Below are 72,089 nucleotides of genomic sequence, written 5' to 3' on the forward strand. Positions count from 1 at the left end.
CTGTCTAGAGCTCGATGATAGTGATGATGAGGTCGAGTGCTTGTGGGTAAGGATGAGGGGGAAGGCCAACAAGGCAGATATCCTGCTGGGGGTCTGTTATAGACCACCTAGCCAGGACGAGGAGGCAGACGAAATATTCTACCAGAGGCTGGCAGAAGTCTCACAGTCGCTAGCCCTTGTTCTCGTGGGGGACTTCAACTTTCTGGAAGTCTGCTGGAAATACAACATGGCAGAGAGGAAACAGCCGACGAAGTTCCTGGAGTGTGAGGAAGATAACTTCCTGATGCAGCTGGTAAGCAAGCCCACTAGGGGAGGTGCCTCGTTTGACCTGCTGTTCACAAACAGAGGAGGACTGGTGGGAGATGTGGTGGTCAGAGGCTGGCTTGGGCTTAGCGACCATGAAATGATAGACTACTCAATACTTAGTGAAGTAAAGAAGGGGGTCAGCAAAACCGCTACCATGGACTTCCGGCGGGCGGACTTTGGCCTGCTCAGGACACTGGTCGAGAGGGTCCCTTGGGAGACAGTCCTGAAGGGCAAAGGGGTCCAGGAAGGCTGGACGTTCTTCAAGAAGGAAGTCTTAAAGGCGCAGGAGCGGGCTGTCCCCATGTGCCGCAAGAAGAACGGGAGGGGAAAACGACTGGCCTGGCTGAACGGGGAGCTCTGGCTAGGACTCAGGAAAAAAGGAGAGTTTATCACCTTTGGAAGAAGGGGCAGGCAACTCAAGAAGAGTACAGGGATCTCGTTAGGTCATGCAGAGTAGAAATTAGAAAGGCAAAAGCCCAGCTAGAACTCAACCTGGCCACTGTCGTGAGAGACAACAAAAAATGCTTTTACAAGTATGTTAATGACAAAAGGAGAGCCAAGGAGAATCTCCATCCTCTATTGGATGCGGGGGGGAACGTTGCCACCAAGGACGAGGATAAAGCTGAGGTACTCAACGCCTTCTTTGCCTCAGTCTTTAATAGTCAGAGCAGTTATCCTCAGGCCATTCAGCCCCCTGAGCTGGAAGACAGGGATGGCGAGCAGGATAAACCCCCCATAATCCAAGAGGAAGAAGTTAATGACCTGTTATGCCACCTGGACGTTCACAAGTCTATGGGGCTGGATGGGATCCATACGAGGGTACTGAGGGAGCTGGCGGAGGAGGTTGCCGAGCCGCTCTTCATCATTTACCAGCAGTCCTGGTTAACTGGGGAGGTCCCAGATGACTGGAGGCTTGCCAATGTGACGCCCATCTACAAGAAGGGCCGGAAGGAGGATCTGGGGAACTCCAGACCTGTCAGCCTGACCTCGGTGCCGGGGAAGATTATGAAGCGGTTCGTCTTGAGGGCGCTCCCAAGCCATGTGCGGGACAACCAGGGGATCAGGCCCAGCCAGCACGGCTTCATGGAAGGCAGGTCCTGCTTGACCAACCTGATCTCCTTCTATGACCAGGTGACCCGCCTCGTGGATGAGGGAAAGGCAGTGGATGTGGACTACCTGGACTTCAGAAAAGTCTTTGACACTGTCTCCCACGACATTCTCCTAGAGAAACTAGCAGCTCACGGCTTAGACAGGTACACTCTTCGCTGGGTAAAAAACTGGCTGGACAGCCGAGCCCAGAGAGTTGTGGTGAACGGAGTTAAATCCAGTTGGCGGCCGGTCACGAGCGGTGTTCCCCAGGGCTCAGTACTGGGGCTGGTCCTGTTCAATATCTTTATCAATGATCTGGATGAGGGGATTGAGTGCTCCCTCAGTAAGTTTGCAGACGACACCAAGTTGGGTGGGAGTGTTGATCTGCTGGAGGGTAGGAAGGCTCTGCAGAGGGACCTGGACAGGCTGGATCGATGGGTCGAGGCCAACTGTATGAGGTTCAACAAGGCCAAGTGACGAGTCCTGCACTTCGGCCACAACAACCCCACGCAACGCTACAGGCTTGGGGAAGAATGGCTGGAAAGCTGCCCAGAGGAAAAGGACCTGGGGGTGCTGGTTGACAGCTGGCTGAACATGAGCCGGCAGTGTGCCCAGCTGGCCAAGAAGGCCAATGGCATCCTGGTCTGTATCAGAAATAGTGTGGCCAGCAGGAGCAGAGGAGTGATTGTGCCCCTGTACTCGGCACTGGTGAGGCCGCACCTCGAACACTGTGTTCAGTTTTGGGCCCCTCACTACAAGAAGGACATGGAGGTGCTGGAGTGTGTCCAGAGAAGGGCAACGAAGCTGGTGAAGGGCCTGGAGCACAAGCCTTATGAGGAACGGCTGAGGGAACTGGGGTTGTTTAGCCTGGAGAAGAGGAGGCTGAGGGGAGACCTCATCGCGCTCTACAACTACCTGAAAGGAGGTTGTAGCGAGGTGGGTGCTGGTCTCTTCTGCCAAGTAACTAGTGATAGGACAAGAGGAAATGGCCTCAAGTTGCGCCAAGGGAGGTTTAGATTGGACATTAGGAGAAATTTCTTTACTGAAAGAGTGGTCAGGCCTTGGAACAGGCTGCCCAGGGAAGTGGTTGAGTCACCATCCCTGGAAGCATTTAAAAGACGTGTAGATGAGGTGCTTAGGGACATGGTGTAGTGGGCGTGGTGGTGTTGGGTTGACGGTTGGACTCGATGATCTTAGAGGTCTTTTCCAACCTTAATGATTCTGTGATTCTATTCTATAATTCTCTTTGTTGGGATGTATCGCTCCTGAGCTTGAAGGAGGTGATCCTTGAATATGAACCAGCTTTCTTGCAGCCCTCTTCCCTCCAGGGCTTTGTCCCATAGTACTCTACCAAGCTGATCCCTGAAGAGGCCAAAGTCTGCTCTCCTGAAGTCCAGGGTAGTGAGCTTGCTCTGCACCCTCCTTGGTGCCCTAAGGATCTTGAACTCCACCATGTCATGGTCACTGCAGCCAAGGCTGCCCTTGAGCTTCACATTCCCTACCAGCCTCTCCTCGTTTGCTCCTCTATCACTTGGAGAAGGAAGTTAAATCTCCCGAATTGCTTATGCGCTGCCGCGTTGTCCCTCCAACAGATATCGATGTGGTTTAAGTCCCCCATGAGGACCAGGGCTTGTGAACGTGAGGCTGCTCCTGTCTGTCTATAGAGGGCCTCATCCGCTCGGTCTTCCTGGTTGGGTGGCCTGTAGCAGACCCCAACCATAAGGTCACCTGTCCCTGCCCTCCCTTTAATCCTGACCCATAAGCTCTTGGTCAGCTCCTCACCCATCCCCAGGCAGAGCTCCATGCACTCCAGCTGTCATTGACATAGAGGGCAACATCCCCTCCTCATCTCCCCTGTCTGTCCTTCCTAAAGAGCCTGTATTCTTCCATTCCAACACTCCAGTCATATGAGCCATCCCACCACATCTCCATGATGCCAGTAAGATTGTAGCCCTTGTGTGCATGTCTCTAACTCCTCTTGTTTATTCCCCATGCTACATGCGCTTGCATAGAGGCATTTAAGTTGGGCCCCTGATTAAGCTGACTTACTGGCTGGAGTTCCTTTATGCTGCTCTTCAGGTGCTCTCCTGCTGACCTGTGATCCTTCTCCAGGCTCCGGGCATCTATTGCTGGCCCTGGCATCAAACTGGTAGGAGTGGGATGGATTAAGGTTCCCCTCCCACGGCAACTTTTGTTTAAAGCCCTCTCCACCAGCTTGGCAAGGCTATGACCGAAGATGTTCTTCCCCTTCTCTGACAGATGGACCCCATCAGCCCCCAGTAGACCAGATTTCTCAGTCTCATGGTCTAAAGTAGCCAAACCCCTGGCTGCAGTACCAGTCCTGTAACCATTTGTTGACTCGCCAGATTCGACTGACCCTTTCAAACCCCTTCCCTTTGACTGGGAGGATTGATTAAAAAACTACCTGTGTTGCAGAATCTCCCAGGCTCTGTAATCCTTCTTGATACTCCTCAGACTGCTCCTGGCTGTATCACTGGTGCCTACGTGAAACAACAACAGTGGATAACAGTCAGTGGACTGTGCGAGTCTTGGTATCCCTGATATAAGCCCCTGTTAAGTAGCACACCTCTCTAGAGAGTGCACCAGGTCAGCAAATGGGTGCCTCTGTACCTCTCAGAAGAGAGTCACCTACTACTATCACCCGTCGCCTTTTCTTAGTTGCGCTGGATGTTATACGGGGTTGTTATATGTGAACGATAAATAAAAAAAGGAATTTCAGCAAGGAATTTTTTCCTATGGCTGGATAGACACCAATTAAATAAATGATTTTGCATGAGCTTCTTCTCACATTTCAACAAAAAGCATTAGTAATGTTAGTATATCTTAATTAATTAATTAATCAAATCCCCAAGGAGACACCAGTGAGGATGAGCATTTAGTACAAATCTGTGTGTATGAAATAATGTTAAAAAACCTTAATAATCATAGATACTTTTACAGAAAACCAGCATGGTTTTAGTAATACACATCATTAGTGTGAATATAGATGAGTACATTTGATTTGCATGAATGATAGTATTCCTACCACTCTCTTGTCTTTGAAAACTAAATAAACACGAAACTAAAATTAATTTTTTAGTCTGACGTTTTGAATCCTGTGACAAAACTGTTTTCTACTCGTTCTTGTTATCAAAGCTGCTAAAGAAATAAAAAACATGAATTTTCAACAACATACATGTAATTAAAGTTTCTGACAAATATTTTAATACATATTGAAAGGAAACTTCTGAGTGTTTCTTTGCTGATCATAGCAATCTTCCTTCAGAATGGGAGTTACAGGGTAAATTTACTTCTTGCAAGACTGTGCAAGCAGTGCTTTCACTGTAATTTAACATGATTTACTCTTGCTTCAGTGAACAGAACATTTATATAGTTCCAAAATATGATTATTAATAGGTTTGTTCCAAACATGCTATAATATGATTAAGGTGATGCATATGATACAACGTGATTCTTCTGACAAGGTAAATTTGACTGAAGAGTCAGATATGGATTACAAATTTCAGTGCTGATCTGAGTTCTGGTATTTAGGGATTTTTCCTAGGAGTATTGTACTGATCTTCACTTCTTCAAAGAGAATACCAAAGTGCTTCAGTCAAATGTAAAGCCATTGTAAGAGGAATGTAAATTCACAGAACTCTTTATGCAAATAAGAAGCCAAAATAATGTGCTTAACATTTTCCAAGTTTTTGTCTGACCTTTTACTGATCATTCTCTATCATTCGTTAGATTTCATTAGATCCCACATCAGATGCGAAATGTTTTATTAATGACATATCTAGGTGCTGTTCTTGATTTGGGATATTCAAGTAATTTTTCATAGGTTGTCTGAATATTCAACAAAGCATGCAGTGCACAAGAGCGGTGAATTCACAAGGAAGTACTGAAATTCATATGCAGAGCATCACACCATTATTTCTAAAGCGGTTGGAAAACCATTTCTTTTCCCATTCTGGTCCCAGGTAATTCTCAATATTTGATACTGTGTTTGTCCTTTTATCCATCACTGAGTTTCCAAGGAAAGGATTCCTCACCATCCAGCATCCTCTCCCCATTCCTGGGAGCAGAAAGGTAATGTTTGCAGTCTCCCATCTTCTGATTTCCCTCCATAACCAGCAACCATTTCTTGGTGCAAAATAATAGTGTTTCTGGGGGAGCTGAAATGGAACAGGAATACCAGATGAGGAATGGATAATGAATATGGCTCAGAAAGTGTCTTAGAAACAAAATAAATGGTTTGGGAGGCAGAAAAAAGAGGATCCCCATGCCTGTTTTTTGGTTTCTTTGATTTTTTTCTTTTAAATCTTCTTCTAGGAAAGACCATTCTCTGCTTCTGATTTATGACTCCCTGCTTTCATTGGAACATCTCTGTGATAGAATTAGAATAGTGTGAAAGATTCTTGTAAATTAAAAACCTTGAGTTCAACATACTGATAAATACTGCAATAAAGTTAATGTTTGTTCCATTTCTGGATCTACTGTAGAGAAGTATAATTGTCTGTGTTGGCCTTAACATTTCTGGTTTTCATCATTCAGCTTATTTTGTTTACACCAAACAACAGAACTAATATAGTTGCCAGAAAAGCAGCTTGAAAGCATTTGCATTTGAATAGATAATAGTTTGGTCTTTCAGGATCAAAAATTGAGGATTATAAAATAACCTATCACCCAAATGGTTCTGCTGAATTACTGACCCTTACAATCATTAATCACCTTGATATTTAAACAGGAAACTCTCAATAAAGAGAGATATTTCACACCTCTCAGGGTGATTGTTTCAAGATTACATTAGTCCAATGCACTTTATATTTGTTACGAATATGAAAAATATGGTGAAAAACATGGACACTTCATTTCCAAATGAGTCTTCCTAATGTACCACATTCCTCAAAAAGAAGAGATAGTTAAAAGTGGTATATAAAAGATAGGAGAGTGTGACTGGGAGGACAAGATCACTCAGGTAGGATTCAATGATCTGAGTAGAAAAGGAGAGAATGAAAGGAATGATATGGAGGAAACATCTAGAAGAAAACCTGATGAGAGCAAAGATGGCAGTCAGTGCCAACTCCGTGCCAGTGAGAAATCTTCAGCTTAATATCTAATTAGAGTAAATCTAAACAGTACAATGAGTGCTGTGCCATGAAGGCATACCTGAGCTGACAAATTAATTTGTTTAATGGAAGTAATACAGTCGAGTTACCTTCACTCAGGCTAATAAATCTCATTACTCTGTAGAAGTTATTTGTCCCAGTGGAAAACTACAAAAATGCAGTTAGCCATAAGACAGTGCAAACACTTCTGTCAAAACAGGGAGGGGGACAGGGCAAGAGAAAAAGCATGAGTGAGTGAGGCGATCTAGAGGCCAAGGCAGGGTTGAGTGATTTCTTTTGATAGAATTAACAGTTTAAGTTAGTTTTGCGATTACAGTCCCGGTATTAACGAGTGCAGAGGATAAGAGGTATTTTAGTACTGCAGGCACACTAGAGAGTATCCCATTTTATTGGGTGGTAACAGTCATGTTCAGAAATTTGTTTCCTTAGCTGTTCTTTCACAGTGAGTTCACAGTTTTGTGGGTTTTTTTCCAGCATTCCTAATTGACCCAACTTTATTTCTCTTATTAAAGGCAGCTTTGGCACAGAATTTCTTTATCTCAGCCATTTCAAAGTCATTAGTAATTTAATTCTCCATCTCATTTATTAATGGACCTACTTTATAGTGGTACTGATTTTCCCCTGATACATTTACACAAGCCTATCTCATTCTCCTGCCATAACCTCATTAAGAGTGAGATAGTGCAGTTTGATTACAGACAATAAGTGGTACTTTTAAGCTTCCAGCCACTCTGTAAGTTAAGTTTATACTGTCAGTCAAGCACAGGTCTGTTCAAATTCAGACGTGTCATTGTTCATGATCAAGAACTAGCTCAGTCTCAGGCTTAGACCATATTCAAGAATACTCCCAAAGGGCAAAATTCAGTCATCTCATGGTATACTCAGCCACTATGCTTTTTCTTCAATTTTCTGGACATAGTGAGAATGGAGCAGTTCAGTTCAGCAACTGGTACTTCCTAAGAATAGTGTTACTTAGTAATTTAATCTAGTTAGCATCTACCATTCTCCTGTACAGGTAGCTTGTTTTTCATAGGCCAGTGGATGCCAGACAGCTTGTATTTGCAAGGAGTCAAGCAGATAACCCTGATTTCCTTAAGATACAAGGGCTGGAATCTTGCCTAGCATTTAGACAGACTGCCCAAGTCTACAAAGGTCTCCTTTCTGTTGTTGTTCAAATACATAAACCTCTACCTTAACATCTTTTCCTTTGTGAACATATTTATTACTTCAGGAATGATCCAACTTGTAAAGCTTTTAACAGCTCCTTTACTGGTCCATCTGAAGTTCAGGCACCCATTTAGGACTGAATCCAAACTACTTCCATTCCAATTAGCCCTCTTCAAAGGCATGCCATCCTGCTCTTCCTTAAACATGAGTTTGTCTTTGAGATGCTTCATTTTTTTTCCTCACAGGTCTTGAATTCTTCTTCCTACCATATCATATTTGAAGTATTTATTAAGTCTTTGATATTTGCTTTCCTAGAAATGAATGGTTTTTGGTATTCTTACTAGTGCTTCAGGAAAAAGTAGAAAAACCTTCTAGGAGCACTGTAAAAATGGGAGAAATGTTGGGTTGGAGCGGACTTCTGGGAGACTTCTTGCCTAATCTCCCGCTCACAGCAGAGCTATTGACAACACTAGACAAGTCAGTCATGGTTTTGTCTAGTCCTGAAAACCTCCCAAGTTTTTTTGATTTTCTGTGGTCACTCTGGTATTGTTTCTCTGTTCAGTAATCCTTTCCTGTCTCACCAGTAGAGATCAGTTAGGAATAGGAGCCATCAACCATTTAAACCCTGATCTTCTGCTGGCATATAAATAATGATGCACTTTTTATCGCAGTAATACTTTATATTCTGACAGCACTTCCAGGGATACAGTACAAAACTTTTAGGAAAAACTCCTAACAAGGTCAGTATAAAAAGTAGGCCAGTTCCCATAAAAGTTTAGTTATTTAAAAGTAATGTATCAAAGTATCATAAGTTACATATCTGTAACTTATAGGCAATTCACCCTTCCAGTGGAATTTGCTTAGGCCCTCTATACAAGAGAGGTAGACACCACAGAAAAAGATCTAAAGGAGTCGGTACCCTCTGAAGTAAGCTAACTACAATCAGCACACTCAGCATGCAGTACCCTAAAGTCAGAAATGACTCAAGGCTCAGAAACAGAATAAAAAGGTGCCTAAGGCAGCTGTCTGCTTGGGGGACAAGGGAAAAGGATATGCAGGCACAGCCTACCTGCCTGCATGTTTGGTCCCACGATGTCTACATGCCTCCTTTACTCCCATCTTCCACTGGAGAAAGGGGATGGTGACTCTCATAATCTCTTATCACATGACGATCACCTAAAAACGGTAGGCAAGCTCCTGATTTTCAAACGCCTTGGTTGATGCGTTGTTTTGTTTCTTAGTGACTAATCTTCACGATTTTTTGGCTGTCAAGACTACAGACTCATGAGATCTTATAGCAATCATTTCTTTAAAAATCCCCCTTTATGTTTTAAGAAATGTTTTTCCAAAAATCAATCTATATAACCTCACATCAGCATTTCTTCTATGCTTACAGATAAGTATGCTTCCATTATATTATTGCTTAACTGCTCAGCCAGCATTTCTTCTAACGATGTCTTTGGCTTGATATAAGTGTATATTATATGTATATTTACATATGAAAAGATATGATGTATATGACATTTTGGTCTGAAATTTACAGAAAAATCTTCACAGTGTTTTTTAAAAAATTAAATGTGTTCAACTTATATGGTGTGGGAAAATGTAATGTTATTAGAGAACAGTACAGATGCAAATATGCTCAGTGCTCATCAACAGGGCCATGTACATTTCTACAGTCAATCAGGATCGAGCTCTAGCTTTTTTCATGTGGAGGTGATCACAGCAAAACAATAAAAACTTCTTGTCCTAATGAATGAAATTATGTCACACCACATGAATCCCTGCTAAGTCCCTTTCAAAGAACACAAAATCTCTCCTTACCTGCAGAACTTTAATTACACCAAACTATTTCCAGCTCCAAAATAGCTACAACAACAATAACCACAACTACAAGCAGCTCATAAATTTAAAACCTGCATAGATCACAGAGTTGACAACAATTAACTCTGATTAAAAACATTATAGAAAAGCTGGCAGGTTCCACTGTGAACCCTGATTTCCAAGTCTCTGTGACTCATCTGATTTATTTTGATATCAAACTAATCTACATGAGTTTGAAACCTGGAATCAAAGTTGTAAATTTTTTAGGTGAGGTGCAATATTTTTTATAAAAAACTTGGATTTTTGGCATATTTTAATTTCGTAGGGACAGTCATAAGTCAGGGAATGAGGATGTGGTTTGTGTCAAGGGAATTCACCAACTGTCCCCAAAATTACTTTGCTTTCATTGAGTCTGAGAGAAGTCATTATACATTGTAAGGTAAGTGTTAAAGAGTCAAATCTGAAAAAGGCATATAGATCTCTTAAGGCTAGTTTGTAAAAGTAACTTAAGTACATGCAAAGTAGCTGTTGTCATGGTTCATATGAAGGAAGGCTCTGGCTCCCAGATTCATTTGGCAAGTCACCTATCCTCTACCTTCATTGCTGGGGAAGAGATAGGCATATAAAAGAGTAATCTAGAAAAAGACAGCTGAGCGTCAGCAGGAGTTTCTGAACAAAGACACGTGTTTTCAGCCACCTCTTGGACAAAGCTGAGGCAGAGTATAGGTTATTAGGAAGCCAGCAGAAACCTATGTAAGCCAAGGATTCAGAAGCACAGGGAAGGCATTTTCTGCTGAGAGCAGATGCCTTAGTTATCCCTGTAGAAAACTTAGAAAAACGCACTTTTTTCCTTTAAAATATGTCCAAAGGAGGTAAGGCCACATGCTTTACAATATAATGCGCCAGATAGTTAGATGTCTTGCTCACTGAATGGAAGACCAGGCTTGGTCAGAGAGTTCAAACCACACAAGGTGTTTTCCTTTCAGTAACTGCTGGAGACAGGCTGAGAGCAGAGAGTTGGCAGGAACTGATTACATTTACATTTACATTTACATTACATTTACATGTGCCTGCACACAGCGTTGCCTGGGATCACTGAATGTGAGCCTGTGCAGGAGGAGACGTGCCTCTGGAGAACTGCTCAAGAGCACTCCCAACTCAACATGAGCAACTTCATCAAGGGGTGAGGTAGAGATTGAAGCACCAGATCCAGGACCCAACTGTAATGACAACACTGAACATAATCAGTCTGAGCCTCTCCCCATATAAAAACAAGCATACCTTGCCATCCAGGAGCATTTTCTAATTGTAGCGGACTCCAACCCATCGTGAAACCGTGCCAAAAGCAAGAAATTATGCCACATACTTAAGATCTGTGAAAGCGAAGAGCTCTTTTTTGACCTGTCACCCAAGTGTTTCAGAGAAAGAATCTAAGGCACAGCCATGGCCACGCCACATAATCAGCCTTACGAGCTAGGAAGTAACCCATAGCTTAGACATATGTATATATTTCAGGAGGGTTACTTAACTAGGTGCATAAAATTCCAGCATGAGTCAGTTGTTTAAATTACATTGACAAGATTACAATCAGAGTATAAATTCACAGTATTTTTTTATTAACAGGTGGCTTCAAAGATGATAATCAAATAACAGTTAATTTCATTTGGTACACAAAGAGATGATTTATCAAAACAAGAGACTATATTTTCCCAAACAAGATTTCACACTGTACCATTGGTGGAAGAAGAAGAAGAGTCAAATGGAGTTCAGGCTGCGGGCTTCAGAGCTGTTATTGAGACTACAATACTATGCATTCAGACAATGTCACTCAGTGATCAGCATGAACAAATTGGTATTTGGGGACAACCCAGGAAACATGAGACAGTGTGAACATGTTTTGTAAGCAGGTCTTTCAGTATATAAGCCAAATAGAATCTAAGTTTACAAAAATGGAAATGTTACAGTTGTTTAGAGGTAAATTATCTTCTGAGATGAGTTATTTTTTCACAGAGGACAGCTAATTCACTGAGATTTGACCTCCTGTCCCTTTACTGATATGTACTGAATGCAAGTGTAGCCCAAGGGTAATGAATAGTGTTTGAATGAGAGATGTTTTACACCAAATTGTGACAAGGGTAATAGCATGTCACTGAGATTACAACAAATGTCAGCAAAAGGCTGAAATCATAATGACTTTGGGGTAATCATTATTTGCTAGTGGAAAAACTGCAACAGATTAATTCACCATATATCTAATATGAATGTGGTACAACTCGATGTAATGTGAGTACAAGTATTATGTCATTGCTTACTAGTCTTACTACATAAAATCCCAACTGATGTAGCAAGTTACATGTCAACTATTAGCATATTACTTGCTTTGAAGAACCATATTAAAATTCATTTTGCATCAAGTCCTTCAATCCTGATATGAATAAAAAGAGCATAACACTGATTCTGTATAGAATTCTCATACAAAACCCTGGCATATAAAATGAACACTGAATCAGGCCCAGGAATCCAGATTATTTGAGTAGACAGAGAATTTATTTTACATGCTTTTTTAAAAAAAGAAGGAAGGGATGCAGGAAAGAAAATAACTTCTAATTAAATGTGATTGTTACTTTAATAAAATCAAATTAGATTACATTTCTGATGGTTCTGCTATCTTTTCCTCACGTCATTGTGACTCGATAATGTAAGAGACAGGAATAAATACATTTAATTCCTTTTAAGATTTTTTTTTTAAAAAAATCCCTAAAAAGTCCCTCAGCAAGAGAAGGAGAAAGAGAATTCAAGACAATAAATAAAATAGGCTACCAAACTGTAGGAAAAACTAAAGAATGCATCACAAAATAGATACTTCCTAGAGCTGCAGTCCCCAAGGATTTTTTATGATGCAATACTCTCCTCTCCACAGAGTCTTTATACATCTAGTTTAAGCAATTGTATGCATATATGGTTATGCATATGTTGTTATGATTTTTATTTTCTACTAAAAATTTAAAAATAATTAGCATTCTAATAAAACTTGTAAGCACTAGCCCTACCCAAGCTGCTTCTGACAGACATTTTCACTGAAGCAAATATATCTCTGACAGATCCTCATGTCGTTCTTCTGTCCTGGCAACCACATCTCATCCCTAACTGGATTTGATCTTACCCAGGCATTTTCTCTTGCTGCACAATATGGAATAATAAAGATAAGCCTCAGAACACAGAAAACTCATATATATATATATATATATATATATATATATGCTAATCCTGTAACAACCTTACCCTTAAAGGCCTTAAAACCCTGGAGTAGCTCATTTGGAAGAGTTTGTAGGATCAAAGACTAACAGCCTGCATTTTTTTCAAAAGACAAAAAATACCTATTGGTGGTCAATGACATCAAAACCAGAGACGTCAAGTGCTACACTTCCAGTTTGTGCAGCTACAGAGGCTATTCCATGCTAGCACAAGCCGTAATTATACAAGAGAAAAGCTAGAACTACAGCGAACGCCCACCTCTAGCAAGATACACAAAGGTATGGTGAGCTATCAAAAAAGGTCCTTTTTTGAACCGGAGACAGTCTGTAATCAGAATTTCTTGGTCTAAAGATCATTATCACCATTATCATCATTATCAAGTCAGCAGGTGAATTAGAAGTGTATCTATAGTGTTGCCATTAGAGGGAGGGAGAGCGCCACACACAACAAGCACAAGCCATGGCCAGGTGGCGTTTAATTTTTCAGCCATATCAAACCTTTCATAAACGGGGAACTCACATTTTTAAAAGGAAATTCCAAAGCATAATTAGGCCTGGGTTTTTCAGTTAGATTGCACAGTCATTTAAAATAATTGTAAGAATTACAGCCAGGTTAATCCTAAAATGTAAAACCATCAGGAAAAAAAAAAAAGTGTTATAAAGATTAAAATAGAAAAATAGTGGGTCAACCCAAGTTTTATGTCAGACAGCCAGGTTTTAGGTTTAAATCAGCTAGCTCATCATGAGATGGTCCTATGTATAATGAGCATAAAGGTAAGAATTGCAATGGTGCTGAGGTATCTGAATCAATATGGCATTAGAATGTTGGACAACTCAAAGACCTTGTGTAGGATGTGCCTTCATCTTAGTGCAATCAGTGCTCACCTGGTAATGAGAAAACATCTTATTTTCTGTTTCTTTCTGCATCTTATAATGCCTGTACAAAGTGGATTTTAAAGCCACCATTTTGATTTACCACTGTTTTTTCAGAGAACCTTTTCTGGGCTCAAAGACGATGACAGTTATTGCAAGCATCTGAATTAATACAGAACCTTGTAAGTGGGAAATAAACATTAAAACAAGAAAAAGAGGGTCTAGAATAACAGTATTAGAATTAAAACAAACAAGCTGCCTTTGCTTGTTTTAGAGCCCTCGCCCAAAATCACAGCTTAATACGAGAATATATTTTCTAGCTAAATGTTAATATCCCATTTCTTATAAATCAGAGCTTTCATCATCTAACTGCAAACTTCAGCCAATACCTCTAGAATAGAGGTGGATAAGAAGGCTCACGATGAGTCTTGAATATCCAGCATAAGTTACTTCACTCAGTCATGAATCTGAATAGTTTCTGTAGGATACGCATCTAAGCACCCTTGATACTGTTATGCAGCTTATGACACAAAACCAGAGAAACTTGATTTGTAATGAATGGCATAAATTAATCAGTTTATAGTCAGTGTACCTGGAACAAAATCTGAAGAAATCAGACTCAAGTATCTGTGTTAAAATAGTAATACAATCATAAAATAAAATATAGACAATGTTGTTTGTTGTTTCTAAAATCACCTCTCCATCTGAAAGGCAAAGAAAACAAAAGGTTGACACTGCTAATATTGACAGGTCTTGGTTAACAGCTAGAGCTCCCACAGACCTCTCTTGGTGTTCATGAATCTATGCCAACTTACAAAAGCTGAGATTCATCTTTTTTCAAAACATAATATGTGGCATGGAAGTGCTTTAATTTTCTTTCAAATAGACATCTTCAGCTCTGTTAACTCTATTGAATTCCACTCTGTATCACCCAGGTCATATCTCATTTCCCAGTCCCAAACATCCATCAAAGACTGTAAAAGGGTCTGGCCTATTTTACACATTTTTAATAATGTTACAAAGACTGACACGACACAAAATTCACTTTGTGAAAATCTAAACAGAAAATATTTTAATGTCAATGTCAGGCGTGGTCACGTAAATGTGCTTATCACAAAACCATTAAATCAGATTAGCAACGATTTTTAAAGAAATGAATGACATTATCCACAAAGAAAATGTGGAAAAAAATGGACAAAAGGAATAAGCTGTGCTCCACTTTAGTAGAAGCCTTTTTAGAGCAGCTATGCAAGTTCCCTAGTTGCTGTGCCTTTTCCTTGTTGTTTTAGCTTTTACTTTTGTAATTTTACTATTTTTTTATGCCAAGGGATAATACGATGTGGGTCAGAGCATTTGCTCACTCTCAGAAGTAGATTAATATGATTTCACGGAGGATTGCAATAATATACAAATGTCACAAGTTTCTCTGAACTAAGGCAAAGAAAATTTTAAAACTGAAAAAAAAGAAAATGGCAGAGGACAACTAAGCATATTGCCTAGGAACAAAATCTACACCAAGACCTACTGTACATTAATCAAATAAATAGCCTCAGTGCAATAAAAACTTTATTAAAAGATTGATGACAATATGCAAGCAATGTATTCTGAATTTCTCAGCTTTCTCTTGTATTGAGTGGTTCTTAATAACTCTCAGCAAGAACTTAACAAAACAAATTCTATGGCTAATAGTATAAATTTATGTTACAGTATGATTATAAAACCATACAGCACAATATGCAACTTAAAGAGAAATTATTATTATCACATAAATGTTAATATAAATTTCATATATACGCATAAATTTTAAAACTTGAAAATTTTTTATAAATAGCGAATTGGTTAAACTTGTAATGTTTAGATAGTAGCCAATGACCATGAATCTTACTCCCTGACATGTCTGTTTATCTCAAATCTTTAATACACCTTGACTGACAAGGATAGGAAACTTTGTTAAGCATTTCCATTTCTTTTGTTACATAGTAGCATCCAAACAACTTAGAGTTTGCACAGAACTTGGTGTTCTTGCATCATCTCATAAGTGTTATTGCTCTCCTGGCAATGTTCATTTTTATCCTGAAGAATATGTTGGAAACATCTATGCATGCCTGAACATTATCTTAAATAATTCTTGATCTTGTTTTGTGAGTTGTAAGGCTAGTACACATCATACTGTATTTTGTTTTAAGTATCCAAGTTATTTTAGGAAAGTCTTATACTCTATTGCAACATCTACAATAATCTGAGAAATGGAAGTAGGTGTCCAGGACAAGAAGCTGGCTTACTTTGTCTCAGCTTACCAAGATGGTAGAGAATGCAAGGTGCTTTATGATGGGACTCTGTATCAGACAGAGATGTGAGCTTGATGTGCCTGCACTTTTTTATTAAAGTGAAAATACTAAGAACATCAAAGGGGCTTTGACTTAATACTATTAGAAAAAAAAATTGAATAGCGAACTTTTAAATAGAGAATATTTTTCATTTTGTAAGACAAATATTTTTTTAGAAGTTCTCTCACTTTCCTATTTCCATGTAGAACATATCTTTTCCTTCAGTCTTGCTCCAGTAACTTCTACTGGCTCCCTGGGTTGCACAAACTCTACACATTCCTCTCAAGTAACAAGAAAAATACTTTTGTTTTTGTCCTGAGGTCTGGACGTCTGTTCAATGCTCTCCTAGTCTCTGCTTATATTGCAAACTCCAACTCACCCTGCCTCTTCTTCATCTGCTCCTGACACTTGTCTCCAGTAGAGCTCACTTAGCTGACCTCTGGGAAGGCAGACTCCCTCCCTCCTACGAGTACTTTCTATTGAATCAAAATACCAACAGCCGAACAATGAAAACACACAACAGAGTCGCAGGTTTTTAATGAAGTGTATTGCAGAGCAAAGAGTAAATAAAGACAACATCCACCACAAACCCTTCTACCACTTTGCTTCAGCCTCCAGAATAGCCTCTTGGAAACAGGGTAGAAGGTGGCAACCAAATGCTAAGAGGGAGAGCTAACTTTAGGTCTACCTCTGTGGGAGAAAGGAAGCTTAAATCCATATTGTAGGAGTATGGCATTACTGCAAAGCTACAGTGGCAGAGGGCAGTGTCCCTTCCTCCTGTTGAAGTTGGGCTGCTGCACAGTGAGTGCCTGGATGAAAGGGAAAGCAAGCAAAAGAAATGTTCTCTGAATAGCCTAGGGACGAGGTGTCCACGTGGGAGTGGGAAGTACTGAATCCGAGCCTCGGCTTTTAGGGCTCGTTTAGGATTTCCCTGCTTATCTGGGGTGGGATGTTTCACCCTCTTGAGCCACCTCTCTGCACTGAGCATAGATGGAGCATAAGTCAATATGTTTTTAAATTTGGGGCCTAAAATTACGCAGGATGAATCTGGACCTAAGTAACTATGCTAGTTAGACTCATCCAAGAACAGGAGACAGGTAAAGATGATATCATTTTTTAACTTAGGTTCATAAGTTTTATTGTAGATTTAGCCCTAGATCATTCCATATCAAACATTCGAGAAATCTCTTGCTCCTCCTCTTTCTTTTTCCTGTTTTTGAAGTCGTGAAAATTTGACTATCAAAAAAGCGTAACACCTACACTTCAGATTTCAATTATTCTGTGGCTGACACTGTACCAATAAAAGAAAAAATGGAGAAAGGGTAACATTTGTGAGCATTTCTCAAAAGTTTGATATATGTTTGCTTAGTGCATGTGGTAACAAACAGCTAAAATGTAACATAAATTCTGTACTTTCAGTTACACTTAATCTCCAATATTTGCACTGCTTATAATGGTGTTCATATTCTTGCTTTACTTTCCTTGGGTCAGCAGTCTGTTTACCAGAGATGAATGAGGATGCTTTTAGGATAGGACTGTTATTAGTTCAGTCTTTTTCCCTTTCTCATAGCAAATAAATAACTGTATTTATTTCCACAATATAAAACAAAGGAAGATGAGGTGGGGGGTGGACATTAAAAGTGTCTGTTACTGGGATTTGCTTTTGAAACAACTGTGTTTTTATTTTCTGCATTATCTCATTTTTGTGATTATCAATGTATCTGAAAATATATCAATCCATTAGACAGAAATTAGGAGATGAAAGCATCCAGGAAACTTCTGTATCTGCCAGTAAAAATGAGAAGGAGGTTTGGAGGAAAAAAAAGGGGATATGATTTCTTCACTGTGCTATGTGCAGTATTCTGAGCACATATGAAAAATATTCTGCTTCTCATCTCTAGTAACAACCTTGTATGAAGAGATAGATAGATAGGTAGATAGATAGATAATGTTCTTTATATAAAAAAGAGAGTGGAAGGGAAGAAAAGCTGTATGCAACACAAAAATCAAGTTGGATGCATGGAAATTTTGGTGTATACAGCAAATATTGAAGATGCATGGCAAATCATGGACTATGTCCACACTCTTAATCCAAGAGGCTGCACTGAGTAGCCTCTCAAAAGGAGTCTTCATGTTGTAAGGAAACATCTCATGTTAAAGAACATTCTTGTTTTTCATATTTTAAATGAACCAGGCAATCTTTTGGCTGATTGCTGTGTAAGAGCTTTCTCAAAGGCAATTAAAATAAAACCAAGCAATGATCTTGAAATTAAAAATGTAGCTGACACCTTAGGGATGAAAATAACTTGCAGAGTCATGCAGAGTTTGGCAGTTTTGACACAGATTATTTTGTTTGAAGCCAAAAAGATTAATTTCTCCGAAATTTTGGCTTAAGCTTCAAACTTGGACATCTCAAAAGACAACTCCATTGAAAAACACTGAAGTTGGACTCATTTAAAACTGTGCCTAATTTCAGTTAAAATATTTGCTTGGGTTTTGTATTGAGTTTGTGCGGCAAGGTTTTGGTAGCGGGGGGGCTACAGGGGTGGCTTCTGTGAGAAGTTGCTAGACACTTCCCTCATGTCAAACAGAGATGATGCCAGCCGGCTCCAAGATGGACCCACCACTGACCAAGGCTGAGCCCATCAGTGACGATGGTAGAGCCTCTGTGATCACATATTTAAGAAGGGAGGGGGAAAACTGTGCAACTGCAGCTGGAGAGAGGAGTGGGAATATGTGAGAGAAACAACTCTGCAGACACCAAGGTCAGTGAAGAAGGAGGGGGAGGAGGTGCTCCAGGTGTTGGAGCAGAGATTCCCCCTGCAGCCACTGGTGAAGACCATGGTGAGGCAGGTTGTTCCCCTGCAGCCCATGGAGGTCCATGGTGGAGCAGATATCCACCTGCAGCCTGTGGAGGACCCCACCCCAGAGCAGGTGGATGCCCGAAGGAGGCTGTGACCCTTGGGAAGCCTGTGCTGGAATAGGCTCCTGGCAAGACCTGTGGACCTGTGGAGAGAGGAGCCCACACTAAAGCAGGTTTGCTGGCAGGACTTGTGACCCCGTGGGGGACCCACACTGGAGCAGTCTGTTCCTGAAGGACTGCATCCCATGGAAGGGAAACATGCTGGAGCAGTTCGTGAAGAACTGCAGCCCATGGGAAGGACTCATGTTGGAGAAGTTTGTGGAGGACTGTCTCCCGTGGGAAGGACCCCACACTGGGGCAGGGGAAGAGTGTGAGGAGTCCTCCCCATGAGGAGGAAGGAGCGGCAGAGACAACATGTGATGAACTGATCGCAACCCCCATTCCCCATCCCCCTGGGCCGCTGGCGGGGAGGAGGTAGAGAATTCGGGAGTGAAGTTGATCCCGGGAAGAAGGGAGGGGTGGGGGGAAGGTGTTTTAAGATTTGGTTTTATCTCTTATTACTGTACTTTGATTTGATTGGCAATAAATTAAATTAATTTCCCCAAGTCGATCTGTTTTGCTCCTGATGGTAATTGCTGAGTGATCTCCCTGTCTTTATCTCGACCCATGAGCCTTTCATTATATTTTCTCTCCCCTGTCCAGCTGAGGAGAGGAGTGATAGAGTGGCTTGGTGGGCACCTGGCATCGACCCAAGGTCAACTCACCACAGTTTTTAAGAAATTCAGGTTTATCTTCAGGTGTTCCTCTTCATTTAACATTTTATATCACTACTGGGGAAAAAAATAAGTGGGATAAATCAGTATAGATTACTGATTTCAGTAAATCAAGGACAACTTATAGTATCTGAGATTCTAAGAGAATTTTCCACATAGACAAAGAAAAATTTCTCACAAAGAGAGAAAATTTGATGGGGGAAGGGGGAAATCATACTCTTTGGCCAAATGTTTAAAAGCCAAACAAAAATCAGCCTTCAGAATCACTGTTTTTGGCTTTCTGTACCTGTATCCACTAGTGATGAGTCTTTACCTGTTGCACAGTTTGTTTAAAGGAGGGGGTTGATTTGGTTCAGAATCACAAACCATTTCTTTATGACTCCAGCAACAACTGTATTGATGACATTTCACTGCTCTGAGATTAAAAATTAAACAATATAGTACCCATACCACTCACTTTGTAAACATGCCCTTTGGTTCAGATTCCGTAATATACAGATCCAGTCATTCATGGTGGTAGTGGATGTGACAGCAGATATCACTGAAACTCTGATTAGCAGGAAGACTTCAACCACACACATTTCTGCATAAGAAGTACTTTGAGAAAGTCCTAATCCTGTTATGTCATTGTCCTGATGTGCCACAGGATTCTGGCTTTCAAGTTAGAGCTTAGTGAACCCATTTTCTGTACAATTATTCAGATAGTACCTGCACACTTCAAAGCATACATATGTGTTATAGATCTCCTAACAATTATTCTGAAATGTTACCAAAGTTGATTGCGTGCAATGATTTTAATGTACTTTTGTATCTACTTAAAAATTTCATAGCTCCATGAAATCCACCTTAGTCCCTCAGACTTTCAAGTGCTCCAGATCCCTTAGCGACCCTCCATTGAACTCTCCCTAGTTTGTCGATATCTCCCTTGTGCTGTGAGCCCTAATCTGGACACAGTACTCCTCCAACAGGCCTCCTCCTGTTGTGCTGAGGAGAGATGAATAATCACTTTCCTGGAGCTTTTGCCTTTACCAGTATGCAGCCAGAATTCCTCTCCCCAGGGACTGAACATATTTGTTTTTTTCAAGTTATTGGAGAATTCCCCTGGTCATCACAACTTCTGAAAGATGATAGTGGCCTCACAATGATAGCAGCTAGCTCCCTCAGCACCTTTGAATGCATCATTTGCATATGTCCAATTTACTGAATTAATCTCAAACTCAACCCTCCTTTACCAGGGGTACCTCTCTCCTCTGGACTTTGCTGACAAAACTATGTATATGATGAATGAATTGTACCAGCAAGAATTTGTGAGCTGACCGCATCTCCTCATTGACTGGCGTGGTATACAAGCTGCATTAGTAGAGTTTGTCAATTGTTCCAGAAGAGATTTTCAGATTGCCACGGAAAAGTGCTGGGCTTCCTAAGGAACATCTTTGACCGTGGTCGCAGAAAGTACTAATGTTTTATTCTACAGGAAAAGTGGAAAATCTTCTTATTAATCTTGTTTAGGCCAGTAAGAAATAAATTTAATGTTCCTCCTTACTGTTTTATTCCAAAACAGGAAATAATTGTCTTGTTTACATGAGTTGGTAGTGCTGTTGCCCTTTTATTTGACAGCCCTGCTTGTAGTGTGCTCCTGCAGATCCCGAGACATCAGAGTTTGTTTTCTTCTCCTATTTGAGAGAGTTGAAAATATTTTGTCTTACCTATAAACATGACCTCTCACAACATACTATTAAAAGCAAAGAAAACATTTTTTTAAACAGAAAAATGGACATTCCAGAAGTCCCAAAGTAAATTCAAGCTTGGGTCCAAAGATGAGAGTTTCAAACACTAAACTAAATGCGACATACCAAGACAGGATTTTTTCAGTTCTTGCTGTTTAAGTTGCTGTTTCTGAATTAACTAAATATTTATTGACAAATGTAGAAGTGACCCTCTGGCCTGCTAGTTCGACCTTCACACTTTCTGTGGCAGATGGGATATGGGGGTCTTGGTTCCAGTGAGTGTGTCATATTTTCTGCAAAGGTAACTAAATGAACAGGAAAGAATGAGGGCATCACTACTGTACTGTCTCTGAGCCAGTTCCCTGCAAAGCTGAAAACCAAACTCAGATATGTTTTCTGACTAAGTAAGGACAGGCAAACAAAGACAGTTTAGGGCTTGGTGTTGAGTCATTAAGGTGACAATAGAACCTCATTTTCATATAAGGATTCTAAAATCTCCTTCCTTCAATATTCCTTCCCCGCAAATTTAGGGGTGCTCAGATAGTGAATTTTGCGTTAGTCTAATTTTGAATTATTATTATTATTATAAAATAGATAATAATAATAAATACTGTATCACTTATCTTTGAAGATTTTAGAACTGCAGAAAGAGTTCTTTAAAAAAAATTTGCTTAACCTCTCCAGCTGTAGTTCCCTATTTTAACTACCTACAGATTTTTGAAGTTGCAGTCAATGAAGCATTTGTTTTTTTCACAGAGAACAAATAAAAAGAATGATTATTAACGGGGGAAGTGTTATCTTGGTCTACACAGCTCCCTTTTCATAGCTCTTGAAAATGTAGAAGCAAGCACTAAAAAGGTCAGTCTTGTTTGTGTTTCTTAACTTCTGTACAAGAAAGAGCATTACAGCCTCAGGCTGGTCTCAGTATTTTCTACTTAAGCTGCCGGAACAAGCGAAAACATTAAAACTGTAACAGTAAGAAACTCACAAGGTGGAGAGAACAAAGAAAAGAGAGTAGGAAGAAGAGGAAGAGACCTCATAGAAAGAGAAGGAAAAGAAGAAAAAAGTCCTCAAAGCGCTAATTCTAGAGGTAGCACATTGGGTGTTTGACCTGCCCTGTTGCAAAAGCATCGATTGAGGCAATAAAGATCACTATCGCTAGGGATTTTAGACAATTGTCTCTGAATATTATACGTGGACTCTCAAGTCCTCTTACAGTTGTTGGCAACTTTCTCTTTATTTTTCAGCCAAACTAGTCTTAACATAGTGGCATGAAAGTGAAGCAGTCTGACAGGTGAAAGGAGAGAGAAAAAGAGTAGAAACAGCACTGCCACTAACACATCAGGTATTTTATTGAAGTATTTGGAAATAATGGGATGCAGAGAATTAATGCACAATGAAACTGGAAAGGTTTCATAATAAACCTTTAAAGGTATAGGATCACATAACAGTAAGTGTTTTTCCAGAGCAACCACTAATTTACCCAATTGTTACAATGCATTCTGTCTTAAAGCGTTTATGGCTGGCAAGACTGATCTTGCCTGAAAATATTACATTAGAGTGCTCACCACAAGCTCTCAAGTATAGTCAGGAAAAATTCTCAGACAGATGTAGAGCTTCACAGCCCTTCTATTTTATAATTTCAGAAACATAAGTAAATAAGCAAGCTGACTCAGAAATTATACGCCACTTCATGGCACGTTCTGAAAGCACTTACGCAAATCCTAAATAATTAATATTTCCAAGATACCTCTAAGCTGTGATTACCATTTTTCTGGTGACTAATATAATGCAAATAAGACAAAGGAACAGTAAGACAGTGTCATAATCAAGATTAAGATATCGATGTTCCTTCTAGCTCATTACACAATGTTGACAGTGTGATCTTTTTCTCTAATTCTTTGCCTCGATTAGCAAAGGTTGCAGTGTCTCAGAATGTCTTTCAGGGTAAAGCAGGTGTTTTTATAAATGCCATTTTCACTTAATGGCAAAAGGGAGAATATATCACCTGTGCAGTACATGCACCACAAGGAAGCTTTGGCATTTCGCACATGAACTGTGCACACATGGCTCAAATATGCACAGTAAGTCTACCATAACAAGACACACTATTTATCTTCTGGACAAGCATTGCTCATGCAGCGCACAGCACAAATATACTTCTTTTTTCTTCTTCCCCCAGAAAATCCTGGATAGAAATAAGACACCCCTATGAAAATTAAAACCCCCGCAAGCCGGGGCGGGGGGGGGGGGGGTCTGAGAAATATCTGAGGGGTATCTACTGAGAAATAAGGAATTTTCCATCACTTTTTAAGTACTGCCTTTGGTAAGGAATGAGCTCACTGAGAGTAGCTATCCTGACAACAAAATCTGGGTTAGGGAATGGAGCTAAGTCTGATAATAAAGTGATTTAAAAGTGTATAATTTATTCATAAAACAAGGTGAAATCAGTTTAGCACTTGTTATGCACATATCACATCAGCCATGTGTCGGTTCATCCCTTCTATTCCACAGTTTGAAAATAAATGGTTCGTTAATCGTGGTGAAAACCCAGAATATTTATATTGTACTAATCAGTTGCTTTGAGGAAAGCTCTGTGTTCTGTTTTCAGCTAAGTCTGAATATTAGAGTAAGCTTGTAAGTCTCAGAACTGGTGAAGGTCGATGATCAAATCCATCAACTCCCTCTACTATTGTGTACTACTCTGATGATGCAAGGACCTAGTAGCCTGTACTGTTAAATAAGATTTAAAGTAGATTTCTGTTTCAATGCTGGTATAAAGAAGCTGATATATATAGTATTGAATCTGATCCACAATGTCACTAATCTATGACTATTCTTATGCATACACTATAAATTTTGTTCTATAAAACCCGATACTTTGTGATTATTCTTTCTGGTTCCCTAGGATACCACTCATAAGAGGTCCTAACTGAAAAAAAAAAAAAAATTTACTTCCTGTCTGTTTAGTGTAGAGACTCATGATAATCTCAGTTGCCCAGCAGAAAACACAGTAATGAAAAAAATAATAGCTATTTTAGATTAAAGATCAGGCCATTTAAAAAAAAAAAAGAGATAGAATACAGTATTGAGTAATGTTATAAATCCTTTGCACAGCTTTAAAGTTATACTCAGTTATAATTACATGCAGTTATACCAATGGACACTAAAGGGCAGGTGTATGTTAACAATTGGCACTCAACAGCATCTCAACTGTCTTATATGTTTAGATCTCTTAGACGTGAATCCCCTTTCCACACATTTGGAAAATTATTAAAATAAGCAATCAGCTATCCAGCAGTCTCATGCTGGGAAAACAGTTTTTCTAAAACTTTGTACTTTGCAGTCCCAATAATTTTTGCCCAGTAATGTTTCTAATGACCTAAGATAATAGCCTTTGCTACTGTTCCCTATGTAAAGACTAGCTTCATAAGCCTGTAGAATAAACACAGAAATAAAGTAATTCATCAGAAGAAAGAAATTAGTTAACTGTAGAGGCATTGATATTATTCTAGCAGTTCATCTGCAAAGAACAAGTCCAAGAATGGACTTAAATTCATAGAATAGTATCAGTAGCCAATGCTGGGATTTCAAGTCTGACTAAGATTTAAACATTTATGTCTACTTAAACATTGTGCTAATGAGTTAATAGGTTAAATGCCTATAGTTTTATTATTAGCTCCTCTGTAATGTTAATTCAACAAAATGTGGTACACACTCCCTTACAAAACTGGATGTCAGGGCATCCTCTCTCTCTTCTTTATAATTTCACATAGGTGTAGAGGAGCTCACTGAAATTCTTCATTTTCGGTGTACAGCAAGCTCTGTAAAGGGTAAGAATTGATGCTGTTGTCATTCCAATCAAAGCTAAAAGCTTTTATGAATGACTGCTCAAATCAAGCTGATACTAAATGTCACTTCTTTCCTACTTCATGGCTGAAAGTGTCATGAATTCCAAGTACAGTTAAGAAGAAGCAAGGCTGTGTGCAGTTTAGAGGAATCACCTAAGCTTAGGTAGATCAAATTGAAAAAGTGGAAAGCAGAAGCAGAACTATTCAATCAGTTTAATTTCATTATGGAAAATAAAATGGTTAGAGTCTAAAACACAGGAGTTACAATACCCAGAGATTAGGAATTACCTAATCACAGAAAATATAATTTGCATTAACTTGTTCCAGCGAATAACATCATTCTGCAACAAAATTCTCATTTCATCTAAGGGTGTCTCCAAAATAAATAAATAAATAAATAACCAGTTAAAGAAATAGATCAAAATAGCTTCCTGTATCTGACAGGTGTGTCGATAGCAGTTACAGTTATGGCTCTAAACGTGTAAATTATTTCTGTGGGTGAAATTGAATGAAAGTAAATGGTTATGTCCTACTGATTAACTTTATTCACCAATATTGTAAAAGCATATTATGTAGAGTAAAAATGTATTTAAAGATACAGTTAAGATAATTACTAGCAGTAAAAGATCTGTGACCAGAACCTGAGTTCAATAGCTCTGCTTTTGAACTTTCCATTTTTGTTGCAGAAATGGTCCTTCTACAGATATCTTAATGTTCTGAATAAAAATTTGAGCTAGGAATAGAGCCATACACATTTTGGATAAACAGGTTTAGAAAAAGAAAGTAGGGAGGTGTTGGGTCAATTCATCTTTCAATCAATCTTGTCTTGTAAACCTGCCTGCAAAGATTATCACATCTGAGGCAGAAGGCAGAATTAGCTTGTAAAGAGACAGAAACTGAATTCTACAGGGTAAAAAGCACCCTGAGAATTAGCCAAGTTACATGAGATGCAATTCATTTAATCACACCAGAATCTTTTAAACTTAATAAAAATATGCACATCCACAAGCCAGTTAATTTAATCTAGTTCCTCTCCATTGGCTATAAAGAGGGTAGATGGTGATTTGCTCATAGACTTCTAACATTTAAAAATCTAACTTAAGCAAATGGATCTCATCGAGCATTTTTTAAACACAGTCATAGGAAACTCAGAAAGTTACTTTAAACTTAACCAGATAAAGAGGTGCATGGTGTTCACCAAGCTAGGATTCACCTGGATTTGATTTAAGGAGCAACTAACTGTCACACATATTTATATATATCATAAATAGTTCATACGTAGTGTAAGAAAGAATTTGTATAGCATATAATGCATATATTAAACAAATATACATACACATATATGCACAATATGGATGTGTATACAAAAACAAAGCAACTTTCTGGGAAGGTAGAGCAAAAAGGGAAGATTTTCTTCTTGTTAAATATTTGCCATCTAAATCTTCTGTGAACATTTACAACTGTTAGACAAGAAACAACAGAGAGACAAAAGACAGAAATCCAAAATCCCCTCTGATTTATGTGTCATGCTAGTAAAGTATTCATCCAGTACACTGTTATACAGACATTTAGAAATAGAGTTACTTGTGCCAATAGAAAGATGTTGAAACCCCAGAACATAAAGTTGAATTTTACACAGATAGTCAAGTTAAAGCTATTAAGTCAACATTGGACTAAGAAGGAGATGAACTCATTTTCCAAAGAAACTTTGCAGATCTAAACACAAGAAAACAAATTTAAATTAGCATAGAAAATTTCTTTGTTCTTATGCCTAACTTCTCTTTACTATTACTGTTACTGTTACTATTACCGTTACTGTTACTATTACTATTACCTAATTTAAATTTTGTGTAATACATGACACTTACATAATAACACAAGGGATTTGTATTTAAAGTTTCATTGCTTTGAACTCCTTTTAGTAATAAAGGATTTTAGCATGGTTTTTAAAGCACACAGGTAATGAAATTCTGAATACCTCTACTAAGTTAGAGATGCAAATTCAAGCAATGAACCCAGTCTTGCAAATAAACCATGATGAAGGTGTAAGGGACTCTGCCATGCAAATGAGGTTAGTCACTGCTCCTAGCTCCAAGTAGAAACTTGGAATAAATCAGCATGTCTTATTTTTAATATGCCCATGTTATCAAATAAACCAGAGATACCTGAGCCATTAAAGTAAAGTGGATATGACCTGGAAGGCAGTTTCTCACATGCATATTCCCCCCAAAAATTGTTTCAGCTTTATTTCATATGTGACATTATTGCAAAGCATATTGTATGAGACTAGTTTAGGAAAGATGAACATAAAAGAAGCAAGAGGGCAAAAATTGCGTATGAAAACTAAGACTATCTATTCAAAATGTGACTGCAATAACAATGTAAAGGTAAGTCATTCTTTCTAATTCAACTGGTTTTAACTAGTCTATGAGATTTCCAGGACACTCTGTCAGAAGAATGGGAATAAGAAGATGGATCTATGTATTCTCATAGATTAGGTATGGATCCTCAAGTGGTTCTGAAAAGTGTTGAAAATATTCCCTTGGTCTTGGTGCTCTGGTAGCTTGTCTTAATGACCTCTGCTTCTAAACTGCTTTTTATTTGGCTAAGTTGAGCACACTGGCAAAGTGAATTCATGTCACAATGGACTGTATTCTTTTGTAAAACACTCTCTAATACCTGATGACGGACTTCCTCTCACCTAACTGTAACTGCTTGAAAAATCAGTGTCTAGGGTAAACTAGATATTAAGGTCTCTTTGGAGACAATGGAGAGCAAGAAGCACTTCTAAAGAAGCTGACAGAGCCCAAATTAAGATACATCTAAGAGATTCTTCTCTCTCCTCATTGTTTATAAATAGAACATAAACAACAAATTTAGACACCTACCTTACACATGGCAAATGTTGGATGAGATTAATCACCCTCTTAAGGAGGAGTACCTTTTAGAGAACATCTGGTGGGACAGCTTCCTTCTGGGTTTCAATTATGTGGATGATTTCTCCTGTTAACAGTGAGATAGCATGCCTGTGGCCAAGTAAGTAAGCTAATATTATGAAAGTACTGAATGCATTTAGCCATCTTTGAGTGCAGTTTAGTAGGATTTTAAAATAAGGACAGACAGCATAAGATGAGAATCAATGGATATGAAAAGCAAATGTCCTTAAGACCAACAGTGATTCGAAGACAACAGTATGAGAACATCTGTTCTGGGCAGTTTCAGAGAAACACTTAGTTTTCCCATTGCTAAAAACAACACCTCCCCTTTGCCAGTTATACCAGTTTATTCCATCACTTCAATTCTTAAACCCTGTTGCAAAGACCCCCATTTTGCCAATTTACATTTATACAATGCAAACTGCAAAAAATATGTGTTCTAAAAATTTATAGGGTACACTAACACTAGTCCTCAGAATAATCAGAAGAGCACTGATGCAGAAGAAAGGCATGCTGCATTAGCAATTATTCATGCCTGCGTAATGTATATAAAATGCTACATTGGAGATGATTGCACTCTGCCGGACTGTATAATATTTATGCAACAACCAAGCCAAAAGGGAGGATAAGGACTTCTGATGCAGCGACTGTCATGTCAGACTTGTCTTACTGGGGTTCATGTTTTGGCTATGGGTAAATCTTCATTATGAAGATACAAATGCTGTTCCACAGCATTATCAATTCTTACACTTTTACTGTGAGTCTGATGACTTTAGAGCTGAAAAGTTGGATAAAATATTAATAAAACATATTTTAAAAGAAGACAAATAAAAAAAGAATGCTTTTGGTTGGCTGCATTTGCAGTCTTTTTACATTTCAGCCATCTTCATGACCTTGAAAGTCCTTACTATTTTTTTTCTGAATATTTTAGGTTTATAGTTTTGGTATCAGGACATGTCTTGGTTTTGTTTGTTTGTTTGTTTGTTTGTTTGCTTTTTAGGATCCTGACCTATACTGGACTGGTAAATCCTAGACTTCATGATACAGGACCATACTGCAAATATTAGTGAGACATTATTACCCACGCAAATAAAAGAGCTGGCCACCAAAGAGCAGCTTTCTTCATGTATTTAAAAAAACCCAACCTAATAGGCAAAAAACTGATACCAACAAGGTAAGACAAAACATGTGTTCACACTGTTTATTGCCTGTTTGAGACCAACAGCATACTGTGCGTAGACCAAAATAAAAGACAGAGTCATTTGTAGCTTAGCTCAAGTGTTTCCCAAAGGGAAACTGCAGCTTCTCTAAACAGTGGGAAATGTCATCTGAGGAGAGCACACTATTCAAATGGTTAAGAAAGGTACTGGATTTATGTATCCATATCTCTACATGCCCAAACAGAAAGACCACTTCTGTAAGCCCTATGTGTGCAACTGTAGAACTAGCTCCCCCCCTTAAACTATGAGTTAATTTCCAGGTAACCAGAAAAGGCAAAGTGAGTGCCTCATGTCTCTAAATAATTGCATGAGTAAAGTGAACAGTCAGATGCAAAACCAGGCATGTATTTTTTCTTCTACTGTTTCGAGCTCAGACTAATTATCTGGGCAAAGAGATAATTTTTTTGAAAGGAAGCCCGTTCTCTGATTTACAAGTATATGGCTCACATAAATATCATCTTAGTGCTCTCCATGCCTCCCCCCTGTTTCAGGCATCTGAGAATGCTGCAGGGAGTTCTGCTGACAACTTGGGGACACACAAACAAGGAGTTAGTGTAGCTCAGATTTTTTTAGCTCATGACCTGCAAGACATACAAGGAACTAGAACCCCAGCTTTCTAAGATGAATAGAAGAAAAAAAAATGCTTAAAAACATACTTTTGCCTGTTAGAAATGTTATTATTAGAGTAACATTACTCTCTTAAATCTACTTTTTAAAATATGTATAATAGTAAGTATGAAAAAATTTTGCAGCTCTCACTGAATGCACAACATGATGCCTCACGTAAACATGGCAATACCCATATCCTAGTTAAAATCATCATTGACATTTATCTCTCTTTTTTCCCCTTAATCAGCACTCACACCTTGGAAACAGCATTAATCAATTGAGATTGCAATATAGTTTTAAGGCTGCATTAAGTGTCCCTCTGAATTATGTTCGTGTGGTTCTTTAGAGATAAATGCCACCTTAAAGTACTATAAAAAAAGGGTGGGTAAAGTCTGAAAGCATGTTTTCTGGCTTGAGATAACAGAGTTTCCTTTTTAGTTCAAGCAGTAATCATGAACTCAGGGGGCACAGAGATCTGAATCCTTGTTTTGCCACCTACCTCTCTGCAAATGAATTTTTTAAGTAGAATGGATGTCTGCTTTCTTTGGAGATATTAGCTGAGCATATTTCTATTAAAAATATTGCAATCAGGGAAGGTATTATTAGAACAGACACTAGAGAAGAGCCAGCTGAATACTGAATGGTACTTAAGATAGGCTAGTGCTAAGAAAGTCCCCTTTATCCCCACTTTCACAACATTTGCTTTCTACTATTATTTCTGAAAACTGTTATGCAAATATCCTATTACTGATGCCTGTCCTCGGTGATCATTGCATGAATTCAAAAAAGCCCTTAAAATTCAACAGCACCCCTTCCAAGCTACAGCAGCAGGGTATCTTTCAAATGAATCCAGCAGTGTAGCAAAGATGTAGTGCTCATGTTCAAGGCAGGTACCAAGTCTAAAAGTGATTTCACAGATGAAAGTCAAGTTATCAACAGCATAACAGCTGTACTGGCATATTTTCTTTGGAAATTGACTACCTTATTCTACAGAGTAACGATAAAAGGGAAATCTATGAGGCTCTCTGCCTCTGCAGCTAACTTCACATTTGGCTACCACAAGCCATTAAATTATGCCCTGTACCTGTGCAAAGAAATTGAATGACAATGACCCTTCACTTTGCTTTGTTGTGCTGAACTGGATGACAAAGTGACTAATTCATGCTTCAAATTATATGGGAGATAAGTGTTACTCTCCAGAACGTCTATGAGAGTGTTACTGTTGTTAAGTATATCTTCAAAATACATGACCTGCCTGCTGAGTTTGTGTGCATCCCAAGAAAACATTTTCATTATCTTTTCTGTTCTTCTTCCAAGCCCTAGAGGAAACATGTGATTCAGCTTTCATGTTTCAAGACGTAAATTTCTAGTAGCAATGAGAGACAAGCAATACAATACCTGACTTCAGCAGTCAGGGCCATAAGCCAGATCTCACTTGACTGGATTTCTCTTCCTTCCTTCTACTCATGCTAAAATGCAGATAAAGAGTGACATGAAGAAATGGCATTTTCTGTGTTGACTTCACTTTATCTCAAGCAAAGCTGTGTGCAAAGTCTGTGGAAGATGCTGGTCTTTGTTTACATAAAGCAGCAGTTATACCCTTAAAGCATGTTTAGAGCAGTGTTATGCAGAGTTCCTTGTACAAAGATGAGTTTTATATAGAAGAAATAGTTTTAAACTGAAGAACTGCTCTTTGATGTTTATTCATCAATGCTACTTTTGCCATGGTAGGAAGAAATTAAATATTATGTCCTTATTCGTAAAAGACCAAACTCTGCTTTGACTTACAAACACAGTAATGAGGTTTTTGAGGGAACAGTATTGGTATCTATTATTTTGAAGGTGTGAATATGTTTGTAGGGTAAGAAAAACTGAATAAGCAAGATAAAACAGTAAGCAAATGATTGATATAGAAACCTTCATTGAATTTGGAAAAACAAAAAAACAGTTGCTGAAGAGAACAGTCTGACTTGTACATGTGACTGAGGACCTCTGAATGAACACTGAGGAATGCATTCTAAATATCTGACATTTCCTATTATAGATTAATAATATTCTCAGATTTCTGCTTCGGAGACCAGGAGACAAAACTATTTAGGTGCATTAAAATGTATTTTAAAAATATATTTCTGTGCCATAGAGCCCCTTTTCCAGAGAAAAGCAAACTCCACATTCTGCCATCATTATAAAATTAAGAAATTTAAAAGTGAAAATAAAATCAGTCTGCTTGCTAAGTGTGGCAACAAGACGATTCAACTCTGCATTGCCATTCTTCCCGCTTGTGTTGAGCTACACATTTTTTACCAGAAGGTAAAAGGTCAGTAAAGGTCAGTAGGTCAGCAGACACATATGAAACTGCTCACCCTTTCATTTTGCTTTGAAACTCTCCTCCCCACAAAGAAAATGTTACAACATGCATCACTGGACTTACAAAAATGGAGTTCTGCCTCAGAAGAGTAATATTCAAAGAAGATACATGCCTAAAGCTAGGCTTATGGATGATAGTCCTGCCATAACAGACAGATGGAAATGCTGCATGTTGTAGGTGACTCAAAGGTGCTCCACTTTTTGAGTAGAATTCTTTGGCTTTTGCTTTCTTTGTGATGTCTGCCTGCATTAAATGCATCTCTGGTCTTCTATCATCTCCTTTCCTCTGCTGTTTGTCATTTATTTTTTCACTGACCTCCTTTTCTTTGTCTTCCTTGTGAATTCCTTGTATGTGTTTACCAACAGATTCCATCAAAGTGATTCAGTCATCTCCCTTCTAAGGCATTTACTGCACTTGAACTTATTATTGACTGAATATTAACTCATGTCACACAGCATCAACATCAAGCATTAAAATAAAAACACCATGCAGAGATTACTAATTTTGTCTTGAGAATTTGTAAAGTTTGTAATGAAAAAAAAAAAAAAAACAAACTAAAAAAAAAATCTTAAACAGGCTCAAGTAGTCAAGTAGGGAACAAAATGGAACTAAAAGGTCATGAAAGCCCAGAGCTAATAAGTACCTAGCCTCTAACCTTGGATTGTTTGTATTAAGTGTAGACACTATTCTCTCAACTTTTTATGAATTTCACAAACTTCATAAAACAAGACTGTTTAATTAGTCATAGCGTCATTTTAGTGAAGGCTAGTGTCAAATAATGTATCTAAGAACCAACATTTTCAGCTTACACAGCAACATAAAACACACTGGTTTGCCTTTGAAAGGCAAAGGTCTAATAGGGCTTCAGTGGCACTCTGCCCAAGAGGAACTTTTATAGTCAGGCAGCCATAATACAGGAATGCACAGCACTAATTCGAAAGGTTAAACTTGTTTTCCAAACACTGGACTAAATTTTTGTAGCTGCTATGAGAAAGCCATAACCTGTAAGATGTCTAGTGTTGGTTTTTTGCTTTTCTGAAAATTTTAAAATTAGGAAGATCTTAATCATTAATGCTGGAATAAAAATGTAAAGTGTTCCTCACAGTCTTTCTTTTGTCCAGTAATAAGCACTACTCATTTTATTCTGTTCAAGAATTTTAAATAAATTGTTTAAGTTGCACCCATTAAGTCTGTTTGAAACCCAGCCAGCTGTCTCTTTAAGCCCCAGAGAATGAAGAAAAATAATTATTCCCTGCCTTTTTCAATGTTCAGAAATTTGCATATGTGGGGTTTATATCCAAATCCCATATGATTTTCACTCTAGCCTTCCTTTGCAGATAAAAATACTTCAGACCTCCAATACTTTCTTCTTTAAACACAAAATGTTTTTAAACTGATTTTCAGGTTTTGTTTTCATCATTTTTTCCCAAGGGGGAAACATTTCTGAGCAGTGCCACAACACATCTGTAATAAACACCAGAACAAAAAATAGAACTTCGTATTTCTTTGACAAAACTCATAATGCTTCCTGAAAGAGGCATGTATTAGTCTCACTCTGCAGATGATGAAACAGGTCTATGAAAACAGAAAACAACAATGTGTATAACTGGAAACCCTTATGTGACCTGCAGTAGCTCTACTCATGTCAATAATTAAATCAAATTCTGATTTTGTATCAAGGAAGAGCTTAATACGCAGTCCCCTGGCTATCTGCTCCAGATCCTAACTGTGGTTAATTGCCTGCTTGTGGAACTGCTGTTTCTGACGTAATTCTACAGCACTGTTTGATATTTAAGCTGCCAAATTCAAATTGGGACCCTCTGTTTCACAATGGGTTATTTTTTATTCACAATCTAAGGATTTTTTGGTTATTTAGTCTCCTAAAATCATCTCCTTTATCATTTTTTCTTTATCCTGTGTTCCCTGTTAATTCTGTTCTTATCATTTTAATATGATTTTGTTCTCTATCAAAGAATTGCCACTGCAGCTTACTTGATGATCAAATGGACTAGATGATCTAATTCATCTTTATCATCTTTCTTTTCACTTGAAGTATAAATCACATCTTCACTCATAAATATATTCAGATCTACAGCCGAAAGGTTATAGAATTAGTGTAGGAGATACAAACTTCCTTTATACTTTTCTCAGCAAAGATTATTTTTTTTTTCCCTGAAAGATTTTTGACTGCTATCAGCAATTTAGTCAGAAACCAACACATGAAAATAACCTCCTTTCTTACTTATTCAGGAAAAACACTGAGCAGAAACTCTCTAAGCAGACTGTACAAGGCAATAAGAGTTTTTAGATGGGTTATTTCTGCAAAGAAGAAACTCTTAATGAGACACATCACTACATGCAGTTGTTCACATTGCACGCTGGAGCCTCAAATATATGGTTTTTTCCCTATAAAACCAAAACTAGACAATATAATTGGTCTAAAATAACAAGCTCATGTCTAGAGTTAAGAAAGCTTGGTTCTGTTCTTAGTTCTGCCTCTGTATCTTGCTTTCTCCACGTATAAAGTGACAATGAGAGTGTTTACACTTCTTTATAGTTCCTTTTGAGGTCTAAAAAAGAAAAGAGGCATGTAAATGTCAAGTATTATATTTAACTGCATATATGTCTTCTTGGTAACATAGCTGTGTTGTCAAAATAGTATTCTGGAGGCAGCCACAGACAAAGGAAAAGAGTACAAGTGAGGAAGGAGATTCACTATTCCACGAGTCTTTGTGATACAGTTAGAGCAGAGGTGGGGACAGAGAACTAAAATAGGGACTATTGTTTTTCTGCTAGTGTGAGGGCTAAAACCATAAATATTTTCCCAGGACATAATATGTTTTCAAAAGGGAAGGCACGTGAAACAGATCTGTGTAAATTGTATTGATAGCTAAAACATATCAGCAGGTGTCTCTTAAGATACGGCTTAAAACACATTTCTGATGCCCACAGTTCTCACTGACCTGAAAAATTTCCATTCTTTTGTAAACAGAAATAACCTGAAACAGCAAGGAGGAGTTTTTCTTTCAAATGCAACTCCCCAGTGCATACACTTACTTTAGAAGACCTTGTATGTCTGAGAGTTTGATTTTTCCTTTCCATTTTTGCTAACTGGTCAAATAAAATCTCCACCTACGAACTTTTTTCTTTTCTCAGAGCTATCACAGCTGTAACAGCCACAACTGTTTCTTTCTGTGCCATTTCCGAGTGCAAGAAGGCCCTTAAAGGCATTGAACTTTGCCTTTCCTTCTGTGGTGGTACATCTCCCCTCCTTCCCCTGGGCCACTCTACGATCTCAGGAACCCCCCGTTGGGCCTCAGCCATTGTGTAACGAGTTGGGTGGTTGAGCGTCCCTTGACTGTACCAGGCACTCTTGCATGGCTAAGGTGGGGAGCGACACTGATCGTACCAGGAACACTGGCTACCTGATCAAGGTAGGGAACAAGAGCAGGGGATAATTTGTCATTCCTGACAGCCCTGAAGCATTCTCTACCTGGATTGTAGCTCAAGTGGAACAATACCGTGGTTACCATATAACAATACCATAATTACTCTCCCGGATCACCCCAGATAGTGGCCAGGATGGAAATTTACGGATGACTAAAGCCAATCATCTTGCAAACCTATGAACAGTGGTCCCAAGTGAGACCCTATGAGTTCTCCTGGTCCGTAGGAGGCTGCACCCAGAATCTTCCTCTGAGCAGGACGCCTCTCAGAGTTCACAAACTCTTGAGTTTGTGATATTCAGAGCATGGCTGGGACCTGGGGTGAAACATTCCTCAGCTGAGACACTCCTCGGGCCTCAACCCTTCGCCCGTTGAGAAATGCCAAGACATTTAACATGAGTATTTCACAAGATGAGAGAGGGATTTTTAACAGGTACCTTTATCTAGCTTTAGGATCCTCTCTGTGTGCGTGTGTGTCAATTGATTTAGATAACCAATAGCAAGCATAATCTGTAATTAAGTCACTGTAGTGATTGTAGTAGACTCTATTATCTCACTTTGAAAATGTTAGTCAATGATTAAGTGCTGCTAAAATCTTATGATCCACCTTAAAACTGTGAATGAACTTTAGATTGCTGCTAAACACATATAACTCCTTAGACATAAATCATTGACCAAGTCTGAGACCAGGGGTAGATCCAGCCGCACCTAGCCTCTTCTCTGAGAAGGAGTTTAGAAAGCGAGGGGGTCTACTCTGAACCTCGTGACTCAATGGGAGGGTGTCCTTACCCTTTTGGTATCACACATAAAACCTTGTCCAGGTCTGAGACTAAGATTGGATCCAGCTGAGTCTTCTCCAAACTTCGTGACTCAATAGGAGGGTCTCCCTTACCCTTTTTGTCCTCAATCTCTGCACAAATCATTCCAACACAATTCTGACATGATTTTCCCTGTGTATACTTAATCCATGTAACGAGTTACAGAGTGAACCTAATCATCGAATTCTGTTAAGTGGTGCTTTTATAAATTTCTATTAAAATCACTTTTTGCTGATACCTTTGCTGGTGGTTCTTTAAGCAGCCTCAGAACCTCTCATTCGTGATACCTTCATGGCTATTCATTTGCCACCCAGCTAATGAGTCAATCCAAGGTAGGATTTTATTCAGTTTGCTAGATTAGGGCTGCACTGGTTGAACAACAGATCTTAAGATATTATGCAGCAAGGCTGAAATCATCTTGCTGCTTTCTTCTTAGAGCTCACTTCAGAAAAGCAAATTAAATAGTGGCGTAAATAAAGAGTTCTGCAGATGATCAGGGAATTGGTCGAGCAACCAACAGGAGAGGAGAAATGGAGTCAGGGCTTCATCTTAGCCCTGGAGAATCCCTGTAGACTGCAGAATCATAGTGTCCACCTCTTGCTGTAGAAAATACTGCAACATGTGAGACTTTATACTGAACAGCGTCAGTTCCAGCATGTCAGTATTAATGACGTTTGGAGTCAAGAGTGAAACCCAGCTGACATAGACCAACCCTCCTTGTTGACTAGGGAATATTTTCTACAACTAACTCTCATTTAGAATTCTTCAGTGCTGGCTTTTCTACCTCACAGGCGTGAGTTGACAAAGCTACAAAAGAGGCCTCTAGTTGGAAAAAAAAAAAAAAGGTTAAAAAATCATAAGCTGGATTTCGTCATATTTAAAAAAAAAAACCACAGGAAAGGATCAGTGAAGAATATCACTTTTGCTGCACTCCAGCTGAAATTCAGCTTTGCTTTCTTATCTGTCCTTTTCATTTGTTTACTATCTTTGCTAGTGGGTAATAATTTGTTACCTGTGGAATTAAATAATTCTTCTAGCTTCTTTTACATAACAGTTATGCACAGTGCTTAAGCAATTTCTTCAAGGAGCTAAGCACCATTACTCATCATTTGTTATATACCCAGTTTCTCTCTTCTTGGAGTTCCAAGTTTCTGTGTTCCCTTTAGCATTCCGGTTATCTTGTGTTGAATCTATCCATTTCCATATGCAAATAAATCTGAATCACTTGGCAAGGCCATTTCTATGTCAGGACAAGGAATGCAGATCACCTTTGCAAAGCTAGAAATGGTTGTATGGAAAGCAGTACAATAAAAATGCAATCATAAAAAAACTACGGTAGAAGTTATCTGCCCTAATCCAAATTAGATGTCTAAGTCTGGATTAAAAGAAGGTAAATCCTGTCTCCTCTAACAGATGATGAAGAGACAGGCGCCTATAGAAGGAAATTCATCTCCTCCAGAGATAGTTATCTAAAGTACCAAGCTTAGCATGACTCACCTTTTGAAGATGTTTATTGTTTGGCTATAAAAGGAACCTACCATTCCTAGCCCAGGCACAGATGCTTCACTCTAGATATCTAAAGGTAGGTAAATCCCTTCCTACATGTAAGGAACACCCATGTCATTGCTGCAGAACTGTCAGGTGTGCAATCCTGCAAAAATCAAACAAGAACGAAGGTGACAGCAAATGTATATAGCTTTAATGATATTGTTCCTCATATATTGTTCCCAGTTAGAGTTTTATAAAGGATTGTCCTGGTTTTGGCTGGGATGGAGTTGATTTTCTTCCTATTAACTGGTATAGTGCTGTGTTTTGGATGTAGTGTGAGAATAATGTTGATGACACGCTGATGTTTTGGTTGTTGCTAGGTATTGTTTACGCTAGTCAAGGACTTTTCATCTTCCCATGCCCTGCCAGATGTGCAGGGGGCTGGGAGGGAGTGTGGCCAGGGCGGCTGGCCCAGCTGGCCAATAGGCTATTCCATACCATATGACGTCATGCTCAGCATATAAGGCTGGGTGAAGAAGAAGGAGGGGGGGCGTTCGGAGTGATGGTGTGTGTCTTCCCAAGTAACCGTTACGCGTGATGGAGCCCTGCTTTCCTGGCGATGGCTGAACACCTGCCTGCCGATGGGAAGTGGTGAATGAATTCCTTGTTTTGCTTTGCTTGCATGCGCGGCTTTTGCTTTCCCTATTAAACTGTCTTTATCTCAACCCACGAGTTTTTCTCACTTTTACCCTTCTGATTCTCTCCCCCATCCCACCCGGCGGGGGGGGTGAGCGAGCGGCTGCGTGGTATTTGGCTGCTGCCAGGTTAAACCACGACAGTCCTTTTTGGCGCCCAACGTGGGGCTCGAAGGGTTCGAGATAACGACAGGTTTGATTGGAATGTGCTAGATTGAATTTATAGCTGTTACTGCTGTTTAGCTATTAATTCGCAGGCTCTTGCGCTTGCCATGGGGCTTGCTTGCCTTAATGTGTATTGGAGTCTTGTGCTCGTTAGTGGCTGCTTTTTCTGCTCTCGCTGCTTGCTGTACTGCTGCACTGCTTATCGTCTTACTCTGCTGTGCCTGGGAACATTCTGATAACAGCAATGGGGATGCGCCTGGGCCGGCAGATGGCCAGGGCATCGCTGCTGCTTCTGTGCTGCTGTGCTGGACAGGCTGGAACTGCAGCGTGAACTCGAATCAAAGGGACTGTGACCTGTGGCTGAGTCCATGCGGGACAGGACACCCCGAGGTGTCTGTGACTGTGGATAAGCCCATGCCCAAGCAGGTACATCTTGAAGCGTCTGTGGCCGTGATTATGTCCGTGCCGCAGCAGGTATACCTCTGAAGGGATTGTGGCCTAAGGATAAGTCCACGCTGGAGAAGGTACACCTCGAAGCATCTGTGGCTGTGGATAAGTCCATGCTGCAGCAGGTACACCTTGAAGTGTCAGTGGCTGTGCATGAGGCCATGCTGGAGCACCTCAAAGCGTGTGGCCGTGGATAAGCCCATGACAGGGGAGGTACCCCCCTGGAGAGATTGCAGCCATGGGTAAGGCCATGTTAGAGCAGGTTTACTTCTGAAGGGACTGTGGCCCATGGAGAAGGTCACACTGGAACTGGTACACCTCGAAGCGACTGTGGCAGTGGATAAGTCTGTGCCGCAGCAGGTATACCTCTGGAGAGACTGTGGCTCATAGGTAAGGCTCCATTTGGAGCAGGTACACCCTAAGGGACTGCAGTCTGTGGATAAATCCAAGCCGGAGCAGGGGCAAGGGGAGGAGTTCATTGCAATGTTAAACCCGATGGTCTGGCCCAAAGGGACCAGGGGTGGAGATTGTAATGGATATACCTTTAAATTGTTGTAACCCATGATTTGAGTTGCATGTTATAGGAATTACTATAGCAGGAACCACCTGAACCAACGGAGGACAAACTTTACAAGAAGCAGCGCAGGTGCAGCAGTGACCCGACCTGAGCTGGCTTTGGTGCCCAGTAACTCCATGCAACACACCACCTCTGCTGACCTGAGTGACCACCATAACAGATGGAGCCCAAAGTCATGGACTAAATGAACTCAGTGGAAATTTTGTGGACATTTATGGATATTTTATGGACATTTTACAGGGGTGGTCCATAGACTAAGGGAATGATATCTGTGTATTATATCAAAGGATGGGAAGGGGGATGGTGGGTAATGAGAATGTATTGGATAGTGTGGGACCTGAGCATGATGTAAATGGTATGGAATAAGGGGTGGATACTGTCCTGGTTTTGGCTGGGATGGAGTTGATTTTCTTCCTATTAACTGGTATAGTCTGTGTTTTGGATGTAGTGTGAGAATAATGTTGATGACACGCTGATGTTTTGGTTGTTGCTAGGTATTGTTTACGCTAGTCAAGGACTTTTCATCTTCCCATGCCCTGCCAGATGTGCAGGGGGCTGGGAGGGAGTGTGGCCAGGGCGGCTGGCCCAGCTGGCCAATAGGCTATTCCATACCATATGACGTCATGCTCAGCATATAAGGCTGGGTGAAGAAGAAGGAGGGGGGGCGTTCGGAGTGATGGTGTGTGTCTTCCCAAGTAACCGTTACGCGTGATGGAGCCCTGCTTTCCTGGCGATGGCTGAACACCTGCCTGCCGATGGGAAGTGGTGAATGAATTCCTTGTTTTGCTTTGCTTGCATGCGCGGCTTTTGCTTTCCCTATTAAACTGTCTTTATCTCAACCCACGAGTTTTTCTCACTTTTACCCTTCTGATTCTCTCCCCCATCCCACCCGGCGGGGGGGGTGAGCGAGCGGCTGCGTGGTATTTGGCTGCTGCCAGGTTAAACCACGACAAGGATGTTGAAAAAAATAGAAAACTTTGAAAGAATGACATAGGGGCTGGACTGCCTGACATACAATGACAGGTCTGTGTGAATTTGCAGCTCATCAACCACATGCATTATTGGTTCTTTGCATGTTATGAATTCATGGAACCCACAAAATTACTCAGACTAACTGTTCTGTGAAAGTAGGGAGGTAAAATCAACCACAGGGTATCTGATTATCTGAAAATAGATATAATATTCTACCAGTGCTAATGGCACTGTTCAGTGCGACGACTCCCGACACTGACGTGCAACACTATGTAAATTTCTGCATCATTTAATGCAGCCACATCCATGAAACAATTCCTCTTACCCCTCTTATCACCTTGAACTCCATTTCAGATCATGACTTCATTTGCTTTTGGGATTGGAATCATGTCTCTCAGGTTTATCTTAAACAGACGAATTCCTCTGAGTATATAACTTGGGATAGCATCATGCAGTTTGGAGATCTACCTCAGCATCAGCTGAGAAGCTCCCTCTATTACTTTTCCCTGAATCACAATTACTTTTCTTTTTCTCACAGAGAACCAACATTCCCATATTGAGTTAATGAAATTTACTATTTTTCATGGGCCTAATATTAGGACCCATGCTGCCAACCTAAAATGTCCATGCAACAGCTCCACTGACATGGCTGGAATTCTTCGTGAGAGCAAGAATTTACTGCAACATGATCAGACCCCCGTGAATGCCCTGTGAAAGCAAACAGTGATTTGCCTTACTCATACAAATCTCTCTGTCACCTTACACGATCATCTGTTTCTGAATCAGGCTATATGTTTTCTAATCAGGAAAATCTGAAACTTGCTCCCACAAAACTCAACGAGCAATATCTATCATCCACCTTGTTTGGGAATAACTTTTTCATCACAAAGACAGTTGAGCATTGAAAGAGTTTGCCCAGTGAGGCTGTGTCCTCTCTGTCCTTGGAGATTTTAAGACCAGGCTGGATAAAGCCCTCAGCAACCTGGTCTGAGCTTGTAATTGACCATGCTTTCAGCGAGAGGATGGATGATATCCTAAGGTCCCTTCCAGCCTGAATGATCTTATGATCCCACAAGCACTGAGACACAGCTCAAAGCCAAACACCCTAACATCTGCTCTTCTGATATGGTGAAACATCCTTCTGGCTGGCTCTGGGTGCTGCAAGAAAGAAATCCTCCGCTGCACCCTGTTCTTTGGGGCCTGCTTTAGGACATACATTTTGCCATCATAAAAGGACTGTTCTTGGACCAATGATCTGTCCCATCTGCCCTTGCGATATGAGGTCATATTATCAACAGCAATTCAACAATGTAGAGAATTGTAATAGAAATATTAAGATTACAATGTGTGAAGGATGAAATTTAACATCTGGTGTGGAAAAAATGGAAGGAACAAACACCAAGAGAGGTTTTATGAGAATGACACACACTGATGTCCACTAGGTTTACAGGTCATCAAGAGCCCAAAAACCCAAACTGGGAAACAAAGTACAGTGAGTAAATCCTGACAACACACAGCTGGTACAGAGTAGAGAAACCAAACACTGAAAACTCCTAAAAGGTATGAAAAAGCACACTCAAAACAACATGGCTTCAAAATTAAGTGAGAGCCCTGAGATGTGAGGAAGACTTCATAGCTGTCATCTTTTGTCCTCCAGGCCACTGAAGGGAACCCTGGACAGACAGCCTGCGTACAAGCATCCTGGTTCATATGAGTATATGGGTAGGAGAGCATGAGTGTCAATGAATGAAATCAATTTTGTTTAAAAATAAAACCACCTGCTCCTGTAAAGTCTGGCATTGAGATTTGCTGTATTGCTGGGTTTCCTACAACAAGACAGACTGAGACTTCCCAGGCCCACAACAGCAATGTGCAGGCAGGGACTGGGAGTTCAGTGAATTTTCGGCGACCACCCTTGGAACTGCCAGCTGAAGTTAGAACAGCCAGTAAAACTCCCAAGGCACCAAACCAGCCATGTTCATGCAATTTTATTCTCAGTACACAGAGGGTGGTCTGCACTTTGATACACTGTGATTCTGTATAGGAAAAAAAATTAAAATGTCTGTTTATTCTTTATAATCATTGTCCTCAGACACTTCTCAGAATTCTGTTGTGTTTGGTCATTTAAATTATGTTTTCTTTTTTATTTTTAGTATGAAACTCTCTCTAGCTACAGGAGTTTAAATTTCTCAGTATTGAACTGTATTTATCAGTTCAGGCAATTAGTCTATCCAAGTAATTTTGTACTATACTTTCTTTTTCTGTCAATGACTACCATACCTCTCTGGTTTTTAGAATCAGGAAATTTTATCTCTCTACTGCATATCTCCTCCTCTGGGTCATTGCTTTACAAAGTGAACAGAATTGCTTTAGTGCTCATCCATAGTCATTCACTCCCTCTGCTCATTTATTTAAAACATTTTCTCTCTGTTTGAGTTCCAAACCAGTAGGTCATCACTGTAATGTATTCATCAACTTTGTAGGTGTATTTCAAAAAGCATTCCTGCACCCACAATTTGAAAGTAGGAAATAAGGTTTCATTTGCCATCTCTAATGGGAATTGCCTAGCTAACAGCCTGTGTAGTACTTTGAAAATGCAGTTGTAAATTAATTCATAGACATACTATGTCTATGACTTTCTCTCATCTGTTTTTTGTTACCTCTTTAAAAAAAAAAAAAATCAAATACTGCCTATAAAATCATTTTTCCAAAAACATACTGACTATATTTAATTAAATTACTGCTTACTGGATAGCACCGTAGAGACTGTCACTGACTAGTGTTTCTGGTGTATTCATACTGCAGAATTCTAACTTAAATGTCCACTGTTATTTGAAATATCCTTAACTCCTTTTTAAAATGTAGATGGCATATAAGACTCTTTATTCCACTGGTTCCACCATCTGCTTCCAAATTTACCTATACAAAGATGTACCTTTTTTCAACCAAGGCCAACCCATGTCCTTGAAACAATCCCATTTTGGTGATAAAGAAAAAATAAACCTAAAGGAAAGGACAATTTAGTCAAACCTTCCCATCATTCAGTGCCTGGTGAGGTCAACCTGAGTTTCTGTTGTTAAAGTTCCAGTTAAGGACGAATGTCCTTGAGGAAGGCCTGCATGACTGCAAAGAGCTTCTCTACATATGTGCTGTTGGAAATACAGACCAAAGGGCAAAAGTTTATTTTAGCCCCTTATTAACTGAGGCTCTTCATGATTTACTGTTTTGCATTTTTCATCAGTTGAGCTTGTTTTGATTTCAACTGCATAGGTTGTGGAATAGATTTGTCAGGAGATTAATGTGGCAAGTCCCACTCATAGGTTTGCTTAAGGAGCTATCATCTCTACAAGGGTAGCAAACAATATGGAGTAGTCTCTAGACATTGATTTCCTTGCTGGTTTGCCCAGTCAGGCATTGAATCTATCAATAAGGCAAGAGGCTCAAAGGGGATAAATGCTACTTGTATCCTCACCACGCAGAGTGTGTTAGTTGACTGCAAATGCAGCTATTGCTTCTCTTTTCCATGAGACATAGTATAAATCTATTAATTTTAGTAAATATTTATTTTGTTCAGTTTTTAAAGAAAACAGGGTGGCAGTACAAGTAAACTGTTATCATTCCTATGGTATATCATATAGGTTCCTATTTCATTTTACAGCTTGTGGTGGCCAAGAGCTTTCCTATTTGCACGTTATCAAAGCAGAGGGAAAAATGTACTTGAGAGCTTTAAGTTGGGTTGACCATGCCACCTGATTTTGTAAACTAATTTGCATTCTTTGATAACTAAAAACCTCTTACTCTTCTGGCATGAATGTTGCTTTTTGTTGTAATTGAGCCTTTAGTAGTCAATATCACATGTAAAATCAGCAGTTTGTAAAACTAACAAACACATTAAGGGGAAAACAAGAAATACTGTTTTACTCACCTGAAAACTGATAATAGTGTCCCTTTAAACTCTAAGACAAGCTGTAAGACAAGTTATAAGAAAAGCAGTACATAAACCAAAACAAAACCAAAAAAACAAACTCAGAACTAGTCTGCGTGATAATTATACATTCTTCCTGTTGCAGTCTCTTTTTTTTTTTTTTGCTTATAGTATGTTCTGAGCATAAAGGCAAGAGAACTCACTTTTTCTCCAACTTTAGCTCCAAGAAATAAGAGTTACTGATAAACCCCAAACAATTCTCGTTCCTGAACAGAATGTCTCAATATTTTTGTGTAAAGATCACCTAGCCTTTTGGTAAAAAAAGGCGTCATATAGTCTATTTGATTTGCAAATATTTTTTGCAGATTGTGGAAAGAGGGAGAAGAAAAATACATAAAATGCTTGGTACCCTTGTGAACCCAATTCTTCAGTTTTCCGGAGCCATAACCTAACTAGACATAGACCTATTCAAAACCAAATGAAGGGTACATCTACACTGTCAAATAACTTTGCACTCAAATTTACCCTTGAATCTTGGTCTCTTTTTTTGAATGAAGCAGTATGGGTAGAATACTGCAGACATGTTTTTTTCCTCTCCTACACTGTCTTCCAGCAAACTTTTTCTCCTCAAGTACCATCACACGCCCTCATGTCAGACACTAGTCCAAGCAAAACACACTTTCAGTTTCATGTTAAAAAGACTCCACTCTTGTAAGCTGTGTTGCATTTTGATTTAAAAAAAAAAAAAAAAAAAAAGCCACACATCAAAAGTGTTTTTTATGTCTTTATGAGCTTACACTTGTGGCCCAGAGGAGATGCACAACCAAGTCCTTTACAGTGTGGATGTGTCCAACCTGTGTGGAAGGGGAAGGGGGGACGGCCTTGGGATTGTGTACATGAGAACTCATCTCTACCAGGTTGAGTTCCAGAGCTCTCTGTCCAAGGTAGGTGTACTCAATGGTGGACACCTTCCCAGAATGGGGCAGAAATGCACTGATTATCCTTCCCAGCAGGGAGGGACACTTACCCAACAGTTAAAAGGGCACTGGTGGTGTGTATATGAGGGTGGGGTATTTTTCTAATTTATTTCATTATTATTTCGAGTAACCACTTTGTAGATCCCTTCCTACTGTCTTAGAAATCACTAACAGTCTGGAAAACTTCAGGGTCACTTTATCTTGTCAGAAATGAGAAGCAAAACAGCAGAAGAGCCCTTGGCAAACCAGGGGGCAAAGTGATAGGCTTCACCTCATAACTCTGCCTTATGAAAAACCATGTTTTGTCCTCCCATACGAGAAGCACTTAGTGAGTCACAGACTAGGGTGACCGGCTGGGACCATCACAAAGGGTCTCGGGCTGGGAAAAACCATGCAGCACAGCATGGCAAATGGGAGATACACGGGCCTACATCTGGATGCTAAAAGGTGAGATCCATGCATGTAATTCTCAACCTTAATGCGTAACACTGTAGCAAGTCTAATTACAGGCTACAGATTTTGAAATGTTTAAGAAATATAACATAAAATCTAACCAAGAAGTGTTTTTAACGGTACTTTGTTTTGACATCATGTATAAAGGGATCATAGACTGACCTTGTATTCTGTGGTTTGGAGCTTTAATGTTAGAAACTCCCAAGGGAGTATATTTACTGCATTAACACTATTCTGCAGCCACCTGTGAGTTACTGATTAGAGAGGATATGTAAGAAACAAAAGGTATCTTTGGGAAAATATGAGAGAAAAAAAGTGTCACTGAAACACTATTGTGTATTCCCTTTGGAAATATTCATTTAAGGCAATAACACTTCTTCAGGAGTGAGCAATGTTTTTCTAATTGCTTGTATCATCTCGTTACCGGTGTTTCACAACAGGTAGTAGATAGATTGTAACTGGCAAATCTCTAAAGACTCCAGACAGAAGCATAAACACACAAGAAAAAAAATACAATTTCAGTGATTACCTTCTAAGCCTTTAATAAAAGTAGTTAAGGCCTGATTTAAAAGCCTCTCTCCAATGGTAATAGCCTATTTGTCAGATGTTATTATGCAGTGATGATAGTCATTGTGCAGTAAAATGCTTAGCATTTAGCACTAAATGCTGATTTTTTAATTTTTTTTTTTCCAGAGGTTTATATCATGGCAAGCAGTGGAGAGATTGGCCTGAAGACTGGCTATCTAACCCCAAAAGACATCAAGCTTTAAAATAAATTTTCCAACAGTATACTTACTTAGCTTTGAAAGGAAAGCTATTGTGCATTAAGAAATATGACTAAGAAGTGCCAACACAATATAATTCTTAAAATGAAAAGGATTTATATTAATTCTAAATAAATACTGAATTAATATTTAACCCATTTAAGACTTTACCTTTGAGTTGAAACAGCCTTTTCCTTTTGACTGAAATGGGAATTTCATGAATGGATATATTTCTGTGTAAATTCTAGCCCTTAGGTATGCTATATCATTTACATTATATCTAATTCTTAATTAATTATTATAAAATATATCCAGATATATTTAATGGTAGTGCCATAAAAACAAGCAAAGTATTACAAACCTTTAAAATCTTGATAGAGCCCAGAAGAAAACATCAAGTATTTAAGTTATCATCTGATCTATTTTTTACATTTATATTAGTGCTCAGTCAAGGGGATTCTAAAAGACTCACTTAGATGTAAACACATTGTAGATGTCAGAACTTGAGCAAGAGGAATCTCCTTTTCACTAATCTCAAAAGAGTTGGATCAGGTTCTGCCTTTTAGAATAATATTTTCCAGGTATCTTCTATGGATAGAAGATCCTCTTTTATTACATCACTTTGTCAATGAGTCAGACCTTATACTTCATTCATTTATTTCTCTCCTTTCACAGAATATATGACGTGAAAAGTCGATCACTGGTGAATATGTGTTGGAGGAAAATTATGCCAGCCCTCTATGAGGAGGTAATGTCAGAGTATTTAAAACTTCTGTGATTTTTTTCCCATAAATTTACATTAAATTAGACAGATCATAATCTAATAATGATGAAAGAAGTAAGACTAAAGATTTAGTATTGGAACACAGAAAATGTAATACTTCTTTATTTACCTTTATTTTATTCACAACCAATTCTTGTATATAATCTTTATCTAAAACAGCAAATAAATCAATGCAATAGCAATAACTGTTTTGGAAAGAACTACAGATTATATTTTTCTTAATCAGCTGTTACTGTTTAAATAACATGGATACTTGATATTCAGTGATTCAGTGCATGAAATGCAATAGACACCTCACATCATTTGCTTAGTGCAAATCACAGACTTATTTTGCTTCCAAAAATCCTTACCTACAATAAACAATATGAAGTATGTCCAATTTCCTGTGAAAAGTACCTATATTTTCTGTATGAATGACAAGATATGCACCTGATTGAAAATGGATGCATGTAAAAAATGGGAGTGTGATCATTGCATAGAAATAATAAATTGGAAAATATATTTTTTAAAGAAAAATACTGAACCGTGATTAAAAATCAGTACAGGTCCCCTGTTACACTGTTCTGCAGTAAGGATCCTCTGGGTAAAAATGTTTCATTTTATTTGAGAAAATGCTTTAGAAGTATATCAGATTTATTTACCTACCTCACACAAATTTCTCAAGAATTTACCAGCTTATATTTATCCAAAATATAAAACACTATTAATATGAGATAAAATGTTTAATGGTTTGATTACTATGAAAAGTAATGATTCATTGTTTTTAACATATTATCCTTAATGAGTTTTCTCTCCATCATTATTTCTAATTTAGCCTTTAGTAATTTGCAGTAACAGATTAGCTTGCTATCAAGGAATAGAAGTGCACACAAACGCCATGTTTGGATTGGCTGCTGAAGGTGCCGAGGCAGTGGTTTGGTGACTTTTCCAGATAAGAAAGGACCTTCTGCTGTTGGACCGATGGCAGACAGTTGTACTCTAACAGACTTATGGTCCTATGTAAACATTTTTCCAACAAACTAAACACCCCTAAAAACATTTGCAGGTAAATGCACAGGGCAAAACAGATAATGATTGACAAAATAGTTTTTATGAGATTATGCAGAAAATTCCTCAAAATTTCACAATAAATTCAATTTATTTAATTCCATAATAAGTTCAGCATTACATATAATACTTAAATGTAATACATACCTGTTTTTTTCCTGTCCTGGTTTTGGCTGGGCTAGGGTTAAATTTCTTCCTAGTGCTGTGTTTTGGAGTGAGTGAGCGGCTGCGTGGTATTTGGCTGCCTGCCAGGTTAAACCACGACAACCAGAAAGAAACTGCATTGCGTCACTCCATATATTTCTTCAACACAAATATTTACTAAAGCTACATATATGATTCTCAATATGTCCACCGCAGGATCCCAAGCCAAGAGGGGCTACACAGGCTTGTGTCCACCCTGCTCCTGGCTACCTCCATCTATAGCAGATTGGTTGCATCAAGACCTCATAGGTTTCAGCTTTGCGTCTCCTGGCTTCAAACTGTGCTTTTGATGCCATAAGACAAAACTGGGTGAGAAAGAGAGAGACTGGATGTTGTTTTCAGTTCAAAGTGTTTGAAATAATTTGAGGACTGTGCTACAGCCCAGTAGAGTTGTTTTCTGAAAACACAAATATGTGCATGTATTGCATAACCAGGGTATGCGATGGCATTTGAAGGTGCAAAGCCTTCTCGAGTAGTATTGAAGGGCAAAACCTGGAGCAATCTCATCCATACTGTTTACTTAATATGGGTCACTTACACTTCCTATACTATTCAGGAAAAAAAGGTCTCAGTTTATTTTAAACTGCCTTTTGTAGGCAATGCTCCTCACTGAATATATATGGATACTATGACTCTAACTTAGCTGGTTAAATTCATCCTAGGTACTTATAGTTGAGGCACTGAAATGCTATTAAGCAACTTCCTCTAATGACCAGAGTCTCATAATTTGGGACCACTTCTTCAATGCTGCCCTTTACTCTCACTGTATGCACAAGTGTTCTCAAAAAACATGAGGTGTTTTGAAAAGCTAATAATTTATGTTAAGCACTTAATAGAAATAGGGCAATATGAAAATCTGCCTTTAACTCACAAGAAGTCTGCCACAGTTTCATTAACTATAACATGCTGATAACATTACCCACATACTCACTGCATCCAAATATTGCAAGGATTATCCAGATAGTGATTATAAAGCAGCTTGGCCCCAACTGAGAAAAGCATCATTTTTCAGGAAACCCTTTAGGCTGTCACTTAAAACCTTTCCTGACTGAGGGTCACTGAAGTTTGGGAGACAGTCATCAGGACATAACTCTGGTACTTCCATGTATTTAAGATGAAAGATAACATCTAATGATTCTTTTGTACAGAGAGCAGCATTTGGATTTCTTCTTTAAACTAGATGAAAATATGAACACAAACTCAAATCTGTATATAATCTCTGTCGATGAATTAAATACGGTTATACTCAAAGTGAAGGACTCCTGTGCTTCCTAAATTCCCATCATCCAAATATGGGATTCAATTTTCATCAAAGATGTTAAATACAAAGATTATTAGTTCTGGAAACATAAATTAGCATATTCTTAATTTCTTTGATGATATAATATCTTTAGGGAAGATTCCCCTTTTATTTTTTTCTCTCTTGACACACTGTATGTGCTGTATGAATTATCTATTGAAACAATAAAAGGTACAACCTTTAATTTCTTTTCTTCTGGACAAAACCAGTTAATGCACTATATCTCCTGAAGAAAAGTAAATTGCAATATGGTGTTGAATTTGTAGTCTCAAGAAACCTGATAACAGCTCAAATATGTCACACATGAGAATTTTGGAAAAAATTTTCAAAAAAGAATTTTGCATATTTTTAAGTGATTTTCAAAGAAAAAAACAACTAATGACTCTTCAAAAGGCAGGCTCATTCAGTTCTTGCTTATGCAGTCGTTATTGCTAATATTACAGCAACAACACAGTGTTTCATTGTTTTCTAGTACTTGATTTAGTGTCAGCGTATAAATCCCGCTATCATCATAGCATTACTCACATTTAAACTGAATTTACCAATGTTGCAGATTGCATTGGAAAGCTTGAAAAAAGGTGACGCACACTGCACTGAGATAAGACCATCACACATTCATTAGATAACATATTTTACATTTGAGAATGAAAGTTATACCACAGTTTACAGCTATTACTGAATTTCTCATGTTAGAGACTTAAATGATAACAATACCCTCTCAAGATTCTGAAATTGCAGCCTGAGATGTACACAGTATTTCTCAACTTCCTCTCATCCTTTTAGAACTTTTAATTACTTTTCTGTGAAGGCAGAAGCTACCACAGAGACTCAAATACTTTATAATTATAGACACTCTCATGTCTTTTCAAGGCAATCTCAGGCCATTTGCAGTTTATTCCCATGACTCTCACAGACATTTCTGCAGCAAGTTCATGTATAAAAACTGTAAAAGCTATTGGTGAAGTAATAGTTTTTGCCAGTATTATACTACATACTACGCTTTTCCTGAATCACTGAGTGAGAGCAACCCTCATTCTCAGCTATCCAAGATTGATGTCCAAATACTCACAGGGGTCTCTTTTTTAAAACTTCATGTAATTCCCTCAAATGCTTTTGAACCATATTGCCTGTTGGGACATAGATTTATTCACTTAGATCCTTTAACTATTACACATGGGGAAAAAAAATAAATTTATTTTACTACACTGACTAAGAATCCAGCTGAAAAGACTGAAGCTGCATTTCCTCTCTTAAAGCTGCATATTTGCTCTCTTAATATTAAAAGCTTAAATTTAGCATCCCTTGTGACTGAATAGGTATCCATGTTAAGCAGCACACAGCATGAAGAAAGCCACAAACATACAGCTCTACCAATATAGTTTCCAAGTTCTTTTAGGCCCTTTGGCTTCCTTATGAAGTGTGTATGTATTGTGACCCCTTCAATACAGAGAAAAAATATGATCTCAGAAGACAATGGGTTTTAGTCCCTACTCTCATGGCCTGAATTCTAAGTGATAATGTAAAAATACATGATTGATTCACAGACCTGTCTCCATTCTACAACTGTTAACCAATATCAGCAAGATTGTATTTTAGAAATAATATTAGGCTCCACTAAGCTTTAGGCAGCCATAAATTCAGGATACTTGAGTCCTTTAAGTGTGGTAGAATCAGATATTTCATCCCTCTGATACCATTAAACTTAAAATTATTTTGGTTATCATCATCAGAAGTATTCATCGTTTATCAGTATATGTCATCATTTCAGAAGTATTGGTTTCAAAAAGCTCATATAATAATAGTATATTACTTATATTATTTTCTATTAACTTATATTGGTGGTACCTGAATACTTTGTAAACACAATAACATTTATCCTGGCAGCACACACAACTTTCATCCCAACAAATGCCCAAAGGCTATCTACAAGCCTAAATTTTTTTTTTTAAGTATATAAACTGGACTTCAGACAGGACATGGAATTATCACCGACTTAAGATCACGAATTGTGGATCTCCCTTCTACAGAAGACAGATGCATGTGTTTGTCTTCCCAATCTTATTTGCAACATGTACCACTGATAAAATCTTGTTGTCTCATCAGAAAGAAGCAACTTGTATCTAAAAGTGTTCTGAGACGCCCCTACTTCACACCAATAGATAACAATGAGAAACTAAACCTCAGTTCAACTGATTTATTAATTCTTAAATATAGCTGTCTTCCCACTCCTTTTCAGCCCCTAGACACAGATAACCATGGTTGCCCCTACACTGTGGGATGCCCCACAGTGCAAATTTACATCCTGGCTATATCTCTTACCATGTTCTGGTTTCCATTGGAAGGAAACTATGGCATGGAAGTCACAGTGCTCTTCAGCTGTTTTCCTGATCTGGAAGAACAAGCACACTATGGAATATAAATGCCACACTGTCTAATTTCAGCCGTTGGTACAAAGTCAAGCACCAATTATATGCAGAAGACACGCAGTGCCACCTAATCTTCACTACATCTTATTAATATAATTGTAATATTAGAGCGCTGGGAGAGGGTTACCTCTTGAATGAAACAGCTGGATGAAGATTCAGCTGCGACCAAAGCTGAATCCAGTCAGCTCAGCAATATTTCTACCATCTATATTCAGGTTGGCAATATCTCTGCTATCTGTTACCTGACAAAAGGCTCTGACCTATTTTGATGGAAAATGATCTGGGCTCATTTATTTATCACTGCTCAGCCAGAGAGTGCCAATGACATTTAGGAAACAGTGATACCTTCAGTGTTTTGATATTCTCAACTGAGATAGAGTGTTTCAGCCCATCAGACTTGCCCTGCAGTAACCAGTGCATTCTCATAGAATAATAATTAAATTCAGTGCCTCTAAATGCTTCATGTAAATAGGCTAGGAATTTCAGTATGGAAAAAATGTGGGAAAATATGATGGAAGTATGATAGGAGTCAATAAAGTCATGAGTGGTGCAAAGAAGTAAGTAGGGATTGACTGTTCATTCTTTCTTTGAATGAAAGCACCACAGCCTATCAAACAAAGCCAGGTGTGACATTCAAAAGAAGAAAAGTTACTTACACTGTGTAAGTAACCTGTGGAACTTCCTGCCAGAAGACATTGCAAATGCTAAAAGGGTTTTTTAATTCAACTGGAGACTATACAAGTTCATAGAAGAAATTTTCATCAGCAGTTATTAACTGCAAACACATCAGCATTTCTTGTTCAGAAATTCCTTGTGCTGCAAGTTTCTAAAGACTGCAAGAGTATGATGAAAAAGTTTAACCATGTTTGTTCCATTCCTATACATTTTCCTAGATATTCACATTTGATTAATATTGGAAAAATGATGCAGGATCTTCTGGTGTGACCTCCTACAGTAATTCTATCTTGATCATGTCTTCTTTATCATGAAAGCACTCCATAACCATGACCAAAAATATTTGAGTTCTGTGTTAATGAAAGAAGGCTAGTGGATGAATTTGAGCAGTAGATAGTCCCTTTATCTGTTCTTTTCTAATGTCAGTCCCTGGCTTTGGGTTCATTTCCTATGTAACAAATTTCTGGGCAAGGGCAATTTGAAGGAGTCAGAGTTAGGAAATGAAATCTGCTAAGGTATGCTGCAGCCCTGGGAAGTGTAGACATAACCCAGCTGGTGCCCCTTGGCCTTAGGGCCATGGATTTGTTTCTGACCCTTACTGTTTAGCAAAATAGTTAGAGCCACCTCTAAATAATGCCCTCAAGACCAGATTTACATACCTTTTCTGTAGTAAACCTACAGAAGCACCATCAAAGTTTGTCATCTCTAGCATGTACAACCCTGGATGTCAAAGCATGTTTAAAATGTCTGTACCTCCCATGAAAATTTCCATGTTTTATTTGCTCCAGAAATTGTTCTGTCCTAGTGTTATCCGAAAATAATAGCAGACAACTTCAATGTTGTGGCAGATCTGAACTCTCTGACAAGAAAATGATTTTCATAAGGGGTAGCCCAAGACTGGGAAATTATTCAATCAAGAACTGACAGTTATGAATGTTGGTGTCATCTGTTTTTGAAGTAAAAGTTACTTTTTTCTACCTTTCATATCCTTTCTTCTATTCCACACATCTACTAGGTTGAAATACTGTACTACACACATTTCTTCCTTACAGAGATGGGCAAGAATAAACACAGGATTACATTAGTGTCGTGGTTTAACCTCAGCTGGCAACTAAGCCCCACACAGCCACTCGCTCATTCCACCCCGGTGGGATGGGGGAGAGAATCAGAAGGGTAAAAGTGAGAAAACTCGAGGGTTGAGATAGACAGTTTAATAGGTAAAGCAAAAGCCACGTGCACAAGCAAAGCAGAACAAGGAATTAATTCACTACTTCCCATCGGCGGGCAGGTGTTCAGCCATCTCCAGGAAAGCAGGGCTCCATCACGCATAACAGTTACTTGGGAAGACAAAAGAAAACACTCCAAACATCCCCCTCTTCCTTCTTCTTCCCTCAGCCTTATATACTGAGCATGACGTCATATGGTATGGAATACCCCGTTGGCCAGTTGGGTTAGCTGTCCTGGTTGTGCTCCCTCCAAGCTTCTTGTGCACCTGGCAGAGCATTGGAAGCTGAAAAGTCCTTGGCTAGGGTAAACATTACTTAGCAACAACTAAAACATCAGTGTGTTATCAACATTATTCTCATACTAAATCCAAAACACAGCACTATACCAGCTACTAGGAAGAAAATTAACTCCATCCCAGCTGAAACCAGGACAATTAGTCACATTGCTTAACCCAAGACTGAGAGGCACTCAGATGTGTGTGCAGTATAAGACTGTATACATTGTGCAGCAGAATTTTGCAAAAAAAGGAAGTAAGGTGCAGACAGAATAAGTGGCCTCCAAAAGTCATAATGGAAGTTTCTGTAAGAACAAGAAATAAAACTTAGAACTTCTGGTCCAATGCTTTTATCATGAGATCATCACAAAAGGAAAGTCATCTGTGATTAACACTGCATGCTCTATTCCCAGCTGTCCCATATTCTTGGGACAGTAGCTATCAACTGTTACAAAGCAACTTAAGATCCCTTTATTACAGCAATAAGCCAACCTTTCATAGACATAAAGCTGAATCAAGATCTTGATTGCCAGTCCACCTCTAATACCTCCACAGAGAAAATTTACAAACGTTATTATCTTGAGACCCCCTTTGTTTGTATCATTTTTATTACAGCTCTGTCCCTAAGATTTAAAGTGTTCTGCACCACTGAGGAAAACTGATGCTACATGTTTAGCGCACATGCATAAGTTTAACCTCGCAGATAAAGTTTTTCCAATGTAATTTTCCAAATGTCAGAAGTGCAAGTGCAATCTAACCATTAAAGTCAAAATTTAAAATAGGGAGTCCTGTGTTCTAGCTCTGTCCTTAATCTCCAGTTTTTTAAGTAGGAATAATTCTTCTTCACTTCTTGGGAGCATTACAAGAACCAATATTATTTGTAAAGTAGATGGAGATCTGCGCAGGAAAGTCACTATATGGGTTGAAAATGTTACTAGGGTATCTCCTATTTATTCAAGCTAGGGCTTGTGCACACACGGAGACTATTTTGTGCTGAGCTGTGGTACTCTAGTCAGAATGGAACAACTGTTCCACAATCATTTCTATGGCTAGATTGCTCAATGTAAATTTAGTACTGCATAGGGCTACTCTCTCCACAATATTCTGTACAGGTATTTTGGGGGCCTCAGACTGAGGTTCAGATATCAATAATATAGGTGTTTATATCCAAGCTAGACACCCTACTTTTTCCTTCCTGGTAAATGGAAAAGAATGGGCACTTTTAGGACACAATTCGTATGATCCTTTTAATCACATCTAAGTTAGAGTGAGATGAATCAGTCATCCTGAGTGCTTTCCTGTGAAAGGAATACAGATAAACTACTCAGATACTGACATTTGCACTGGCAATGTCCATATTTCTCAGATTAATTCTACCTTTCACTGTGTGTATTAATGGACCACAGTCCTCCAGTGGCAAGTTGAATGCTCAAATTTTGACTATTCTTTGCTTCCTGCTCCACTATACATCCTTTTCTGTTCTTTCTGATATAGATCCTCATTTTTATCTTCCAGGAAATTGAGAGTTGTGGCAAAATATTTCCCATCTTAAGGCGGGTCAGTGTGTGTCAGTTTCGACAAGGACCTTTGGCAGTAGTACCAATAGTTGCCTGATAGCAGCAAGAAGATGAGAAGTGATATATAAATCAGCACCTTGTGAAGTTGTGTCCAAGGATCAGGCTGTGATCAGCCTGATCAACCTGATCAACCTGATCAACCACAGCAGTAAATGAAGCTTTAGCACTCCTGATGCTGTATAAAACATTCCAGCCCAGCAAGCATTGGTTTGATATCAACTCTTTTTCTAATCATTTGAACACAGAACTATGGCCTCGCCAGCGGTGTTCCCCAGGTCTCAGTACTGGGGTCAGTCCTGTTCGATATCTTTATTAATGATCTGGATGAGGGGATCAAGTGCTCCCTCAGTAAGTTTGCAGACGACACCAAGCTGGGCGGGAGTGTTGATCTGCTCGAGGGTAGGAAGGCTCTGCAGAGGGATCTGGACAGGCTGGATCGATGGGTCGAGGCCAACTGTATGAGGTTCAACAAGGCCAAGTGCCGGGTCCTGCACTTTGGCCACAACAACCCCAGGCAACGCTACAGGCTTGGGGAAGAGTGGCTGGAAAGCTGCCCAGAGGAAAAGGCCCTGGGGGTGCTGATTGACAGCCAGCTGAACATGAGCTGGCAGTGTGCCCAGGTGGCCAAGAAGGCCAACGACATCCTGGCCTGTATCAGAAATAGTGTGGCCATCAGGAGCAGGGAAGTGATCGTGCCCCTGTACTCAGCACTGGTGAGGCCACACCTCGAATACTGTGTTCAGTTTTGGGCCCCTCACTACAAGAAAGACATGGAGGTGCTGGAGCATGTCCAGAGAAGGGCAATGAAGCTGGTGAAGGGCCTGGAGCACAAGTCTTATGAGGAACGGCTGAGGGAACTGGGGTTGTTTAGCCTGGAGAAGAGGAGGCTGAGGGGATACCTCATCGTGCTCTATAACTACCTGAAAGGAGGTTGTAGTGAGGTGGGTGTTGGTCTCTTCTGCCAAGTAACTAGCGATAGGATGAGAGGAAATGGCCTCAAGTTGCACCAAGGGAGGTTTAGACTGGACATTAGGAGAAATTTCTTTACCGTAAGAGTGATCAGGCCTTGGAACCTGCTGCCCAGGGAAGTGGTTGAGTCATCATCCCTGGAAGTATTTAAAAGACGTGTAGATGAGGCACTTAGGGACATGGTTTAGTGGGTGTGGTGGTGTTGGGTGTTGGGTTAACGGTTGGACTCGATGATCTTAGAGTTCTTTTCCAACCTTAATGATTCTATGATTCTATGATTCTGTGATTCTCAGTTCAAAACTTTTTATGGGCTCATTTCTAGGAGAGAAAGATTGATCTGTGGCAATGGATGTAGAATATCAAGAAAACAAACACCATTTTTCTGGAGCTCTGTGCAGACTTCATTTCAGAACTGCAAGTCAGCATGAAACCTCCTCTATGTATTTATAAAACTGTGGCCATCATATACCATTATGAATATCACTGTAACATCAAATCTAAACTACCAAAGCTCCCCAGCAGTCCTGATTGTCTGCATAGATTTTAAAGTTTATAATTTCTCAGAGGCTGTGGGTAACTTTGCATTCTCACATTACACAGGACAACAGACAGAACCCATGTGCTTATTTCTACTGCCTCTTTTCATTCAAAAGTTGGTTGACAACGTTGGCAATTTCACCAGTGTTATTCAAAGTTTATTATGAAAGGATTCAGGATGTCAATTGACACCTCTTTAATTTAACTTTAAAAGTATATTTGTTTCCAGACATTGTAGATGTTATTGCTGTTGAAATTCCCTCATAATTTTGGATAATCCATTTTTTTCTCTGCTTACTTGACCTATGAAGCCTTTAATTAAACACTAGTTAGTCATTGGTTATGACTAATTTACTCTGACTTCAGCTCTGTAGACCACTAATCACCTAACATCCTTCTATAACCAATAAGGAATAACATCCCAGGCTAAAATAGATATCCAAGTGGGATGAATTGCCCTCTGCAGTACTAATTCCAGTTTAACTTTATGAATTTCCACTCGGATTACAGAAAGAAAGTATTTATCTCTTGCCTAAACTGGCATCAAATGACTGTAAAGGGTGCATTTAGGAGACTAAGAGGAAGCTGCTGCCGCCTCGTGCTGAATGTTACTTGCTTTGTGCCAATGTGTGCACCACGTACTCCAAAATACCCAAGGGGAAAAGAGGAAGATCTTCCCTATGAACCCTGGGAGGTGCAGTAGGGGAGGTTCTTAAAATGCATTGAGGAGTCAAAAAAAATTCTCTCCCTCCAAATGACAGATACCAAAGGCACTGACTCAGAGATGCCCAGTGTTCCTATTCTGAGGACTAGATTTATTTTCGCAATTTTAAACTTACACTTTATTCAGCTGGCTATGAGGTTTCCTTGCATTATATTTTATGATATATTTCATATAAATTCCATGTGAGAGCTCATGAACAATTTCATAGATATTTGTAAGAAATGTCGCAAATAGTTTTATGTCAACAAACTGCTTTCATGTTTAAGAACTGGGATGGCTTGTGTGATTGGAGTGCTGCAATGGAAGGATACAAGATGTTTAGGAAGGACAGGCCAGGAAGATGAGGAGGTAGAGTAACCTGGGTTACTGGTGGACAGTAATTTGAACATGAGCCAGCAATGTGCCCTTGCAACAAAGGCTATCCTGGGCTGCATTAGGCAAAGCATTGCCAGCAGGTGGAGGGAAGTGATTCTTTCCCTTTATTCAGCACTGGTGAGGCCACACCTGCGGTGCTGTGTCCTCTTGTGGGCTCCCCAGTACAAGAGAGACATGGACATACTGAAGACAATCTAATGAAGGGCAGCAAAGATGCTTAAGGTTATGGAGTATTTCTCCTGTGAAGAAAGGCTGAGAGGGCTGGGAGTGTATAGCCTAGAGGAGAGAAGGCTCAGGGGAGGACTTTTCAATGTACATAAATACCTGCAGAGAGAGTGTGAAGAGAAGGGAGCCAAGGTCTTTTCAGTGGTGTCCAGTGGCAGGACCAGGGGGAATGGGCACAAAATGAAACACAGGACGTTCCCTCTGAACATCAGGAAACACTTTTTCACTGTGAGGGTGACTGAACACTGGCACAGATTGCCCAGGGAGGCTGTAGAGTCTCCATCATTGGAGACATTCAAAAATCATCTGAACTTGGTTCTGGCCAACCTGTTCTAGGTGATCCTGCTTGAGTAGAAGCTTTGAGACATATGACCTCCAGAGGTCCCTTCCAACCTCACCTATTCTGTGATTCTGTGAACAGTTCTTCTGGAACTTTCCATGAATGGATATTTTGTTTCACATGGTATTGTCCTGGTTTCAACTGGGATAGAGCTAATTTTCTTCCTAGTGCTGTGTTTTGGATTTAGTATGAGAAGAGTGTTGATAACACACTGATGTGTTTAGTTGTTGCTAGGTAGTCCATAGTCAAGGACTTCAGCTTCCTATGCTCTGCCAGGTGCACAAGAAGCTGGGAGGGAGCATAGCCAGGACAGCTAACCAAACTGGGCAATGCGTATTCCATACCATATGACATCATGCTCAGTATATAAATAGGAGGTGTGGTCCAGGAAGTAGCAATCGCTGCTTGATATCGGTTGGCAGGTGGTCAGCAATTGCATTGTGCATCACTCATTTTGTATATTCTACCATTATTATTATTATTATTATCCCTTCCTTTTCTGTTCTATTAAACTGTCTTTATCTCAATCCATGGATTTTACTTTTTTTTTCGATTCTCGCCCCCATCCCACTGTGCGGGGGGCGGGGGAGTAAGCGAGCAAGCAGCTGTGTGGTGTTTGGCTGTCTGCCGGGTTAAACCACAACAGGTATTTCACTTTAGTTGTAGCTCAGTGTGCTTTTTTCTTTATACATTGCTTAATATTTCATGAAAATATCATAAATCTTACATGACAATTTCAGAGAGATTTCTCATGAGTGTTTCATGAAATATTTCATGAGCATTGTTATGACATTTAATGAACTTTCTTATGCTTGAGGACAAAATATGTCATCAAACATTTCATGAATGTTTCCAGAATACTGTTCAAGTTTTTACAGAAATTATGATATTTCAGGGCTAGTTATGTTAAATACTTGTTGACTACTTTCCATTTTTTTGAATATGCAACAACTAAAACCAAATAAAGCACCAAAGCACAAACATTTGAATTTCCTCAGGTATTTTTAGATGGCAGTTTGACACAAAAAGGGTGATAGCGCAAATGCATCCAAGAACCTTCACTGTCAGAAGGTGAAAATACATGTCTCTTTGGAAATTCAACTTGCATCCAGGCATGGAGTTACTTAGGGAGGGTTCTTAGAAGAATGCTTCCTTTGCTTATTTTCCTTTCCACTCCCATTACTACTGCTGTTAGAGCTTTATGCCACCAAAATCACTGCTATGTGTATTTCAGGCTTTGTGTATGGTCCCTTTATAGTAGCTTATGGAGTGATGCACCTTAGAAAAATGCACCTCTTGGTTGTGAAGTGGCTTTCACACTGTCTGGTGTGAGGGGAGCGTTTGTGAAATACAATACGTAACATTTACCAAGAGTGATAGGCTGGCTGAGTTGCTCTTCAATGGTAGACAGGAAGGAGCAGCTACAACTTTTTTCAGGTGAACCAGTCTCCAAGAGATGCCTCCATTTGTCCTTGGCACTTCTATGATGTCTTGACCTCTATTGAATCTGCTCTTTATTCTTCCTCTTCTGAGCCCACAGGAACTCAATTTCAGAGCTACCTCACTTGTGTCCTTTGAAACTCCTAGAAAAATCACCAAACAACACATTCGTTTTTGCTTCCTCTAGCTACCTAGTCATAGGGATTGGAAAACCAATAACACACTTATTTTTGAGTACCAGACGAGTTAAGATTTTGGGCCTGTAGGAGATGAGAAAAGTAACAAGCTGCTGTTACTCTTTATACATTTTTCTTGGCATCAAAGACAGAATGTATCACCCTAAGTTTTGGTATAACATTTTCAGCTCTTCTTCCTTCCCAGTATTAGAATACTATAGAAAAAGTAAGATATTTTCTACCTTACTTATGCCACATTCTGGAAACATGCTGCAATGAGGTTTTTTTTTGTACTATTTGATAATGTTTGAAAAATTAATACAAGTTCTGTGCAGTGCTGTTTGGGAGACCCTGGAAGTATACACGTGATTGGCTCATGAGAAATAGTTGGTTGACTGGCAGGAGTCTCTCCCTGCCAGTCAACCCAAGCCACTGAAGGAACTCCCAAGCTACTGAAGGAACTTAGCTGACATGATAGTTTTGGAAACCGTGGTGGGGCTGTGGCAATCAGGTTAGAAGTCACATGTACATCTCTGCAGAAACTGCTTGTGCTGGAAGAGATCACTGATACAAGTTCCCACAAAAGAAAGAATGAGCTCACTCAGACCAGAAATATACTCAGTGACACTATTTACCCACAAAATACTTCAGGAGGGATCCAGTCCAACCTCCTCCTCCAGGCAGAGTCATCTATGTAATCAGACCATGTTGCTCAGGGCTTTAACCAGCCAGGCCATGAAAAAACTTCTAAGGATGAAGAGTGAAAAACCTGTTAGTTATTTTCTGTCCCCATGGTGAAAAAATTTCTCCTTATATTCTGCCTGAACCTTCCTTGTTTCAGCCCACTGTCACTTGTCCTTACTCCATTCAGTACTGAGAAGAGCCTGGATCCATCCTCTTGGTACCTTTCTCATAGGTTTTGGGGGAAAGTTATTAGGTCCCCCCTGAAACCTTTTCTTTTTCAGGCTCAACAAGACCAGTTTCTTCAGTCTTCCCTCACAGGGAACATGCTCCATAATATTAGAAATTATGACTGCATATTCAAATCAGGTAGAAACAAATATAGAAAAAATATAACCAAAACAGAGGTCTAGCTTTGTCTAAGGACCATTTTATATTCTGTGCAATGCTGAAAGTAAAATTAATAGATTTTTGCAATTAGTGCTCAGAACCTCAAGAGTTAAAAATATTCTCCACCATTTGCTTCCCTGGTGCCTTAGTACCTCTGTAAATCATCATCTATATGCAAGTTTAAGCTGTGAAATGTTCCCCCAAAAGAGTTTATCTACTGCTGAAATGCTAATCTTTGTACCAGATAAAAATTCCAGATAAAATGCTATGCAATAAATGCTATGGTAAAATATTGTGTACACAGCTATGAAATGTGTCTCAGAATTTCTATTAAGTCTATAATTTCAGCCATAGCACTAACCAAACACTGAAGAAAATTAATTTGGATGGTGTTTTCTTTTTACAGTAACAAATTTAATTATGTTAATAGTACATTACAGCTTGGACATATGGTAAGAGAGAAGGTGTTACAACGCTAGCAAGAAGGGGATGGTATAAGAAATTATAATGAGAAATAAATGTTTTGGAAGGAGTTAAAGCTGGCTCCAGGCAGAGAACATAAAAATTCCCAAAGCAAATGTGGTTTAGAAACAATCCCTTTGCTCCCATCCATATTTCAAGCACGCGGTTTGAAGGGAAAAAACTTGAACCTGCTCCTACTTCTGCACAAAATGATGACACCCAACCACCATTTCTCAAACAATGACTCTGTCTTATAATACTTCAAAAATTTTCTGAATTATGTTTCTGAATACCACTGCAATTCACCATAATATGTCACAAAAAGATGCATACTTGATGACCACATCACCATCTTCTGAATTGCTTCAGACTTCTGTCAGATAGCTCAGCTCACTCATAAGATTTCTTTCTCATCAGAACTTGTCTTGGGCTGGGAGAATGAATTAAATTGCTGCACCTCTATCAGCAAATAAAACAAATCAGAAACTGCTCTTGATGTCAGCTAGCCTGGCATGTCAAGCATTCATACAGGTAAACCCTTTTGCCTCACCGAACTACATATCTGCATCTTAAACCAACAAGTTGGGAAGGTTCCTTGGCCACTGCTCTGCCCCAGACCATTCCTGGTCATTGTCTGCCAGGGCGTTGCTTTGCCTGCCTTGAAATTTTCCCTCAGAATATGTACAGACCATCATACGCAGGTACTACCATCTGTGCCCAGCATAAGTTTACCTGCACAGGCAGAGATAATGACTTCTTGAGGTCCCCTACAACTCTGTTTTCTCTTACTTTTAGGAGAGCCCTAGGTAGGCCTAAGGTCTTTGTTCATCTCATTGCTCTCCACAATAAAAGAAGATATTTTTATCCACAATACGAGATGTCTCCCAAGAAAAAAACCAACTTATCAGTTCTCCTTAACATGGGTAGACAACACAAACAGGAGAGGTTTGGATATCATACTTTTTTTTGCCCATTGCTAGATCTTCCAGGTATCTCTCCTTTTTCTGAGGTGACGTGTTCCTCATTCCATTGGTAATAAAGTTTCTTAGTCTGATGAGCAAAGTAATCCAATGGGCTAAAAAACCCTCCCCCGAAGGCTACGCACACCAAAGGGGCACAAGAAACAGTAGTGTATTTTAATATTACAAGGGTGTGGATCTATGCCATTTATGCCAGGAACATGCAAACATATGCTCCAAATCCGGCTTTGAAACAGTATTTAAATAAGAAGGTGGTGTACAGTCCATACGAACCTGAAAAATAAAGAAGTCACATGGAAATCTGCCATTGACTTCTGCAAGATGCAAACGAGCAAGTGATAGTTGGACAGCTGCCAAGCCTGGGCATGGTAGCAGAGCATCTGCACAAGCGTCAGTCAATCCTAACACTGCAAAGTAACTCTGATATTGAAGAGTTCAGACTAGACATTATCTTGCTCTAACAATCGCATGGTATGTACACAGATGTCTTCAAAGGGAATGAATTAAGCTCACTAAAAATTAAACCACACCTGAAGCACAATTAGATAAACATTTATTAAATTGTGTAGCGGTAGAACTCAGTCAGCTGCACCTCCACTTATCATCACCTATCTGAGCAAACCACTAAGCAACACACAGGAGAATGAACTACAGTTTGGAGTCACTTCCACTGAAATCGTCAAATGTTTTTTGGAGAAAGAGGATGATAATATAAAATTATTATAGCTGTGAACTGACTGAAGAAACCTAAAATGAAAAAACACTACAGTAATGCAGGAGCAACTTTGTCTGGTTAGATCTTATTCCTAGTCATGGCACCTGGCACTGACCCCACTGAGCTTGCAGCTCTCCACAGCTGTTATCTGCCAGTTCTTTAAAGGCTGCTCACAACATCACAGTGCTGGAGACTCCAGCTCTTGTGGACTCTTTAACCTTTTGCATTTAGTTGACAACAATAACTTTATGATCTTGTTTTTTTTTAAGTGGACTAGTGCTGTCACACGTTAAGAATTTACATTCAAGAGTAATATTTGTTACCTTTTTTTCATGACAAAAACCCTTCATCTGTTTTTTGATTTGTGTGACTGTAGTGATAACGTGAAAAATAGCACCATGCTGACTGTTTATTTTCCCAATTCATTATTTTTCACTCCCAACCCTTCTGTTAGTTATCTTCTTCACCTTTTTTTTTCAAATCCTCATCTTCTCAAGTTCATTTTTTCCTATCTCTAGCCCCAATTTGTGACATACTCATTATCAAAAATGCTGATAAATATATTTTATGGAGTTAAACTTTTAACAATGAGACCATGTCATGATTTATGCTTTAATTGCCTTTCATATTGATTACAATCAGGCAACTATAGGTCCTACATATCATGACTGTACAGTCTTGGCCAATGATCTACTTTCTCAAATCCTGCCTTGTATTAATTGTTCAAAGCATCGTGAATGTTGAAGTTAATCCTGTAGAAGAAAAATTCTAGGCAGTATGCAGGGGTGAGAAAGGAGGCAATAACCCCTTTTCCTGACAGAGAATATTATGCTACCATAATTCCATCTTTCCCACATTACCGATGCTTGTGAAGGTGTGCACAGTGCGAAATTCATTGGTAGTATATGCTGCATGTTAGTGGGGAGGAGGATTTAATGGACAGAGACACTACTGCTGAGATATGATAGATGACTGTTTAAATTTAGAAACTGGGAAGGCATTTAATTAAGATTTACAAGGGCAGATACTGTAAGTTAAATATCAGATGATTGTTAGAAGCATTGTAAAACATAGCTGTAACAATCCTAATAATTGTGGTACAACTAAGCCTTGCCATCATTTAAAGCACAAAGAATTTTGCAGCTTCAGTCACAGAAGATAAACTAGCAAAACTTCTAGCTTCCCTCAACTAGGGATGTTTACAAATTTCAGATGTGCTGGATCCAAAGGCCTATAGGAGACTTCACACTACTTTAGGTAGGTAGGCTTTTGATTCAGGATATTAAGAACTGAGTATTAATACACTGAGATACAAATGACATTAATGCACTGTGAGTTATGTGCCAAAAGGTTGTATATACTACTTGTTCATGAAAATCAGAAGCTATAATCTGAAGCAAGGCTCAGCAAAACTCTTTGCATCAACTTCATGGTATTAGCCTAAAAAAGGAAAGTTTTGCATTGCAGTCACTAGCTTTTCACCTATTGTACTAAATCACGATCAAAAAATTACTTAGATCTTTGCAAAATTTTTATGAAAATACACCTGGCTTTCTAAAATGTGTCTACATACATACTTATATAAGTAACTGAAGCAGAGGAAAAAACAGTCACTCCATCTCACATTTACAGCTAAACTGTAAACTGCAGTTTAACTTAATATTATCAAGTACAATGGAGTGCATCTGTGTATCTAGGACACCCAGTCTACGCCTCTTTTTAGAAAACATACTTTTGAAATAGAAAGGGGTGTAGCTCTATTCCTTTTAACTCCATGAAAGCTCAGCTCAAATGGCTAACATACATTCACAAGGATGGACAAGGCTGGCTGTCCTGACTTACCTCCTTTTACCTTGGTGAAAAATATGTGATCTTATAAATAAGATCATTTCCCTTGAAAGGCACAAAAAAGGACACATAAAAGCCAGTATTAATTGTTGTACACACATTTTGTGACAATTTTTGATGCCCATTCACAATAACTAGATGAAAAATTAGAAGCATACTGATGCACCAAATTTCTTTTACTTACTTTTTTCTTAATTGAACTGAGTTTGTGTCCATCATAACCCAGTTTCTCCCGCTTCACAACCGTAATTCATTTCCAACATGTCAACATAATACCGTGCTGGCTGCATAGCTATTGTCATGGTTTAACCCCAGCCGGCAACTAAGCCCCACACAGCCGCTCGCTCATTTCACCCTGGTGGGATGGGGGAGAGAATCAGAAGGGTAAAAGTGAGAAAACTCGTGGGTTGAGATAAAGACAGTTTAATAGATAAAGCAAAAGCCACATGCACAAGCAAAGCAAAACAAGGAATTCATTCACTACTTCCCATCGGCGGGCAGGTGTTCAGCCATCTCCAGGAAAGCAGGGCTCCATCACGCATAATGGTTACTTGGGAAGACAAACGCCATCACTCCGAACATCCCCCCCTTCCTTCTTCTTCCCCCAGCCTTATATGCTGAACATGATGTCATATGGTACGGAATACCCCGTTGGCCAGTTGGGCCAGCCGTCCCAGCCACGCTCCTTCCCAGCCCCCACGCATCTGGCAGTGCATGGGAAGATGAAAAGTCCTTGACTAGTGTAAATATTACTTAGCAACAACTAAAACATCAGTGTCTTATCAACATTATTCTCATACTAAATGCAAAACACAGCTGGTATATATATATACCAGCTACTAGGAAGAAAATTAACTCTATCCCATCCAAAACCAGGACAGCTATTGTTACATAGCACAGTCTCCCTGGGTGGAAGCAATTATGTTTGTCTAGATTGGACAAAATGCAGTACATAAATTGGAGTAGGGCAGATAAGTTACGTGGTATCATATATTTCTAGCCTGATATAATGTCATAAATTCACTCAAGAGATCTTGAGTATAATGCTTTCACGCACACAGACACACAAAAAAATCGCATTTCTAACCAGATTGTTTGTATTACTATAGTCATGAGTAAATAGGTCTGAGTTCCTCTAGCAAAGTATATGTAGTGAAAACATTTTCTAGCATTTGTCCCTATAGCTTACTACTTCTATTCTCTGAAGCTCTAGTTCTGCTCTAGTCCTACTGCCCTGAAGAGTCATTCCAACAAGCAGAGCTTGATCACCACATGGTGCAGCACCACAGCTCCCTTCTAGAATTTTATTGAATTTCTTGTCATCATATAGACTTTGTGACATATTAACCAGAGATCATGTTGTTGATAAATTGGGGTTATGCCTTATTGACAGGTACATTGGACTAGTGCCAAGAGTGTGCAGTGACCTGTGATATATTCACTCCTTCGTAACTCAGTTTGCAGAAGTGAGAGGCTGAAGTGTCCTTGTTATACTGTTACTGACTTACGTGTGACTGCCAAGACACGAAAGGCCTGCCGGCAGGATTTCCTTGTTGAGTATCTTTTGCCATAGTATTTTAATTTAACACAGTCATATATGTCATCCTAATTCTGGGGTGCCCAGTTTTCAACAATAAAATGTACATTGAAGATTAAGGCTTAGGTCTAATTTATTTATAAATATGGATTTTTTAAAAATAAAACAAAACAAATATTGCTACAATTTTTTTTTCTTGTCATTTTCCCTGATAAACGATAAAGAAAAGGTGGTTTTTTTGTTTGGGTTTTTTTATTCTTTATATTCCCTTTCCTGCTCCCAGTGTTTATTACAGAACTGGAATTAGAAACGTTTTCAGTTTGTTTCCCTATTTCTGTTGCCCAATGATGTGTATCAATCCAATGACTTCATACTTCTGAAAGTCAAGTAACTGCTTACCTCTAAGTAACCAACAATGAAAATTTTAAGCTAAATTCCTGAAATGCTGAAAAGCAAAAAGAGCAGTGTGGAACGTGTCTTCAAAATCTGACATTTGGCTTTCATACTGTTATTCTCAAAATAATTAGAATTCCCAGAAAAATGTTTGTCAGGTTTAGAAGTGCTAATTCGAATTTAAAAAAGAGACTTAGCTCATTTTTTCTCCACGTCAACACTGGTTTGGTGCAAAAATGCTCAGCGTTCTGAAGTCTGTTACTATTCTCTGATATTGTGCTAGTTCAGAGCACTCTGGTGTGCCTTTCAGAAGGGGCAATAGAGAGTTTGCAGCAATGTCACCAGCTGACCCAATAGTCCTGAAAACCATTCTCTGCCAAGAACATTCAGGGTACCTTAGAGCACTGTGTGTCTGATACCAAAGCAAGTTTCATTTTAAAAAAGCTTGAAAATCTATCAGTCATTTATACCAAGAGTTCATACCGTGTTTTTTATTTAAGCAAAGCTTTTTGTAAATGCCTCTCATAGTATGTAAGTATTTCTGAAGTACTTCTCACCTCATGACTTTGTGACTTCCTGTAGTGAGCAAATTGGGCACGAACAACAAGAAGCCCTGAATCCAGATGATTATGTTTTCTGTTGCTATATAATTTTTATTGGATATTATAGAGTCTGGCAATTTTCAAGGAATAGTTATATTGAAATGTTAGTAAGAATAACCACAAATTAATGAACTGTGAAACAGATGCATTGAAATAAATCACATTAATTTGGCACTACATTTGAAAACTGTCAAATAAATCCTCAGAACATGATAATAAAAAAAAACAGTAGAAACATGACAACTTACACTATGAATGAGCCTTTTAAACAGAAATAAATGAGTCAATCACAAATAGTCAAAATTTTACAGGTTACATGCTTTCTGGGCTGTCAGGAAAGATTGAATTCTAACAGTTATTCTTTTGTTGAAGGAAAAAAAATGAGTTAATATCAGCTTGGTCCAACTAGCCACCAATTTAATGCAAATTAGTTTGAGAGACAACTTAGTTAAACCAGTGAGTACCATCTGTAGAGTCAAAAGATAGGTTTTTATTGCTGAATAAAAGAGGTCAAGGCTAATGGGTACTGACTTGCTTTACATCATTTAGGACTTTGTCCTTTTTAAAGCAGTTTGCTCTTGGAGAAGACTGTGGAGCAATCCAGGGACCGCAGTAAGAATTAAGCAGTGTGGACCACCTTTATTTTTGTTTAGCATAGATTTATTCTTAGCTGTATTATCAGTTCAAAACTACCCTCAAAATCAACCTAATTAATTTGAAAATATGCTTCTACTAAAACCAGTATAGGACCTAATTTCCTGGTTTTCAGAGCTGCAACTAAATTGTGAACACTTACCAAATTATCCTGTCAGATGAGCATCGCTGAATTATGGGTAATCTGGGTGCATGATTTAAACCTCCCTGAAAAACAAGGTAATAATGAACATTTAAATTTAAGCTAAACAGGCATGTACCCCAGATCAGTAAACATTAGCTGATAACTGGTTGTCAGTTATATACCCATATCCATAGATTCATTTCAAGAAAAGTAGATATCACTAAAATTAAAGAACTCATTTTTAAGCAAAACTCATTTTAAGTTAAACCAATTTAATGTGCCCACATTTTAAGCTATTTGAGTTAAGCCTTTGAAACTTTTCTAATTCAGACAAAACCTACACTACACCTTGACCTTGTACGCACCTGTCTTTTTTCCAGATGTTGAGTTGTTTGGCCATGTGGTGTCTGTGCATTGAGTAAATTAATTCTTTCCATTTTGCCCAGCTGCTCTGTGAGGATGAAGGATGTCTAATCAAATTTAACAAATGTCATTAAGACACCATGACTCTGGTATCTACTTCCAAATTTCTGCTTCCAGTTGTCACTTACTACTATTTAAATATCTTTCAGTACTTGGACTGTTAATTTACATGATCAGGAACAAGGTTCAAAAAGACATCTTCTGGATACCAAGCATGGGACGTATCTTACCTACCAAGTGGCATCTCTGTCTAAACCTGTCAGCTAGGTTCCCTTCCCAGGCAATGAAGAGAAACAGTCACTTTTAGGGTATGGTTCATCTAACACAAGGTGTCTGTATTAGGATAAGATTCTATATCACCTATGATTTTGCCTATATAATTACTTAGGTATTGAAAGCTTTATGCATGTACAAGGTGCTACCATCTTGGATAAGCTGACCATCACAGCAATTATCTTAGCAACATGCAAATTTGAGGTTCACACCTCTCTATATCAACACCTCCTGAAGAGTCTAAACTGTTGTGTGCACTCACACCCTCCGGTACAAAACACGTCATTGAATTCAGTACAAAGCATATCCATTTGTGCCATTTTCATTCAAAAGTGTGGAAGGAAGTAATGTCAGTTACCAATTTTTATATGAGAGACTTGTGACTGCAGTATTTTCCTGAAAAAGTGAGAGAACTAGGTTCTATGTTAGCTTCAGATAAAAAGGATACAATATTACTTATCCGGGCCACCAAAGAGCTGAAAGTAAAGATCAATCAGCCATTCTTTCTATGCTTTCTGCTGAAATGCAGCCACTGAGCCCAACCAACTACAAAAAGTTTATAATTCCAGATACACATTCAAGAAAGGCCATGTTTACAGTCTCTTACCTCCCAGGCAAATGTATTACTTCCTTGTCTACTGTTTTAACGATGAGTATTTTCAGATTAAAGTTTCAAAGAAGGGGACTTAACCAATCTGTTATGGTCAAAAGGATGACAAATAATTAAAAAAAAAAAAAAAAAAGGAAATGTATGTGGTTAATCCTAATATCAGAGGCATTGCAGAAAAGGCTTTAATGTTCAATGAACATGAATGTCGCAGACACATACCACTCTCCAGCCTTTCAGGTTGTCCAGGCGAAGCTCTTTCATCCCTTCCCTTGTGCTCAGGGTTTGGCAAAAATTGCTCCTTTCCTATGTCAGATTTATGGAACCCACTTCTAGAGCACAACAGCTGAGAGACCTGGGGAAGGAATCTGCATTTTCTTCCATAGTTCTCAAACTGTCCTCAGCAATTGCCAGTTGATCATCAAGCACTTTCTCTGTGGGTCACCAGAATGAAACAAATGGCTGCTACATGGTAGGATTTGGGCAGGGAAAACAGCTCATGAAGGATGCCTCTGTTGAGAAAAGTGAGTAAGCTAAGTGAATAATAATAATCATTATTAATGCATTTTATGACAGCTCCCAAAAAGCCCTTGTCAGGTCTGGTGGGCTAAGCTGTGGGCTGCAGTCAGTGGGCTCCTGCTCCAAGGAGAATGCGAACAATGTTCAAAATAAAACCTAGCCAACAGGTTCCACAATACTGCTAAGTAAAGAGTGAAAAATATTTACTGACCATGGAATATAAGGAACTTGTTATCTAATGAAATTTAATGAAAAATATAATTGATTGTAAGAATCTGCAGTAGCAATCTGCCCCTTCTGAGAGTTACCAGATCAGATATCTTGAAGGCAGTTATTAATTCCATATCTTTACCTCTTACAGCGTGATTGCATAGACTGGGGATTAATGCGATGATTGGAAGAGAGCTGAATTTACTACTTAACGAATCCTCTTTTAATTCTCAGTCTGGTTGCATGCCAGACCAGGAATTGTTATCATAAAATTGACTGTGGAAAAAGAGAATAATACCTGTTAGTAGCTCTCCCTGGTTGATGA

This window comes from Calonectris borealis, chromosome 1, assembly GCF_964195595.1.
Source record: "Calonectris borealis chromosome 1, bCalBor7.hap1.2, whole genome shotgun sequence".
In the NCBI taxonomy this organism is placed as follows: domain Eukaryota; kingdom Metazoa; phylum Chordata; class Aves; order Procellariiformes; family Procellariidae; genus Calonectris; species Calonectris borealis.